The sequence below is a fragment of the Equus quagga genome, chromosome 12 (genome assembly GCF_021613505.1).
Source record: "Equus quagga isolate Etosha38 chromosome 12, UCLA_HA_Equagga_1.0, whole genome shotgun sequence".
Classification (NCBI taxonomy): domain Eukaryota; kingdom Metazoa; phylum Chordata; class Mammalia; order Perissodactyla; family Equidae; genus Equus; species Equus quagga.
The window spans coordinates 24664621-24734884 of record NC_060278.1 but is presented as its reverse complement, the minus strand read 5'-3'; the positions used below and the strand labels follow the sequence as shown (position 1 = coordinate 24734884).

Below are 70264 nucleotides of genomic sequence, written 5' to 3'. Positions count from 1 at the left end.
CCCCCTGTTCCAGGCCCTCCACATTTCTCATGATTTATGGGCTCTCCGTGCCCTTTCCCCAGCCCCGTGCCATTGAACCTACCTTTTGCCCCCTGCTCTGCCCCATAAGCTCCTAAGCCTCCCAGGGGGTGTGGAGACACAGCAGTCTCTCCTCGGGGCCACGTACCACTATGTCCTCCTTTTAATGGAGTACTCATTGCATCCGTGATGATCTATTTGCTCATCTTTCTCCCCACTCTACCTGTGGACAGAGAAAGATTCCTACTTTGCAGTCTCAGAGACCAGCAGGGTGCCCATTGTGGGACACGTGGCAAAGGAAGGAAGGAACGAGGAAAGAACAAATGTAAATACTAGTAACTCTATTGATATCCTCAGTGTGTCCTGGGATCTGGACGGAAAGAAGTCCATAGGAGCAGTGACGACAGCTGGGGTCACAGTCAGACCAGGTCACCTGTAAAAAGGGGGTAAACCTACCTTATAGGATGTTCTGAGTATTTAATGAGCATTATCTCATGCCCTACATATTTTATGATGGATGCAGTTCCTGCTACTACACAATAATATTGTTGTGGCCTTTGGTGAAAGTGCCTAAGCTTCCGGGGATCTGGCTGACCTTTTTCCTAGGACTCAACTTCCATCAATTTGGTTTCCCCTAAGATAACTGAGGCGGATGATGAGTTGTGTGGCATGCAGTGCCTTACACGGCTAACAGACTTGTCAGACCTAAACTGACCCTCGGGAGAGACTCCCGTGGCCACGAGAGTGCTACCATTACTGTCCTCACCTCCACTCACCTATCAGTTGGCCTCCAGCCTGCACCCCCCTGCCACCCCAAGTGGGTCTGCAGCCTTTCTCCTACCACCCCTCAAATGCGCCTCCAACACCCACCCAGACCAGGTCTCCACCACCCTCCTGTCCAACACTGGCACAGCGGAAGTGACCTTGCCGGGACCCTCTGAGCACAGGGAGGAGAGGCCCAGACAGGCACTCTCTGCGCTTCCTCCTGGCCCCACTTCAGCCTTCAGCCTACCCTCTCTGCAGTTGGAGGCGCCTTTTAAAGAGCCGGGTCAGCCACCCACACGCCTCACTTCTTGGGGTCTCTGCTCTGGGCCACTGCAGTCCATCTCCCGCGGGCCATGTCCCCTCTCGGCTCCTGCCCTGCCCCGGCCCCGGCCCTCGGATGCCAACATCCCGACGCCCCTGCAGCTTGAAGGCCTTCAGAAGGGAGCGCCTGAGGTTCGCGTCTCTGGATGGTTTTTCTCAGGGAGGTTGGCGATGTGGGAAGGAGAGCCGCCACGGACAGCCCCAACTTCCAGGGCAAGAGTTCCCACTCCCTTTCTCCCCAGGCCCTCCCTTGCACTGGGGGTCCCACTGCCCCTGGTGGGGCGCCGCCTGGGGGCCATAGGGACCACCGGCTCTTCTGGCCGCCTTCCTCCCCCACCCACCCCCGACTCCAGCCGGGCGCGTTCCCAACGGGGCAGGCGATGTCCCTCCCGTGGTTGAGCAGGGTGTCTCCGCGCTCTAGGAACAGGACGAGAGTGGGGGTCACCCGTGCAAAGGGCATCCCCTCCGGCCTCCAGTGTCGCCTGCCGGGTCGCCACAGGCCGTCGGGCAATCCCCGCCTTGAGAAGGGAGATTGATCTTTGGGGCCCCTTGGAGCACCTCCCACCTGTCGATCTAGGAGCCCGGTCCCCAACCTTTACCCCGCGCAGGTCTGTCCCCGCCCAGCTCCGGGTCCCCTCCGATGCCTGCGGAGCAGCGAGCCAGCTCTGCGGCCTGGTCCTGGCTGGCGAGTGCCCGCGACAGGGTGACCGGGTGGTCCAGGGAGCGCTCCGCTGGGGTGCGCCGCGGCTGTGGGGTGAGGCAGGCGCGGCACCGGATAGGGCGACAGCAGGTGCGCCGGGGCTGCAGGGGCCGCGGAGGCCGTCACTGGCCTGGGGTTCCCGGGTCCAGCTCACTGAGGCCGCGCTGGAGACGGAGACTAAGTCCCTGGGGCCCCAGTGGGTCCCCATGTCCCATAAAACACAAAGACTGGGAGGGGTGGAAGGGAAGGAAAAGAAAAGGAGGGAGAAAGCGAGGGAGGGAGGGAGGGAGGACTCGGGAGAAGATGCAGGGAAAGAGAGGCCGTGGCTATCGGTGGCCTCCCTAACTGTCCCTCCGTTTTGGTGGCCTTGCAGATCCGGAATAGAAACGTGTGCCGCGTTTGCATCAGTGTAGACCCGTCTCTGGCCAACGTCCTTGACTGACTGCCCCTAACGTTCGGTTCTTCTACTTACCCCACCCACCAGCCCCAGCCCCAGGCCACCACCGAGAGAAGACTGAGGACCAAATCTGCCCTTTCTCCGCGTCCCTAACGTGCCGGAGGCTGGGCCAGGAGCCCGAACCACCAGCAGGCCCTTTTCCTGGACAAACTGGGAAACGAAACCTAAGGCCCAGGCGCGCCCAGCAGGTGGCTTCTGCAGAACCAGCGTGGCCAGGCTGCGTCTCCGGCCACCCAAGGGAGGGGCCTGGGCCAGGGCGCAGATCCCAAGGCGGGGAGGAGAAAAGGGATGTGGCGGGGGGAGGGCTCCCAGAAAGGACCAGAAGTGGCTGCCTGCAGGAAGGCACTCAGAGAAGGCGCCTCCGTTAACCAAGTCCCCTGGCTGAGGTGGCACGGCCTGGGAAGCCGGTTCCCGTCTACACTTATTGGCTGCCACCGCCTGGTCTCATCCTCGAGGTGCTGGAGGCGGCGTCAGAGAAGACCCTGAGGGGCGGACGGGGAGGTGGCGAGGCCTCTGGCCCTAACGCGGGGGAGTGCGGTGTCGGTGTGTAAATGAGTGTCGGTGTGGGGCCCGCGCATGGCAGCGCGGTTACTGCCAGCACGGAGCGGGACAATGACACCCCCTGGTACAAGTGCAAACTAGTTTCTGTGTTGGGGGAAAAAAGAGAATAAAAGTTTAATAAACGAGCGCTGTGTTGTGAATGACTTTGTGACGACCTCTGCTGCAAATGGCCTATGCATGCGGAATAATGGTCTCCTTGCAGAGAGGGAAATAGCTTAGCGCTATCATCGTTGCCTCGGTAACCATCACAGTCCCCATCTAGCAAGAGAGAAATGAGTTATGAAAAGGCTTGAGTGAAGAAGGGATTAACACATGATCCCAGGGACAGTATGTCAATCAAAATCAACTGAGAAATTACACTGCTCTATTTGAGAATTTCTCCGGAACCCGAACGGTAGTGAAGTTGGGCGCGTTTTTTTTTTTTTCCTCTCTCTCTTTTTAATTTGAGAAAGAAGGGGAAAAGTAGCATCGTGATTAGTCTTCATAACTATCATTGAGAATTACACCGAGGGGAGGGAACGACTCACCAAAAGGAGGGCCCCCAGTCCACCCCGGCACGTCGGGGCGCCTCGCTCTTGTGTCCCCCCACTGCTGCCCCTCCTGGCTCCTGCACAGACCCCCACTCCGCAGGCTCGCGCGCAGCGGACTGAGAGGCCAGGGGCCTGGCGCGCAGCCTCGGACCACCCGGAGCTGCGCAGGAGGGTGGGGAGGTGGGGCCTTGGGGGTGGGGGGAAGGTCAGTACGGACCTGGGTCCCCGCCCCGGAGCCTGAGCCGCAGCCTTCGAAGCAACCTCTTGTAGGCTGCTTAGTGCCTCCGCTCGATTTTCCGCTCAGGGTTAGGGAAATAAATGTCTAAGTCGAGTGGCCCTCCCTCCCCTCCACACCGCCTGTGAGACACCACCTCCACCCGCAGTAGAAACAGGGCTGAAACGCCCATTCACGCAGACCCGGCGCACGTGCGAACGTACCAACCTCCCCCCACCTCAAAACAGAAACCCAATTCTCAAAGGTAAGGGGGAAAAAAAAGAGACACCCTAACATCCTAAGGAGCGGGCGCGGTTCAGGGATTTCTAACAGGGCGCGCGGTGCCGCTGACCCAGCGCTGTCCGCCCCAACCGGGTCTGCGGGGAGTTCCGCTCTGGCCCTGGAGTCTGGGATTTTGAAAGAAACCTCAAACCCCACCCGCAAAAAGATGTTCTCTTTTGGAAACGCTTAAGAGGCACAAGACGCCGAGGAGAGAGCGCCTAAGTCATCTGGGTGGGCTGGGCCAGGGGACGCTGGACTTCCCCAGACGGTGACCCCAGTGCGCTCGCTCTTGCTCCCGGCTGCAGAGCTCGAGCTCGGGGGAGCCCTAAGGGCGCGAGTTAGGAGTTTCCCGGCTCTTTCTCTGGCCGTCTGTCTGTTAGGCCAGTGCCTGCGGGCCAAACTGGGGGCGGTACCCGGGCCGGGGGGACACTGGGGCTGCAGAAGTGGTCACCTCCGGCACACTCTACTCCCTATTAACTGCCCCGGACCCACAGCCTGCTCTTTTTGCCAGCCAGAGGGACCCTTGGCCATCACCTTGCCCAACCCCCTCAATTAGCAGATGGGGAAACTGAGGCCTTGAACTAGCAAGATTACTAAAGGCACACAGTGACAGGGCCGGGACTGGAGCCCAATCTCCCAGCATCGCTTTAGAAAATTGGCCTCATTAAAAAAAAAAAAGTTTCAAGGAACTTTTCTCAAACTGAGAGCCTTACTTGCCCTGCGAGGGCGAGGAGGTGCGCACAGGCGCCTTCAGCCCACCTGCGTCTGGGGGCCCTCTCCACCCATTCATTCATTCAGTCCTTCATTCCTTCGCCCTCCCTCCACCCGCCTTCCTCCCCCCGCGAGTCCCACCCGAGTCCGCAGCCCCCAGCGCCCCGCACGGTTAACGACAGCGCCTTGACCCCGGCGCTATTTGATATTCGCCGCCTTGACACGCCTGCAGGAGCCCGCAGCAGTAACGCAGACACTGGACAAGTCCAGCCTGAAACCGAAGCCCGACGCAAGGGGGGCCATGGGGAGAACCTGATAGCTGGAAACTCGTTTTCTCCAAGGGCTTTCGGGACATTTTAGCCCGGCTCCAGGTCCTCGGAGCGCCAGGGCGCCGCCAGTGCGGGTGTAAACGTTAAATGTTAGCTATTTGTTCCAATGATTGGCATGAAAATCGACTCTTTCTCGTCTTCTTTTTTTCCTCCTTCTCCCTCCTTCCTTTCCTCTCTCTCTCTCCCCCCCTCCGGATTCCCACAAATACTCATTCAACCAGGGGCTCCTCTAATCCGCCTGCCTTCCCTCCCACCGTGCCGCCACCCAAGTCAGAAAACTCCCGAGTTGGAGAAAACTAACATTAACAACTAGGACGAGGCGGGGGGCGGGGGGCGGGGGGGGGGGGCACTTTTCTGGTTCTGCTCCGCTTCTGGAGGCGACGCTATTCATTGCCACGGACTCCGCGTCTCCACTTTTTCCTAGTCTCTTGTAGCTTTTTTCTTACTTTTCTTTCTTTTTTGGGGGTGGGGAGGGCTTTCATTTCTTTCAAACAGCAATGGGGAGAACGGGAAGTGGCAGCAGCGTAGTAGAAATTCAGGAGCGCTGTGCTATTAACGAGAGACAAACAGATGAGCAGATAAGGGAATCGCCCGGTTTCAGAAGTTCCAGTTTCGGCTTGAGGGGAGCACCCCGCAGAACATCCCTCTTGGAGCCCCTCAGTTACGTTTCCCCAGAAAGGAAGGAAGGGCCACACTTTTGAGGCTGGCTGTTAACCACACTCCACCCCCAACCGTCCAGGTTCCGGACCTCAGCCCTGTCTCCGCTATCTCACTCCTGAATTCTCTGAATAATAACCCGTTTATTCCAGACTCGCCCCGTTCCCAGAGGGAGTCCTACCTCCCCCACCCACCCACCATTTATCTTATTTGTTCTGTCCCTGCCATACCTTCTCCCCATGTAACCTTTTCAAACTCTGATTAGTGAGGCTTCATTCTCCTCACTCACGCTTTTCCCCAACCCCCTCTCTCCCTTTCTCCCTCCTTCTTAAAAGATTTTGGAGCCGAGGAGATAAGATAGGCAATCCTCTATCGGGAATCCTGTAATATTAAAGATCAAACGAGGCATCAATGGAAGACCAAATGCAGAGAGAAACAAAAGGGGGAGGCTGGGAGATGCTCATCAGCTAATTACAGCTGCAAATATTATGCAAATTTATCTTGGCACAGAAATGGAGAAAGCGAGTTTAAGTGCGGAGATAATGCCGGAAAATTGAATGCTCATCTGAGCATGGGAACCGGCCCAGGAGGCCCCGCTGGTCCGTTTCATCTGGGGGAGCACCGTTTTCATCCTCCTATCAGATCATCTGCACTTCACTGGTTGGGGCTGAGAAATTAATATTACTTATAATTGATACTTGAAATTCTTGGAGTGATGTATCCTAAAGAGAGGGAAGAGGGGGAAAGGAGGAGGAGGAAGGGGCGAAGAGAAGAAGGAGAGGAAGAGAGAGAGAGGAAGGAGAGGGAAGTCGTGCAATATTGAATGTAAGATTGGACCTAGACATCTGGAGTCCACTGTACTGGGGCCAAAGTGAACTGAAAGATAAAGGAGAAATATTGCAGGAAATCAAGTCTCTCCCACCACCTGAAATCGGAAATATCTTTATAATCCAGACTCAGCCTTTTTAAATCCATAATTACTTGGCTGCCTAGTTTGCCTGAGAGTGTGGGACGGGGTTAGGAACCCAGACTTGAACTCTAGACAGCCGGGAACCTAGGGTCATCTCAGGAGAGGAAAACTGAATGGTAGGGAGGGTGATCCAGGCGACTCTTGAAGATCTCAGCAGGCGGGCAGGTTTGACTCTCGATTTGATAGATAGAGGTTCTATAGATTTGACTCTATAGAACCTCACCCCTTTTCTGCCCCAACCTCACCTCCACTTCCTCCATCTTTCCCAACCCGTATTCCACACTCTGCCACCTACTCAAGAAGCGTCTGGGAAATTATATTCTGGGGAAACGAACCCCAAATCCTCACACTTTAGAAGTAAGTGTTCTTAAGTGTAGGGAGAGGAAGGGAGACAATAGGAACTACGGGGAACAGACAGTGATTCTTTAAGGAAAAAAAAAAATCAAGTCCTCCTCCCACCTTCCAGTACAAAATCTACTGCAACCTAGAGAAACGTGGAGAATTTCAGATGAGCATTATTCGGGTGCAAGCCATCCAATTACCAAGAAATTATGATCTGACGTCAGGAGGAACAATTGGAGAGCGAATATGTATGAATCTCCTCTCACTGGTTTGCATATTTGCAACGATTGTTTAATCCAAGCAACCAGAAAGTAATCAACAGGCATAAAAAGCTTAAAGAGCAAATTACCAGCGACTCCTGCCCCGTCTACTTCCTGAAGCCGGGAGGTTGCTAGTGTTGTCAGTCGTCGGGAGGGGACTCCGGGTATAGCCTTGGATTCTGAAATCCGTCCTCAAAGAGGCAGGGAGTAAAGCCTGTTGCGTTTAGATGGCTTGTGTTCTTTTGGCATTAGGGCAAAAGACAAAAGGAACAAAAATGCCAATTATTGTAACTAATTAACCATTAAATGAGATGTGTGTCCTCTTCTCTCCAACTCTAAAATGGAGGGAAGATGACGAGGGTAGGTGGTAGATGGAGGCGGGGATGCGGTCTGCGAGAACAGGTACCCCACCTACCACTCTGCTCTGGGGGAAGGAGGTCTTTGCACATTCTGCGTGTGTTAAGAGACAAAGCCAGAAGAGCTGAATATACACACTTTTAGAAAGAGAGCCGTGAATACCGGGAGGAATTGATTTTTTTTTCTTGTTTACTTGGAATGGGGCTGGAGAGGGCAGCGGTCCGGGTGGGAGCTGTGTGGGGGCAGGGGATGGTGAGGAGAGAGGAAATCTCAGAAAAATTAGAATTGTTGGTATCTGTCCCTATAAAGACACAAATGGCATTTTATCTTAACTTGGTTCTGTGGTTTACTCAGTGTTTATGATTAATTATCTCCTTTTTCATAAAAATAAATCATGTTAAAAATTAGGATCTCGGTGCTGGGGAGAAACGAAGCGCCGGTTTCAGGTCGATCTTGTTAATTTCAGCCTGAAATTGACACACTAATTAAAGAGCAGCGTGGTAAAGCACGACCAGGCAAGATTATACCCAGCTTTTTTTTTTTTTTTTTTATCAGATCTACCTTATATTTTCCCAATTAAAAACTGCAAAAAGCAGTTTCATTGCCCCGGGATAAAAAATAAGGGCCCCCTTTTCACAACGTTGGCCATCACTTTCTACCATCAGATTCATTGTGATGTATTAGATGCAATAAATTATCCCATGTAACAAAACATTGGGAGCTGAAAGGCAGATAATCTGGAAAGCAGAGATAAGGATTCATTATTCCAAATCATTATGAATCCAGCGTTGCCTCTGACTTCTTTCTTAATCAGCTCCTCTGATCCTGGATATGTGAGCAGTACAGATAAGGAAAGAGTCGTTTATAATTCTCCACCTCGTCTAATATTTTAAAATAAAGTCAGAGGCAAGAAAACGCCATAAAACACTGGTGAGCAGGCAAGCGCCCGAATGAAAAATCACTTCCATGTTATTATATCCACAGTAAGATTTAATTAAAATTCTCCACGTCCACGTGCTTTATTTTTAGATAGGATTTTTCCCCATCACGTAATAATTGATAGGAATTTGCAAACGGGGCTATTTATTTAGGGCGCCTGGTTGGAATAGGTCTGATTTTTTTTTTTTAATTTCCAGTCATTGCTTTGTGAAACTTTCATCTGAGACACCCATGGTTCCCCACCATCGGGCCCCCCACCACCCAGCCCTGCACCACCCACTCACCCCCAACCGGGCTGCGGTTGGTGATCAGGGAAACACTGGCAAACATTGACCTGAAAGTTGAGTTTAAAAAATGTTCTCTTAGAAAAAGAAGAAGAAAAATTAAAGAACTGGTTGTCCCCACCCCAGGCCCCGTTTACACCCTCCCAACCCCCAACTGTACACATTTACAATAAAATAAATCTCAATGAGTGAGATCGAAAGATTAGAACTTTTAAGCCAAGGCTAACATCCAGTGTGTGTTTTCCTCTGGTAGAAACTAAACCAATCTGAGGGGGTATACAGGCAGGTAGAAAAATTGGCAAGGAGGACGATGCTAAAGACCGATAGGCAGAAAGAAAAATATTACCTGTGCTTTAAGAAAAGAAAAGGGATGTTGGAAATCTGGAAGAATATATACATGGTTCCCCCAGCCCTGCAAAGAACTCTAAGTGGCCACACATTCTTAGAAAGAATGGAGACTCTGCCAGCGATTATTTCTTCCTGCAGGGTCTCCTTTTTCTTTACCCAACAGGTGAACTTCATATCTACGCGGCCATCACAGAGATCCAGGATGCAGTGTTTCTATTATCTATTAGTCATCTTCTACCTCCACATTCCCAGCCACTTCTCTGTATATTTAAAATGCAATCGAATGCCTTAGCTTGTAGGAATGTGGCCCAACACACCACAGGATTTAAAGCAGTGGATGCTGGTGCCAGTTAGGATGGCCCGGACCGCCTCCAGAAAGGATCCCAGACTGGGCTCTGTCCCAAGGCCTAGGAGCCTCAGACCACTTCTGTACCTGGTTCTGCCTCTGAATCCAAGCCAGAGGAAGGATGATTGCCTGCCTAGGGTTAAGGGGTTAAAAGGTTAGTGGTAGATGCCTCATGAAGGGGAAAGGAGTCAGGGAGGTCTGCAGCTATGTGGGGATGGATGCCCCGAAGAGGAGAGGAGCACCTGAATGTGTCCACCCAGGTGGCGGAGAGCTGGGGCCCTGCCTTCTTGCCTCGGTGCTCCAGGCCCCGCACCCAATACAGTGACTCCTCAGTGAAAGGTCCACTTAAAACTCCTGAAATCTTGGGAGTGAAGCCACCTTGTCCCCTAGACTTGTTAGGAAGGGCAGGCTCTGAGCCCCGCTGCCCCTGAATGTTGAACAGACAGTCGCCCCTGAATAACAGAGGGTCATTTTTGCTCTCTCTCACACACAAGTAAATACACACGCAGAGACCTGAACCACGAATCAGCGAGCCAGACTGGTAGCTTTTAAAATTCAGAAAGCGACTTGTAGCTTCATTAAGGCAACATCTTTACAGTGTGCGGCCGCCGATGCCCACGTATCCCGAATAAATCTTTAGCCCATCTGACTAAGCGACCAACTCCTTCCCTGACTTGGTTTACTTCTCAGAATAAATTCTCTCCTGTCTTCACCTCACTTCCTCCTCACCATGAGATCTCCCCCCAACCCTCTGGGAATAATTCACTCTCCTGTCCCTAATTAGCAGCAGTTTCCACCCCTAAGTCCATCAAGAGAGCTGGCATCTCTTCTCTGAATCTTGCGCCTGTCTGACCATTACATTGAACACCAGTTATATTTTAAGTCCTTCGAATTTTTTTTTTCCCAGCCCGAGTGTCTTTGGCAGCCGAATTTCCTTGAATTAAGCCTCACTTGGCTAAAGGTAGAATTGAGGTGATGGAGGAGCCGTGTGCATGCGATCAGATTACTCCGTCCCTTACCGAAGACTCACTTTAGACCCGGAGACAAGCAAGTGCCCGCGTCAGCAGAAAAGGAACGGGGAGAGAGGCCGTCAGACCGGCCGGAACCGGGCGCAGGGTCGCCGGCGCGTGCCGGGGACAGAGTGGCGACGGGGTGGGGGAGAGGGACCAAGAAGAGAGGAGCGGCAGTGGGCCTTGGGTCCCAGGGGGTGCAGTTTGGGATCCCGATTCTACAGGAAAAGGGCTTTCCAGTTGGAGGCGGATCTGGGGAGGTGGGGGAAGGGAGAATGGGAACCTCGAAAGGGACAAGAAGCGGGGAGGGAAGCTTGGAGAAAAACGCAAATGGCCCCAGGGCCTGGTGCACAGCGAGTTGGGGTACAGCTAACACCTGGGCCAAGGAGCCAATGTCGCTGCTTGGGTGACAGATGCTGGGGCCCGTGGTCCTAGCTCTTGCGGAGCGGCGCTCGAAGAGGGTGGGGTGGTTTGGGGACCCTAAAAGACTCGGGATTCCCAGTCACCTCGTCTGCCTGGGCCGCGGCCCAGCCCTTCGCGGCCTTCCTAGCACAGGCCAAGCTGCAGCCCCCAGATGCCTCGGAGCAACAGGTTGGGGGAAAGCTGTCAAGAGAGTGGCCTCGTCCCCTACGTCCTGGAAACGCGCAGCCCTTCGGACTCCGCTCCCCAGCACCAAAGAACTTGGTTCTGCCACTTGGTGGCAGACGGCGGGAGGGAGAGGGCAGGAGGGCGGAGGAGGGGCTGAGTTCGTGACGCGAGGTGGACTTCGGGCTCCCTCCAGGGCAGAGAGACCCCCTTCTGCTCTCCTGGCCAAGGTGGCAAATGAATAATGCTCTCCCTCCATTCTTGGCTTAAACAGGGAGTCCCGACGGTGCGGAGCGGAGGGCGCAGACCGCTTGGTGGTGTGTCTGAGTCGAGGGGGTTCTAGTGGCTGGAGGTCGCGGCCCCATCGCGGGACCTCCAGCGCATCCTCAACCGTGGCGCCCTCTGGCCTGGGCATCCTCCGTACCTCCTCTCTAGACACCACGCTCCAGGACAGCTTGACTCTCACGCGCCCCGCTTGCCTCTCACCGGCTTTCCCTTCTCGGATCGCGGCCCCACCTCTGCACCGCTCATTCTGACCTGCTGACCAATGGCCTCGTCCTCCCCGGACGGAGCAGCCACCCCTAAACCCTTCGCACCATTAAACCGGGCAGCTCCTTCCTACCGAACTGGTTTCAGCACAAGAAACTTCCTGACATCCTGGCCCAGCAATGGACAAATTTTGTTTTATTTCTCCCCAAAGATTTATTTATTTTTAAAGTCAGTCTCCATATTCTTATTGTATAAATATTGTGAAGGGAAAACTCTACCTGTCAAAACAAATGGATCTGACCTTTCTACCCCAATGTTTATGGAGTTTCATTTTACTCCTGCAGAAATTTATTCATGACAGATTCTCTCCGTGGATAATTTTGATCTCCCACCAGCAGAAGTAGGGATGCTCCAGGAGACGGGGAGGTTGCCAGGGGAGGGCTGGAGTTAACTGGGTCCGGTGTGAAGATTAATAGCAACATTTTCTTTCAGACATTTTATCTTCAGAGTGACCTCTGATTCTCACTTCCTTATCTCACTCTCCGAGAAGGTAAATTTGCTCTAGAAGTCTTCTTGGAAAGAGTTGGGACCCATAGGGAGCCCCCTCCTCAAATCTCTACTTTGTATGTGTACGAGTACCCCAGCCTCCAAATGCCTACCCTGAGGAGGGCCCCAAAGCGGCAGCAAGCCCAGAGCTGGGTCACTGGCCATCCGCTTTTCCTAACTTTTACTGGCCGGCTGTGGCTGAAGATAGATGAAGCTAGTGTGCAGGCATTTTTGAGGCGTCAGCATAAACAGAAACAGGAGAAACGGTCAGAAGGGAGAGGGAAAACCCTGTGGGGCAGAGACCCTGCTAATAATGGTGGCCAGCAGCTGTACTTCTAGATGGTCCCAGTGGGTCCCTACTTCCTCCAAAAATGTGAAGAAAACTCCGCAAAAGCTTTTATATCTACGTAGGTAATGACCCAGTCAACACTACTGATGACATTTACAGTGTTAATGCCAACCCTGCCGGAGACAGTGGGCTTTGTAGGCGCCAGGGGCTGGTCATATTTCAGGCAGTCTTTCCCCATCCCCCCCAACCCTGCCAGTTTCACATCCCCCTGATGTGCGGTTTGCCTGTTTGCAAAAAGGGGGTGAAATTCATTCCTCCCTCAGTCTTCTTCCCTCCCTCCCTTTCCCCCTTCGCAACCCGGAAGAGCTCCGCTCTCTACAGTGAGCAGGAGAAGGCGGAGGGAGGGGGTTCCTAGGAAAGATGCGCATCACTCAGGTTTTACTTCTCGCTGGAAGCCCGCGTGAGATGCCGTAGGCAGCCAGCCGGGGCGGCGAGGACCGCAGCGGCGGCAACAGCGGCCAAGTCTGCCTGTCATTTCTGCCTTCAGACCTCGGGCGAGTCAGGAAAAAATAAAAAACAGCTGGCCGGCGGGAGCGAGCTACCAGGTCAGTGAATGTCGCTGTCTTCCCTCTTTAACTCTGCACGCGCTGTCCCCGGCCCAGGTGGAGAGAATTAAGAGGAGGTCTTGACTCCAAAAGGACAGCTACCCCTGGAAGAAAGTGAGCTAGATCCCTGTCCTTATTGTTCTTTCTGGCCCCTGGAAATCTTCGGCTTTCTGCAATGACCTTGGGCCAGCATGGTGTGTGCAGGGGTGTACGTCCTTGTTTGGAGGAACAAGCTAGTAGGACTAGGCATGTGAAGAAAAACTAAGCAGAAAAATAAGAGACGGTGGGAATGCTTGGGAAGGGCTGGACATACGTTTCCTTCTTGCCAGTGAGGGCAAAGGCTTAGGGAAAAGAACCCCTTTGCCAAGGAGCAGCTCAGCTTTCTCGGAAGGTGGGTGCAGCCCCGGAGTGTCAATTTCGTGTGTATTTCCCTCTGCTTACAAGTGTGTGTTTAGGCTCATTGTCTCTGCCTATAATCAAAGAAACAGCTGTGCCCTGTGAGATAAAGTTGGAGCCCAGATGTGCAGGCATCTGGCATCCCCCTCCCCCAGGGGGAGCTGGTGGCTAGGAGGTGCCCTGGCTTCCAGGAGCACCCTGAGTTAGGCAAGAAAACCGCAGCTTCCAAGAGAGGGTGCCCAGGGTTGCGGGGAGCGGGAGGGGTAGAGAGGACAAGAATTTGACTTTCTCCAGGGGTGTCTGACCAACAGACCTCCAAGAAGTCGTTCAGTCAGAGGCAGGTCCCAATGAAGAGAGAGAATGTTCAAATGCAGAGGAAGTGGAGAGAATCTGGGCAGGAGAATTGCTTTTAGGCATCTTTTCTTCCTCTGGATCCTGCAGGGTGCCTGAGGAAACTGATGTGGGCGATTCTGTCCAGGGCAGGGGCTGGAAGTGAGTCTGACCCGCAGGATCTCCCCTCTGGTTCCCATGTTTCCTGGTCCTTCTCTCCTCCCCTGTCGCCCACATTCACCAGGATGCTGGGGTTGTGGACACGAGACCTTTAAAGGGACAAATAATGAAGTAGCCTTTACAGCCCTTCCATCCCTTAGTGGTTGTGGCAGAAAAAGTGTGTGTGGCAGAAGGTGTGTGTGGGGGCTGTTGGTCCTGTGACAGGCTGTGGGGTGGGGAGTCCCAGCCAGGCTGGCAGGGTCAATCCAGGTGTCTGGATGGGAGATGCTTGCTGAGCCCGGATGGCTGGGCGTGGGAGGGGGCTTACCTTCAAAGCCGGTAAACAGCTGTGTGGTTCTGAGGACAGGAATTGTGGTCTGTCCATTTGAACCTGGGCTGGGGTATGGGGTCCAGGTCAGACAGACCAAGACCCAGGTGGGTGTTGGGTCCCATGGGCTCCCATTATCGATTCCGGAGTGGGATCAGGCAGGGGGTCCAGCTTCCAGCTTCCAGCCAGTCGCCTTGAGAGGCCTAAGGTTCCTGGCTTGAGGAGCCAGCTGAGTTCGATGATGTGGGTGTGTGGCACTCAGCATGCAAGCCCCTGCATCCCACAGGCCCACCCTCCATTCTACACAAGTTATCTCTGTCAACCCTGGGGGACTCAGGGTTGGGGTTAGTCTGTCCTGCGAAAAGTCTGGAGACAGGGGACACTGCATTTTCCTTTATTTGATATTTCCACCCTGCCTTTTCGCAGGTGTTACACGAGGTGGGGGTAAGTCGGGGTGCAGTGAAGAGATGGGAGTGGCTGCCCCTGGACACTCAGTGGTGGAGCCTCTTTTGGGAGCCCCCCAGCCCAGAGTGACACAGAGAGCCTGGGGAGGGGGCAGGTACGTGGGAGCCGGGTGGCTGAGAATCCCTCTCCTGGAGGTTAAGGCAGCTTGTGTCGGGGAACGTGGGAAGCGGCAGGGAATTCGGGGTCCTGATAAGATGTATGGGGGCAGAGTTCGGAAGCCCAGTGTTCTCCAGCACCAGGTTATTCTAACCATTTCTGGGCTGGCTGCACTGAGGCGGTGTCTCATTCTCGCATCTGAGCCATTTCACGTAGAAATGTGCATGCCTTTCGTGGTACGTCTTTGTGAGCGCACCAAATATTTCTGATCCCCTCTTTTTCTCAACGGTCGGAGTCAGCGGAGAGAGGGTTGGCAACGCCGCGAGTGGGCCAGCAAGCCCGGGAGCGCGAGTCCGAACTGCCTTCGCTTCTGGTCGCCGGGCAGATGCGACCAGAGGTGGTGGCGGTGGATGCGGCCCTTAGACGGACAGAAAGAAACACGGGGCCCGAGGCGCTTGACCGGAGGTCTCCCTGGGTGTCCGTCGCTGCGGGTCTGCAGGCACATGTGTGCAGGCACATGTGTGTGGCTGCTGTTTTGTTTTATGTAACAAATTGCTTGGGCTCCACGAGGTGGCAGGCGGCGGCGAGCCGAGCGCGAGCCGGGGCCTGGCGGGGAGAGACGGCCGGCAGGGTGCAGTCCTGGAGGGATGGAGAGGCGGAGGGGGCCCGCGGGAAGGTGGCTTCTTGACACCTCTGAGGCGGGCAGACGCGCAGATTTCCCCATCGGGTCTCCAGCGTGTCCAAAGGAACAAATGACAATTCGTGCTTTTAGAACCTCGCCGCTACTGTCTCCTGATCTGAACGAAACGACCCTCTCTCATTGCCCCTCTCCCTGTTGTGAACTCCCTGTTCCCTTGAAGCCCGCGGTCCATTGTCCAGCAACCATCACACCCCAGTTTTCCGGCTTATCAAGAGAAGTAAAAACACAATAGCCCCTAGTTAAAGCCCTCCGGCTCCTGAAATGCCACACTGAAGTGACCCGAGGCGAGTCGCCTGAAGGGCTGAAGCGAGCGCTCGGGGCTCGGAGCTGGGGGCTCTGAGCTGGGAGGCGGCGAGGCGGCGGGCGACAAGCCAGGAGCCCCGCGAGGCTACGGGGAGTGGAGCAGGCGCCCCACGTGCACCCCTCTTCGCCCCAAAAAATGCTAGGGCCTGGAGTTCACACGGGTGACCTCGTACTTCTGACCACTTTCCTGGCTGCGGTGGCTGCTCCCTTCCCTGGGAGTCCCAGACGCTTCAGCGGTGCCGCCTGAGGACCCCCGGGGAGGAGAGCGCCTTCCTGAGAGTCGGCGGTGCCGCTGGGGGCCAGATAAGCGGCCTGGGGCCGGGAGGCACCGCGCGGACCCGCTGGAGCGCCGCCTCCATCGCTTGCTCTCCTCTTGTGCCTCTCACCTGTCCCCCAGACCACGAGGGAGAGAGAGCTGGGAGGTGCATCTTCCTCCAGGGCGCCTGGCATTCCTTTCGACTCACCCTCAAGGGGGAATCGTTCTTTCCTACCCAACCGCGGGGCTCCCCCCTTTGCCAAGGCCCCTTGACAGGGGCCCTATTAAACCCGAAAGCAGAAATCCCCTGTCTTCTCCCTCTCTCCTCCTTCCCGCTACACCCCTACCTACCCAATTTTTATCTCGATACCATCAGGGTTTTTCTCAACCGGGGAGAAGGGGGGTAGCGGCAGAGGGAGGGCCAGGATCGCTCGAAGCTGGAGGTCCCAGGCTGGCGGTGGGGGCGGGGCGGGAGGGGGTAATCTCGGAGCGCATCTCTTGTCTCTGACTCCCCATCTCTCGCTGCCCCTCCAGGCCCGAGAGGGTTTCCTTCCGAGTTTTAAACAGTGATAGATGAATAAGGGAGGGGGGAAGGTAAATCAAACCACATACCACCCCCAAAGCGATGGCTCATTTCCCAGGGCAGGGAGACCCCAGGCCAGGGGCTGGTAGGCGTGGGAGCCGGGAAGAGAGGCGCGCGTGCCGAGCTCTTTTCGCCTGAGTTCCCGCGGGCTTCCCCTTTGACGTTTCCACCTCCAGAATCTTCCCTTTGCCAGTGAGTTTCGGGGGGCCCTCTTTTCTCTGCGTTCCCCCACGTCCACTGTTTCATCTTAAGAGAGCAGCGAGCACTGCCGAACGCCGGCTTCTTTCTCATCACCTTTTGATTTCGCTCCCTTCTCTTCATTTCAGCTCATGCGGGAAAGAGACGGGGGCTCGGGTGGGGACTGCAGAGACATAATATAATCTGTTTACCCTGAGCATAACATAATTGTGCTCTCCCGCCGCTTCGCCCGCGCAGCCCTGGCCCGGCGGTGGCGCCGTGGGCCGTGTCCCCTGCGTAACCCTCCCGCCCGGCAGCCGGCGAGCTGTTTATACAGCTTTACCTGCGCTATTCTCGTATCCAGTAAAAATCCTCGCCCGGCCACGGTAACCTAATCCGAGGGCCCAGGCAGAGGTGGGGGTACTGCCTGGCTCGGTGGAGAGGGAGGTGTGCACGCGCCAGAAGAGCGTTCTCTCCTTTGCCCCACCTCCTCCGATGGGGAAAGAAATTGGGATGCGGTTCGGGTGATCGAGGTGCAGTCCCGGGGCTCGGGAGGAAGGAGATCGATTTCCACGTCCCTGTCCTCTCTGCTTTTTTCCCTCCAACAGGCGTTGGGGACGCGCGCAATGGCCGCAGTTTAGGCGCGTGCTGCCAGCAGGCGCGGCGGCCCCGGGGGCGCCTTGCGGGGCTAGCGAGGCCCAGGACGGGTTTCCTCTGTCCAGGAGCAGGACCTGGTAGCTCTCGCTCCGCTTTCAACTTGCCCCAGTATAACTCCCACACCTAAGACAAAACTGGCGAGCAAGAGAGCCGGCGCTTAACTCGATCTTCCCTCCCCAGCCAGCCTATGCTTCCAGAGCGCCCTTGTCCCGGCCGCAGCCGGGGCACCGAATCGAATTAAACGCCTCTTGGCGGTTATTGTCTCTCGCTAATTGCTCCAACAATGGCCACTATTAAAATGGAGACAACCAATTAAAGGCCCCCCGGGCCGCCCTCGGCTCCCGGCCGCCTAAGGCTTGCAGACCGCCCTGCCGCGAACCGGGCTGGTGCGGGGTGCCGGCGCCGGCCTCGGCACCTCTGGCCTCTACTTCCTCCCCAGACGCACAGCGACCGCGGCCGGTTCACACCATTTTTATTGAGCGATCACAGCCAAGGAAGATTGATCGAGCTGGAATGGGGAGGGATTTCTCCTCCTCCAGCCCCGGCTCGCAAGGGCCTCGGGGCCGCGCTCCAATTTCTGGCCTTTGCTGTCGTTCTGTGCCCTCCCCGCCCCCAGCCCCGCAGGTTCCGGCTTCATTTCTGTCTTTAACGGCGCGGCCCGGCTCCGCTTCTTTCTCCCGCCTGCAAATATTTGCTGCCTCGCTGGAAATCCGACTGTTTCGCGCGCGCTCCGCTTGCAAAGTCCTTAAGTAAACACGCTCAAATGACCGCCCCAGGCGGCCCGAGGCACGCTTGCTCCCCCTGCGCGGGATTAGTAACTTTATGACTTCGACCCCGAGGCGCGGCATTTCTGGTTCCCCTCGGCGGGCAGCGCGCGGGCGCCCGGGGCTCCTTCTCCCGGCACCTCGGCCCCGCGGAGCTCGCCTGGACGCGCCCGTCGCCAGGCTCGGGTGGGTGACGCTGGCCGCGTGGATCTCCGCTCGCCGGGTCCTGCGACCCCAGGGGTGAGCCTGGGGGCCACGCTCCTCCCCTCTGCGCCGCGAACTCCGGTTCCTTGGCTGGACTGGCTTCCCCACCTCCATCCGGACGGAGTCTCTGCGCTCCCAGGAGGGCGGGGGGGAGGGACCTGAACATGGGCATGTGTTTGGGGGGGGTGTGGGTCCCAGCTCTCCCCAACCAAGGAGAAAAAGGAAGGCTCCATTTCTTACCCTTTCCCCAAGAGGGCACACACACCCCGCTCAACCTGACGCCTGAAGTAGCCGCCTCGAGGCCTGGCGTTTCAGACAGGCCCAACTGGCTGCCGCCGTCCCGCTCACGGCCCCGGGACCCGCGGCGGGGAGGGGGAGGGCGGTGGCTGTGCCGTCGCCTGCTCGGCTCCAGGATGCTTGCTCTCAGGGTCCCACGCATCCAGGCCATTCGCCGGCCCCTTACCCTGATGTGGGAGGCCTCGTGCCCTACAGGAGCCCTGGGCCCTGCAGCGGCGGCGGCGGCGGCGGCGGCAGCGGCATCCTCCTCCTGGGTCTCCTCCTCGCTTCCTCCACCGGAGCTTCACCGGCTGCTCCCGGGGAGGAGGGGGGACTCGCTAGACCAGGCCAGGGCCGGGGTTCCTGGGGGTGGGGGGGGCGTGAGGTCTGCAGGAGGGCGCTGAGGCGTCTCCGCAGGAGGCCAGCGTCAGCTTGGTGTGCCACTGCATGGGGGAATCAGGACCACCTTTCCCCCCTTCCCCGGCCTCGAGCCCCCTCCCCCCCCCCGCCCGCCCGCCCTCGGAGGAGGAAGCCCGGCCTGCGTTTGCCGGCGAGGCGGGTCAGGCCGGCGCCTGGCCTGGCCCAGACCCCCGCAGCCCGGCTCTCCGCCTCAGGCCAAGCGCCGCAGCCTCTCTCCGGCCTCGCTCCCTTCCCCCTTCCTTCCCCGTGGGTCCCGGGGCCGACCTCGGCCCTCCCTCGCGGGTATCCCCCTCCCCTCCTCTTCCCTTCCCCCCTGCTCTGCGCTCCTGGCTCTGGGGCTGGGCCCGTGACGTCAAACCCAGTGTGGCGTCGGCGAGACTGGCCGGCGCGGGCCATCAAAAGAGCAACGTCCTCTTTCCCAATTACCCACTGTCAGTCCGGGAACAGGGGCGGACCGGCTGGGAATTAAATGTTAAATACCCCCTACAGGCTGGCTCCATTACACCGGGCATCCAGCCGCAGCCCCCCACGCCTCTCTGCCAGGTCCAAACCACCCAGAGGGGCCTTCCACATCTTTTATTTTTCCAAGGTGGTGGTGGGGGTCTCTCCATCCCACTGCAGCCAGGCTCGTGGCTTACGATTTAATTTAAACGAGTAATTCTCCTTCGCCCGCCCCCAAAATTGTGTGCGTTATCAGAGAGGCGCCGCTACACCGGAAGGCCTCCTTCTCAAATACTTTCTCTTTGTCTTTGAAAAATCGTTCCTAGCCTCAGAAGTTAACATTTTCAAGTCCTGGCTACAGCAGCTTTTCGAGGATGGCTCCCTTTTGTCCTTTCCGTGGCTTCCAGGTCTCCGAGCAGAGGACCAGGGAACTCCGTTTGGGATTTTCTGGGTGGCTTTGAACTGGGGTCGAGCTAGCGTCTCCTGGTCCTGGACTGACGCTCCAAGAAGCGCTTTTCACTTTTTCTCTCTGCTTCCATCCTTAGTCTTAATCTCGGGACTTTAGCAAAGACGTGTGTGCGTTCGTTCGTCCTTGTTTATGGAGCTGTTTCGGTGAATGCTGGACAGAAACTAAATAATTAAAAGGTTTGGAGAACGCCCGGAGCAGGAGAGGCTGGCAGCTTGAATGGCCCTAGAGAGAAGTGGTCAGAGTGGAAGGAAAAATCGATGCTCCTTTACTGGGCCGCCCTAATAAACCGGGAGTAAATGGGCTCAGGAGAAACATGGGGGCGTGTGTTTAATTTAGGGATCTTCTAAACACAACCCTGATTCCTAGCAAACGTCAGGTTTAAGAAGACCGAGACTCAAGAGAAGCTCCAAATCCAGGATCGAGAGGACCCACGTCTCCTCTACTTCTTCCAAATAAATTTTACTGATCTTTCTACAAGGATTGCGTATTAAAACAACACATCCCCTCCACGCCAAGTCAAGGCTGAATCTTGAGGGTTTTGCTTCACCTCGTGAAAGGACTCCTCCAGAACGTACTTTTAGGGACAGTCTTTTCTATCTCGAATTTTTGTATTTGTAGGGAATTTTATGGAGTAGAGAAGCGAAGAGGGAATAAAGTCTTCAAATAAAACCCCCTATCAAGCTCTTCGTACCATCGGTGGGAAAGCCTGCGAGAGAACCCACAATCTGTCCTCGCACGCGTCGTCCTGGGGTGAGCAGAGGTGGAAGTCTCCTTCCCCGCCTGACCCCTGCTCGCCCCGGCCGCCTTTTCGGGCGGCGGCTGCAGGAGCCTAAGCGCCGCTAGGGGATGCAGTGGCTCAAAGGACCAAGGGAGGCCGAGGAGCTTGGAGCCCGCGGGGCCGGCCAATCGCGGCCCGGCCGCAGCCTCGCCCGCTGATTGGCCCCTTCGCGGCCCCGCCCCCGCCCCGCCCCTCGCCGGGCCGCCTCGGAACCGCGCTCCCTCCGCCCGGGGCTGCGGGGCCAGGCAGAGCGAGCCGGGAAGCTGCGGGGCCCGCGGAGTGTCGCCGCGGTCCTGCCCGGCGGCCGGGGTGGGCGTCGGGGCAGGGCGCTGGTGTCCTCGGCTGGGGAAAAACGCCAGGAGCTGGAGTTAGCAGGGCTCCGGGCGGGGAGAAGGGAAAAGTTGGGGGACTGGATTGCAGACCGATTTCTTTACCTCTCCCTGTACTTGGGGAACTAGTCAGCGTCTCTCTCCTCCCACCACTCCTTTTCCTCCATCACGATTGTCACTTAAGTCAAAAGCACACATCGCTTACAAATATTAGGTCTGGAAAGGACAGCTGGACCAGCTGGAACATTCATTTGAGAGGCTCGTTAGCGCCATAAGACTGGAGAAAATGTTGACAACGACCCCAAAGTAACACGGACGTTCCAATCAAATTCTTTTGCCCGATTCCTCGATCTTTTAGGCCGTTCTCTCCAGAGGCAAATCTCAACGTACTTTGACATTAAAAATATTTTTTTTTCTGAGCAGTTTTACATGTACAGAGCCCCCAAATCAATAAACTCCCAAATACCCTGGATTGACTAAGAAAAAAAGTTTGCTCATTTAAAAAAGTCTGGAAAAGAAAGGCTGCCTGTAGAAATTCACTTTATGAATGGGGCAGGCCGGTGTCCCCGGCACGGAATCATCTGCGGAGCCGGATGAATTGGCAGGAGCGGGAGCCACAGTTAAAGGGCCAGAGCGCGAATTCCCTCCCATGCGCCTCGCCCACCCGCCCCGCGGCCCCTGCTCCCGGGCCGCCCTCCGCGGCGCCCCTTTCCGGTCACTGGAGGGGCGGGAGGAGGGGGAGCGGGAGGAGGGGGGGCGGGGGGGGGCGGCGAAGTTCTGGAGCGGGTTTAGGTTGCAGTTTCCTTGTGCTGGCGATCCTGTCCCCTCCTCGCCAGCGCCAGGCTCCTCCCCCTCGGCGCGGATGACACTAGAACCTCCTTAAGTTGCGTCGCGCCACAGCTGTCTGCGAACACTGAGCTGCCTGGCGCCGTCTTGATACTTTCAGAAAGAATGCATTCCCTGTAAAAAAAAAAAAATACTGAGAGAGGGAGAGAGAGAGAGGAAAGAGAGAGAGACGGAGAGAGCGCGAGACAGAGCGAGCCACGCAATCTGACCGAGCAGTTTCTGCTCTCTCAGGTCACACGCCTCCTCCTGCTCCTCCTCTCTGCTCCTCGCTACCCAGGTTGGTACTGGCGACTTTTTTTTTTTTAATTTGATTTTTTTTTCCTTTCTATTTGGGAGGACTTTAAAACATTTTAAACGCGCAACCCTCCTCTTTGGGAGAGTTTTTAAACGCTGGAAGTAAGGTCCCGAGACCGGTGTCCCCGGAGGGAGGGAATTGTCGTCCAAGTTGGAACCGCTCAGTCAGTCCGGGGCTCCGGGGAGAGCCAGGCTGCTGAGGGATGCGCTGGGGAGGCTGCGTCCGGGTTTTGCGAGCTCCAGAGGAGGCGTGCGCGCGCGTGTGTGCGTGGCCCGGGTGCGCGGGCGCGGGGGCCGGGCGGCTCCTGGGGAGGTGGTGCCACTTCATAAACTCAGGTGTAAAGTACTTAGGAGCTCATCCAGGTCTCCCCCTTCTCTCCTTTGCAGGTGACTCGAGGAGACACAGTCTCGGACGCACCGAAGAGGCCCCGGTGCAGAGCAGCCTCATTTGCAGAATTCCAGCTGTCCTCGTCCCCTCTTACAATTTGGTCCCCTTTTATCCCTCCGTGCCTATTTTTTGGAATTTCTTTTTTCTTCCTCTTCTTCTCTTTGCTAAACTACCCCCAAAGGTTTTTTTAAAAATCTCATTTGATCACCTTTCCTTCCCAGCTTTCCCATTTTCCCCACTGAAAACAAATCATTAAACGGCCCCCGCCCCTCCGACGGCAGGAGCACCTGCGGAGCCTCGGGGGCCCCCCAACCTCCCAGCCCGACCGCCCTCCCTCTCCGCGCGCGGGTTCCGGGCCCGGCGAGAGGGCGCGAGCGCAGCCGGGGCCATGGAGGTGACGGCGGACCAGCCGCGCTGGGTGAGCCACCACCACCCCGCGGTCCTCAACGGGCAGCACCCGGACACGCACCACCCGGGCCTCGGCCACTCCTACATGGACCCGGCGCAGTACCCGCTGCCCGAGGAGGTGGATGTACTTTTTAACATCGACAGTCAAGGCAGCCACGTCTCGTCCTACTACGGAAACTCGGTGAGGGCCACGGTGCAGAGATACCCTCCGACCCACCACGGTGAGTGCGCCCCGCGTGCGGGACCCCCCCGCCCGGCCGCCCCCGCTCTCCCGGGTCGGGGAGGCAAGGAGGGATCCGGGGGTGGGGAGCCCCAGCGAAGGCCCCCAAGTGTCGTTACTGCTTCATTTAAAACAATTGGGGCCCGGAAATGGGCGAGGAAGGCGTCTCGATCGTCATGAGAGTGTTTTTAAAAAACAGGCGCAGCGGGCGTCTCTCCGCGCCTGGTGTCCCCGGGCCTGGCGCTCACCTGGCGGGCGCCGAGCCGCAGCCCTCTCTCCCCGCCGCCGCAGGGTGGGGGCCTCGGGGGGTCCCAGGCGCTCCGAGCCGAGGCTTTGCCTCCGCCGGCCGCCCTCCCGGCCCGGCAGCCGGCGCCGGCCCTAGCGCCTCGGACTCGGCGCTTTCAAAGCGCTTCGCTCCGCCAGTTACTTGGTAGCTCTTTCCCGGGGGCTTCTGCCGGCGTGCCTCAGTTTGTTTCTCCGGCGCATTTCCAGAAAGGCCCAAGAGGCGAATTTATTCCCGCTGCTCCCTTTTGCCCTTTCCCTAAAGCTAGTGCATTTGGTTTCTAGGCAGATCCCTTACCTCTTGGCTCTGAGGAATGGCGTTCTGGTGATTGGAGGGGTTTTGGTGGAAAGACTACTGTCTTAAGCGGGGGACATCTGAGGTTTCCTAGATTCCCGGTTGCACAGAATTCTCCTGCGTCTTTGCTTTGGGATTGCCTCCTTGCCTGCTCCGGCCAGCTCTCGCCATACTCTCTCCTCTGGCCTACCACCGTGCCACTAGGCTCCCGAAGGAGATTCAGGATCCATTGGGGTTTCTTATTATGAAGAAGAGATCTCAGTTGCCTTTCTTTTTTTTCCTTTCTCTTTCCCCTTGAGAAGTTTAGGAAAGTTCTGAAATGTTAAAAAGAAAGCCAGTCCTATATAGTTAGGGGGAAAAAAATCTCTAACGTTTTCCAGCTGTAAGGGTGTTTCTAAAGAAGAAATAGGAGCAAAATTTCAGGCGGAGAAAACGTGAGGCTCTCTCAGTCCGCCCGACCAGGTCTGCCCTGGTCCCCCTGCTTAGCGCCCGGGTTGGCGCCGATGACAGAGCCCCTCCGGCAGCCGGCGTGCGCAGCCCTGCTGTCACCAGGTTTTAAACAATTGTTTCTGTGGATGGGGCGCTCTTTGCCCTCGTTCTGTGCAGATCAGCAGTAAAGTGGAAATGCGGTAGATGCAGACTTAATATTATTTACTATACGACTTCCTGCATAATATGAATCTTGACCCTTGGTGTTCAGAGAACTCGCCTCCCCCCTCCTCTCCCCTCCCCTTCCTTTCTCTCAAGATTTTAGTTTCAGTATTGTTCTTGATGGTTAAATAGAATGTCAAATGCTGAGGCAGGTACTGGATTAAAAGATCAATAAGTGCGTGGATTTTCACTTGCAGCTTCAGTGTCCCTCTCTCAGAGCGTATGGACTACTCTGAGCTGTGGTTGCCTTAAAACTGTGTATTGCATATAAAGGCTAAAGACCCTCTGTGTGTGAGTGAAATAAACACAAACACTGGAATTTTGTGTCTCAGGGGCTCAGGTGAAAATTCACATATTGCGCGGGTGGAATCATCTTTGAGAGCATATGGGGCTTATTTTATTTCCTTCTGTAGGTTTGGGGAGCTTGAGAAAGACAGAAAAAAAGGGTCCAGGCTTGGAAACTTTCTCCAACAGTCTGAGCAAATTAAAATTTCCTTGTCAGTCCCACTTCAGGCCTTGCCACTTACCAGCAAGCAGTGAAGCTGGGTTACTTGGAAGTCACCCTAAAATGCCCCTCTCCTCTCTTCCAAGCCCTCTCCTTCTTGCACTGGGCATTAGGAGCTGGCACTCCTGCTGGGCCCCTCTCCAGGGTCCGGTGTGTTGTGTCGTCCTGGTGCTGAGCAGTGTTGCGGCCAGGCTCCCTCAACCAGGCCTCATCATTCACAGCCTGCTGTCTTATCAGGCTGGCTGGGATTAGGTCTGGGATGGGGGACTCCAGGCCATTGAAGGAAACCGATAAATTAAGTCAGGTCCTAGAAGAGGGACCCCAGGGGGTGCGATTTAGAAAGTGGATCTGGAGGGGCTGAATAAGCCAAGGGGCCCTTCTCCACTCCGCTGTAGCCCCTCTTGGGTGTCAGACCCAGGCCCCTAACTCGGCTGGACTTGATGGGACATTAGTGTGGGAGAGAGGGGTGAAGAGTGTGTGCTGGCCAAGGTACTCGGGGGTCTGCCTGGATTAGAAACAGCAGGCCTGGTGCAAGTGGAGGCTGTGTTTGGGATCTTCCAGATGGGGAGGGGGGATGGAGGGGAGAGCCTCCTGGGGCTGCTCTCACGTGCATTTCTCTCTCCTGTCCCTTCTCTTCCCCCAGCAGGGAGCCAGGTGTGTCGCCCGCCTCTGCTGCACGGATCCCTGCCCTGGCTGGACGGCGGCAAGGCCCTGGGCAGCCACCACACCGCCTCGCCCTGGAACCTCAGCCCCTTCTCCAAGACGTCCATCCACCACGGCTCCCCGGGGCCCCTCTCCGTCTATCCCCCCGCCTCGTCCTCGTCGCTGTCGGCAGGCCACTCCAGCCCGCACCTCTTCACCTTCCCGCCCACCCCGCCGAAGGATGTCTCGCCGGACCCGTCGCTATCCACCCCAGGCTCGGCCGGCTCGGCCCGGCAGGACGAGAAGGAGTGCATCAAGTACCAGGTGCCGCTGCCCGACAGCATGAAGCTCGAGGCCTCGCACTCCCGCGCCAGCATGCCCACCCTGGGCGGGGCCGCCTCGACGGCCCACCACCCCATCACCACGTACCCGCCCTACGTCCCCGAATACAGCTCTGGACTCTTCCCGCCCAGCAGCCTACTGGGGGGCTCCCCCACCGGCTTCGGATGTAAGTCGAGGCCCAAGGCGAGATCCAGCACAGGTAGGAGCCCCTTCTCCCCCACCCGCCTCTCCCTCCCCTAAACCCAGGGCAAGGAAAAGGGGGCGTGCAGCCAGGCCCCCCAGGGGAGCTGGGCGGGGGTGTTTCAGCCCCTTCGGAGATTTGCTTTCTTCCCATTCTTCCAGTGGGGGAAGAATGAGGTGTATCCTATCTCCTTCTAGTCTTCAGAGCAGAGGGGAAGTGGGATCTCATTTAAAACCCTCCAATGAGCTGGGTAAGGAAATAAAACAAGAACAAAATACTCTGCCTGCTGGCCTGCCCCAAAACTTCTGGATTCTGCCAGGAACTCTAGTCAAGCTTCCAAGACCAAATGGAAGGCCCAGGGAATAAATCTTGAGTGTTTAAAGCTAAAACGAAACCTCTTGAAGCCTAAACAAACACAGGTCCCTCCTATGACCCCCCTGGCCTCTGGGACCGTCTGACTCTTCCTCTGGCTCGGCTCAGAGGGGGTCATGCAGTCGACAGAGGACAGCCCCCTGTACAGACCTGTATAAATAGAGTGTGTATATGTTTTTTGTGGGGGGCGGGACCCTGGCAAAGGCAGCACACATACTCTTTGCGTGAAAAAGGGGGCTCTCATCCCATCTTCTGGGAGAGAGAGATGGGCTCTTGCCTGAGGAAACAGTTGAAGGAAAATCAGAAGTCGCAGGGCCCAGTTCCCTGCAGTGACTTCTGGGGGACTCCAGCGGGACAGCCCAGGGCGGGACAGGAAGCCGTCTTAGGACATTCGCTTCAATTGTTCTGAAGCCAGAGGAGGTAGGAAGAACTGAGAAAGCTTCTCCAGGTGTGTGCCTCTGCTTCCTCTGCTCATCCTCTCTCAAAAAACGTGCACCCTGCCTCCACGCACGCTGCCTGTTCATTCTCTCGGGGTAGACACTTGCATTAAAAAAAGCAGAAAACGCACAGCGAGTATTTTTGCTTTAAAAATAAAATAATCCATCCCCGATGTTGTCTGTGAGCGAAACAGCCAAATCAGAGACTTTGGGATTCTCTGAGATGGGATTTAACTATATTTTTAGAGATGTTTTTGTGAGGATTGTGGTGTCTGCTTGGAGGTGTCCAGTTCAGGGTAGATGTCTCTGCCGGGACCATTTCACTGCCTTCCCTCTTTCTCTCCCTCTACAGAGATTCTATAGACAGAGAAGTGGTGGAAACCTTGAAACAGAGCTGGCAAAACCCGGGTTTAGAAAACTTCCGAGGGAGGGCTCTGGGAGCCCAGTGACCATGAGATCAGTTTTCAGGGTTTTTTCCAGGGTGACATTCACTCCGACGGCCTGGGCAGGACTGTCTCTATTTAGTTGATATGTTTTAGCTAATCCAATTATTTTCAGGCTGCTGCCCGCGACAGTTGCATTGTTTATCCCGCGCCAGGAACTTTAATAGAGTCCGGATGCGGTTAGGCTGACTGAAGAACTCAGACCTGCATGTTCAGTACATGAAAGTCGGCAGAGGGAAAGGGAGGCAGGCGAACTGGTGGAGGCAAAGAGAAAGCAAGAGGAAGAAAGAACGGGCAGAGGACAGTGGCTACGCTGCCTCGCCAGGGGCTGGGTTTGGACCTGGAGGGGAGGGTTCCAGAGAAAGGGGGTACAGCTTTGCATAAACACCAGGATTAGATTCAGGCTTGAGGGCTGATTGCAGAGAGGGCGATGGTGTGCATTTTGAGGTAGTTATGGGATTTTTGTTTAAGTTCTCTTTTCTGGTAGGGCTAAAAGTTTGGGGCAGATCGTGGTATCTGAGGCCGGTGTGGTGGTTTGTGTGGGGGGAGGGGACCCAGTGACTTTTCCAAAAGCCTCTGGTTTCTCTGCCCTCATTTCCGTGTTTGAGTTCTTCCCCTCTGTTGTGCACACCTTCTGCCTCTGGTTTAGTCTTGTCTTTTCTCTCATCTCTTTTCTTAAGACTCTGAACTTTTGGGGCGGGTTCGGGAAAGAGCTGCATTTCCCTAAGCCAGAACCAGGAGCACCTCCATACCTATTTTATTTTTTGGGCGAGGGAGAGAGGAGAGGTGACTATTTAAATTTGGCTTTTTACTTCCTCCTCCTTATTCCTTTCTCACAGTCAAAAAAACCAAGAACAGCACACCTGGGCACCAGGGAGCCGGGACTTTGGGAGTGTGGGAGGGTGGAGGGGAAGTTTCAAGCCACCTTCTGTGTAAAGAGGGTGGAAGTGGTGGGAATTCTTGAGGAGGGGATTCTCTTGGTTTTAGCGGTCGCATTTTTTTTTTTTTAACCTCTTCTTTGCAAACGCACTTGAAGGAGGAGACAGAGAAGACAGGGTTGTCGCATTTAGGAGAAACGGTTGAAGCTGTGGTTAAGGGCACCTACAGCTTTTTTAACGCCCCGGGGCTGTCGGTGCTGGGATAGAACTTTGCAAACAAAAGACAGAGGCTTTTTTGCAAAGGGCCATTTCTTAGCTCTGCCACCTCCTCTCACCCTGGGCATCCCCCTCCACTTCCCTCTGGACATGACCTCCCGCCCTGCTCCCTACCCCTGCCGTCCAGCCCATTTCAGGATTTCAGTTGGAGACGAAGGGGTGTTCGAAAAACGGCTGTTGAACGTCAAGAGGCCTAGCGGCTCTGTGGTTCTTGTCACCTAAGAGAGAGGTGTCTGTCTGAGCAGCTCACACCAGGCAGTAAGCGAGGAGAGGGAAAGAAAGTGGGAGACAGTCAGGGCCTCCCGTAGGAAATTGGTTGTTGGCTGAAGTCACAGACTGGAGGCAACAAGGAGGAAAGAGAAAACATAAGAAAAGCCACACCAGGCAATCACAGACTTGTGGAGTGAATCTAGACCAAACATTGCTCCAGTGTGCAGGGCCTGGCTGCAGAGGCAGCCGTTGCAGCTTTTAAGGGCCCTCTGAAAAGGAAGCCAGTCATCCTCCCCACCGCCTGACAAAGGGAAGGAAATCAGACTAATCGCGTCAGGCTGGGAGATCCCCCAGCCCAGGGTGCCCAGGAGCAGGGCGGCCAGCCAGCCCCGCGCCTGTCATAGCCACGGCCACAACTCCCACCTAAGCTGCTGCTGCTGCTGCTGCTGAGGGGAGCAAGAAGCCAGCGCACCCTCGCAGCCAGCCGTCTGCCAACGCCCAAGTGGGAAAGGGACAAAATGACTGGGAACCTGCGAGGCCCCTGTCTTGGCAGGATGGGGTGGGCCTGGAGCCCCAGCCAGCAGAGGCCAGTGTCGCTGCCCCCACAAGGGGGTGACCCAGTGCCCACTTGGAGCATGGAATCTGCGGGCTTGTCCGCCTCCAGGCTTGGCTGCTGCTGGCACCTCCTCGCCCACTCGCCCTTTCCTCCTTCCTTCTTGCCTCCCCCGCATCCAGCCAGCCACCTCCCACAGGCTTTTGACCCCAGCCAAAGGTGTCTGGATGCAGTTCAGTCCAAAGTCTTTTTTGAGGGCTGAGCAATGCTGTTGGGTCCCTAGAAAGTGCTCCTGGCACACAGGGCCAGCTTTTGTAGATAATCACAGGGGTTCTTGGAAAGCTCTCTAAACCCCGGGCTTAAGAACCTGTTTTGAATTTGGAGCAAAAAACCAAAATCTCTCTTAACTCCTTAAAATTTTTTGGCAAAAGTAAAGTGCACAAAAATTACTCAGCACCGTCGTGGACTCTAGTGTTGGAGGAGGCAAAACTCTCTTCCATTTCCAAAGGTTCTTTTCCTCCCCCAGAACCCAGCCCAGGAGAACAGCGTAGGTCCCAGGGGTCAACCCCCCAATTCCTTCATACTGGGGGTTTCCAAAGGCTGAGCAGTTTTGGGGTCCCCATGCTAGCCTCTCCCTCCTTGTAGGGGGTTAAGATTCCCAAGGGCCTGCCAGGTTCTCTTCCCCCACCCTAGCCTTCCTGGTAGTTTGGGGTTAGCTGATTAATCTCTCAAGACCAAACAACATTTAGGGGTTCTCTTTCTCCCCAGCATCCTCCAAAACCTCCCTCCTGCACCCCCAAAGAGAGCCAGACCCTTTCTGGCCCCTCCTCCTGGGAGGACCAGCTCCAGCGGAGCCACTGGCTCCTGCAGGGTTGGGTCGGGCGGGGCGGGGGCTCCTCCTGGGATCCAGGCTCGGTCAGCATCGAGCTGGTGCGGCGGCGCCTCCGGGAGAAGGAGGCCCCCCACGAACTGGGCAGATTCTGCCATAAACCGCCCCCCTCCTCCTCCCCGCACCGAAGTTGCAAAGAAACCACCAGCGAACTCCCCCGTGTCCTCAGATGGTATTTGGAGGTGTCGCCAGGAGCTCCCCTCCGGAGGTGGGTCAGGTCACCCGCCCGCCCCTGCAGTGAACGCTGCTCGAACCCGGCCTGGCCGGTTTCTGTTTATTTTGTTTGTTTGTTTGTTGGAAAAAGAGCAACGCAGGCAGGCCTGGTTGAGGAGCCGACCTAGAGGCCCCTGGTCTCCGATCTGCTCCTCGCTGGCTCTGCCCCTCCCAACGCTGCTCTTCCTCTCCCCTCCTCCCTCCCCAGGTTCCTTGCTAACGACTGTGCTGTGCATCCCTGTAACACCCCTGGCCTGGGCCGGCTGGGGTCATGAGTCCACTTCAGTCCCTGTCCCAGTGGCTGGGAAACTGTAGAAAACCTGAGCCTTTTCTAGGCAGAAAAAAGATGATGGGGGTGTGAGCGTACCCTGTGGGATCGTCGTCTATTACTTGCCAGCCAGGGACATTTACAGTATTATTGGAAGTAAAATCGAATGCCCTGGCTACTAAAATCAATCAGCCAAGTGATCAATCTATTCGTCTCTTTATTATCTGTTTATCTATCTGGCCATTGATGATGCTTTCCTTTTTCCCCATCCTCCTCTTCATTATTTAATCGATTTGTATAGACAGACCTAGCCACGATAATGGGTCACCTTTGTTTTTCCTTTGAGGGAAATGAATGGAATGTTTTGCTTTCGCCATGGTCCAGGGCTCAGAGTTTTCTCAGGGAACTATTTCGAGCTGAAATCTGCCTTCCTCCTTGGCTTGGTTTGGTCTTCCCCATCAAGTCGGGCAGGCCCGGAACCAGCAGAAGTTCTGCTGCTGTTTATTCACGCCCCGCTTCTTGGGATGGAGCTGGCTGTGGACGGGAATGAGACTGAGGCCATGAGACAGCCCTACAGTAACTCGTTTCAACTTGGGAGCCACCTTCGAGGGAGGTGGGAGTGGGAAAGCTCCCCAAAAGAAGGAAGAGAGAAAAAAAAGTTCTCCACGTTACTTTCACTCCCTAGTTCCCAGCACTGGCAGCTTCCCTGGGTGTTTTCCTCCCATAAGTGACTTATGTGCAATCTTGTTTCTAGAAGGCAGGGAGTGTGTGAACTGCGGGGCGACCTCGACCCCACTCTGGCGACGAGATGGCACCGGGCACTACCTCTGCAATGCCTGTGGGCTCTACCACAAAATGAACGGACAGAACCGACCCCTCATCAAACCCAAGAGAAGGCTGGTGAGTTGTCCTTGGGAAGCCCAGCTCCAACACGGACCATTTCGTCTTCAATTTCCTCTCTTCAGGAAGGAGCATTTTCTGCAGGAAATTGGCAGGACAGCTCAAAATCATGTCAGCTTGCTTGGGATAGTTTTTTTTTTCTTTTCTTTTTCCAAATTATATATACAGCAAAGCTCGCTCTCTCTTTTTTTCTCTTCATATTTCTTAAGTCACTTATTGCCTTTTTAAGGATGTTGACTTCTTGGTTATCAAATCTGAAGTGTGTTTGCTGGTGGAATGATTGCTTTAATGGGACAACTGATTTAAGATGCATTGATGATGACAGAGAAATTTAGTATGAGGATGGAATGTCCCAGGCACCATCCGGAACATGTTCCTGATGTATAGGTGGGAATGCTAGCATTCGGTGACAGGCTCAGTGCTGTCCTAGTGCCATGGATGAGTCTTGTGTGCCAATGCTTTAAGATTGATGGGGCCAATTAACTGGCTCTCACAAGCGGCAACCACTGAGCCTAGTAGAGTCCTGGGGGGCTTTGGGAAGAAGCAGAAGAAAAAGAAGAAGATTGGCAACAGATGTTAGTTCAGGTGCCAATCTTAAAAAGGAAAAAAAAAAAAAAACAGAATTGAGAACTTTCCACAGATAATTCCTCTGGGAAAAAATTGTGTGATTCCTGCCTTGCCTCTTGGTCCCACCTAGCTTTTAGTCTTGTTTTCTCTTTGAACCATTATTGGTAGGGTGATAGTTCCCCGCCCCGCCACCATTTTTCTTTCTTAAATTTCTTGACCCTTAGGAATACTTGAGAAAACTGGCACTGTCAAGCATTTATAAGGAAAACTAGCAAGAGAGGCTCATACGTAAGCTTGTCTTTGGACCTCAGACCAGACTGAATAGCAAGTGTCTGTAACAGACAACTAAAAGCGGCCTTGGCAAATGATGACTCTAACCACAGGCAAGAGATCAAAATGCTCTTTGTGGTGATGACATTCACCAAGTAGAGAAGGGAGGAGGGGAATTTCCCCATGCAGATTAATGGATGAAGCAGCATCCATCACATTTTAAAGGGGGGAAAATCCTCTGTGTTCTTTTTAAAGAATTGTCTTCCCCATCATATTTTAATTCAACTCAATACCTTTCACATCCTCTTTAGAAGAAGGAAAAACTTTCTGGGGTTGGATGTGTCCATGGACTAATTTTTGACAATCTTCAGTCTCTAGGCTTTATTCTTTACCCCCTTCTCCAACTTTCTCAACCTGCCCCCCACTTGTCCCCATGCACTGTGGTATTTTTTTTTTTTTCCTTTCTCTCATGTGCAAAGCTAACTTCCTAGGAAAAAGCTGCCGGATATCTGAGCACTGGAGATAACTCATAAACAACGACTCAGCTTCCCCAACCTAAACATCAAGATGTTTGAACGTATCAGAACAAGACGAGTTTTAAAAAAAAATGGCTGGAGGTGTTAGCACAGAATGAATATGATCACACCACAAAAGAATGTTCTGAATCACTCAAAACCTGGCCTTAGAAAAAAAAAAAAAAAAGAAAAGAAAAAGAAAAGGAAAAAAAAGAAAGAAAACTAATAACAAAAACTTTCTTGTTAAAACAAGGCAGGGTACCATTATAATTGGGCTTTCTTTTTACTGTACGAGGAAAGAAGGAGAAAGAGGGAGCACAGTGACCGTCTGCAGCCTGGTTCATGAGCAAGAAGACGTTTGACATTTTCTTGGAGTTTCTTCTGTCTGGGCACATTGCATAGGAGGGCTCCACTTGCATTTTATATAATTCTGTCTTCATTTACCTTTCCTAAGAAATCTCTAGAACTCTGAGTAATAATTGCTTTTAATTCTGGAGTTCATTGGCTGTCACTTTTTAAGCTATCTTTTCTTTCTTACTCATCCGTTCTGGGTGGTTTTATATTTTTAGTTCCATAGAATTCATATGCTCCAGAGAGACACGTAGGGCACATTCAGGATTTTTTTTTTTTTTTTTAAAGGCCTCAGATGTATTCGACTTATGAATACCTAGAACTTTCTTTTTCTTCTTTCCTATATTTCCTATGCCTTCGCTCCGGCGCCGGCTCTCTGGTTTGCTATTTTCGCTTTGCACATTTGCAGATTCGCTGAGGACCGCCCAGCCATCGTGTGGCTAGCTCTTCCGTAAGATGCATATCTAACACTGAATAAACTCATGCAGGAAATAGGAGAAAGGACCAAAGGGAAGATCCATGGAATTTTTTTTCCTGGTGTCATCAGGATTTTCACATCTGACAACTAACTGAGTAGCTTGCTTTATTAACCTACTTTGTGTCCTGCTAGTGAAGTCAAACAGTGTGGCTTTTAGAGGTTCTGTGTAAATTCGCATAAAGTCTGAGCTGGTTGTATTTCTGTTACTGTTAATATGTTGCAAAGGGCTGCCTGTGAGTCTCGGCACTGGAGCTCCCATTTTACTGGCTGGCGTTTTGTGCTTGTAGTACACATTCCAAGCTGTTGGGCTGGGAGATCCGGGCCCTGAATAGATATTAGTCTACTATATCCGAGTATTTCTTTTAAAGAAAAAAAAAGTACAGGAAGATAATAATAATCACATGATAACAGAATTGTCAAAATCATTAAGCAGTGATGTTATGTATCATTTTCTTCCCAAGAGCGTACAAGGGAAACAGTTATAAGTCTTACATCATCACGTTTCATAAAGCAGGTGGGCATAGGTTGGTGGGGTTAGAGGCTGCATTCTTGGACTGTGGTGAATTATTTTCAAAATGGACAGCCGAAAAGTGGAATCTTCCTTAGAACACAGAAAATAAAGAATTACTAAAAAAAAAAAAAAACAAACAAAAGGCCACAGCTCTGCTATTTAAGCCAGTAGGAAGGAGGGGCATATCTGTGGAACTGTTTCGTGGCTTGAAAGGAAAGGAATCAGTCTGGTTAATTCAGAATTGCCACTGGGTTTTCCATATCTGGCATATTTGGCCCAACTTCTTGCTTGACAAAATATTGATGGAGAAGTGCGCTGTGATCGCTGTAGTTTCTGTTCCACGCTTTTATAAGTGTGCCAGAATTTTCCTGATCACAGATAAAGACCAGCTGAATTCTTTCTCCCTCTCTAGCCTTTGACAATATTTTGGAGTCCAGGAGCAGGAATGATTCTGCAGTTCAAATTTTCTTTTTAGATTTGAGGGGTGAGGAGGTGAGAGAGGAGTATGTCAGAAGTGACTCAACCCCATTGTCTTTCAAAAGTTTTTGAGTTTAATTTTTTTAAAAGTATGAACAGAGAGAACAGTCCCCTCCCTTATCAATGTAAGTGCATCAAAAAGTGAAAGAAAAATCTCCCTTTTAAAGGAAATGAAGGCAGTGACACAATCAAATAATTAAAATTCAAGTGGAGGCTGACATCTATCTGACTTGCGACTATTCTGCTCTGCAAACAGCAAAAAGAAAATACCTAATTTCAAGAAGGTGAAATGAGATCGAGCAGGAGGAGGGGCCAGTGTTGCTGTTGAAAAACAAAATTCCTTGTTGTTTCCACTTTGTCTCATTAACTGGAAGCTACCTAAAGAGAATGAGGTGGCTGTCACCAGGAGTGACAAAATTTGGAAGTGACCAAAGTGCAAGCTGTGTAAATTTAGGACCACTACCAATTGGCTGGGGTCCTGTTCCCTTAGGATGTCCTGCTCTGTGCCTCCTAAGTCATACATCCCCTGAGTGGAAGCCGCACATGTGCACAGACGCTCTCTGTTCTCTTTGCAATCCGGTGTTTCTTTATTTGGATCTATCAGTGACGATGCTGGCTTTTGCTCTTCCTTTGCTGTTAGCATATTATGATGGCCAATAGCCTTGCTGAGACTTGATATTCTTGGCAATTCAAAATTGCGACCTATAACAATTTAACATCCAGTGAACTTTGTCGAAAGGGAACAGGAGGAACATTATTTCAGAGAGCTGGCATCAGCTTTCTGATCCTCCTGGCTTCTCCCTGAGGGAAGAGCAGGCTGCATCCTGACCACTTGACTACAGTCTGATGCCCTCCTGTGCCAGGCAATCGGCTATCTTTTTCTTCTTGAGGCAGCTTTTGGGATCTTTATTACTTTCATGTGGGCCACTTGCTAGTTTTGATTTCAATGATAATTTCTTTTCATTTTTTTAAAAAAGTCTGTCTCTGTCGTTCTGAAAACACGTTTAAAGTTTGTTTTGGTTTTGCGCTCTCTCTCTCCCTGCTCCCAGTCGGCAGCGAGAAGGGCAGGTACGTCCTGTGCAAACTGTCAAACCACCACTACCACTCTCTGGAGAAGAAATGCCAATGGGGATCCTGTCTGCAACGCCTGCGGGCTGTACTACAAGCTGCACAATGTAAGTGTCTCGGGGACCGGCTAGAACCATCTTGCTTTCTGATGATGCCCACAAAGAGCATCCCCCTTTCCAGGTCCCCTTCTCGATTGCAGTTGCCCTCTTTTGGGGCAAATAACAGGCCTCAGATAACCAAAGCCATAGGACCAGTGTGGGAAACTAGTTTGTACAGGGTGGCCTTGATGAGACTGTCAGGTTTAAAGACGGGACGATTCAACCCCCTTAGTATGTATGGGAACCACCATGTGCAATGCAGAGATCCAATATGCATGGTGGGCCTCGTTTGAGTTTTTAAGGGAGAAAAATCTTCCTCTTGGAAAACAAAAAAAGTCACCATTTCTATTTTGATGTTTCCTTGCGGCTTACACTTTTTGCAAAATAGAGAAAGAGAGTGATCGAGAGAAAGGTAAATAGAATTGTAATGCATGGCACACGAATTCCTGAAACGGAGGGGCCGATTCAGTTACTGAGGGGTAAAAAGTCTTGGCTTAACTTGTGCTGTGAATTTGAAATGGATTCTTTGTGTGAAAGACCTGAAATGAAATGTCTGAGAGATTTCATCCGATGGCCTCGTCCTAACCAGCAGAGAACTGGGGAAAGCGGCGGAGGTTATCCAGACTAGGGAAAAGAAACGTAGTGTTTTCTCCTTCTGCATCACATTAGCAGGATGACAACTGCCAGTCAGACCCCTGGGTTTAGCTGTGTCATTTCTAATCTTTTAATTTGGGGTCCTCCCATTTTGTAATACCTTAAAAAAAAATTTCAGGAATTTTTTTTTTCCTGCAACAGCTCTGGCCTGAAGTTTGTGTTAATCCCAAAGGAAGAATCGTCATTTCTCGCTCTCTCTGTCTCTCTCTCCTCTTTAGCTCTGTCTGATTCTCCTAAAGTCTTTGCCAATCTGACTTTGGCAAAGTCTGGGGCTGAACGGGGAAGAGGCACAGCTTTGGGCTCCTGCCATTCTGGCAGTCAACTCGTCTTACTCGGGAATACCTGGGAACTGGGGAGGAAGCATCTCTCGTTAGATTTTTTTGAGTCACAGGAGAACGTCTCATGGTGACCTCAGCACCCCAATTCTTTTTTTTCTTTTGGGAATAAGTTGCAGCGATTCTCAGGGACCCTGTGAAACTTGTCTCCCTCCCTTCGGTGTCATGCCCTCTTCACGTGGTCCCCATGCAGGGCCCAGCACTAATGGAACTAGGGTCTCCCTGCCTTCAGTCATTGTCCCTCACATCTTCGGACTGTGGGACAAATCCATTTATCAGTGACAAAACCCAAGTCCTATTTTCACTTTGGGGAATTTACTTGCTCACTGCCGGGGAGATGAACAGATTTGTGATTAAAGTTTGGAAGATTTGGGGCAGTCGAGTGTATGAGCTACCCTAGTCATCCGCGCAGCCTATAAAATTATTTTGAGGTTGTACTTTGTAGTTTTCAAAGAACTTGCGTGTTACTTGATTACATTTGAGGCTCAAATAGTCCCATGATGTAGCCAGGGCAGAAATTATTCTTATTTCCGTTTTACTTGATGAAACTGTGACTCAGAAGAAGCAAGTAAGTAGCGCAGGGGAACAGGAGGCTGCTGGAGAGGAGTCACGAGCGGTTTCAGACTAGCAGAAGGCCATCCTGGGAGGTCTGTAGCGTTAGGACTAACAGGGACCAGTGGGGAGGAAACACTTTCTCATTTTAGGATATGCCAAAGTTCAATTCCAAGTAATGGATTGTGTGTGTGTGTATTTCTTTCCTATTTCCACAGAAGTATAGGAATTATGGGACATTAACCAGCTATAAATTTCTCTATTTGATGAGATAAGCTCATCAAGTCGTGGTGAGATATGATCTCAATTGTGTCCAATCTAAAAATAATATTTCTGGAGACTAGGAGTTTCTCATCAAATCAAAGAAAACCCAAGGAACCTTTTCCATTCCTCGCTTCCACCTTATTCTTAATTAGCTGCCAACTTCACAACTGGGCTCCAGGGGCCGGGAGAGAGAACCTTGCTCACCACCAAGAGTGGTTTTTCTATCTTCTCTGGTTGAGTAAGAATTCACAAAAGGAGGCGATTTACATGTATTTAACAATAAGAGATAATAGTCTGTTAACATCGTCGTGGTGTTGTGTTTTGTGCGGCCTATCTAGGTACCTACGCGTGTATGCCATAGTTAGTTCCTTTCTTCTTATCTAGGTGTTTCGATAACTAGCTATCTCAGTATCAGTGTGTCCAGGTGGTGTTGGGACTAGTTATCGGGGTTTGGGTGGCTATCTGTGTAACTAGATATTATATTTAGATACCCGGCTGTGTATATCTAGGTATCAGCCTAAAGAACTGTGTGTCTAGACATTATCTTGGGGAAGATTTGATGTGACAGTAGATTCCTATCACCTCTGTAGGCTGCGTCTTTATCTTGATTATAACTTTGAAGAAGGAACCCTGAAATGTTCTTTTGGCAGCGACCTTTTAGATCCTCTGCTGTCGCTCACGTTGCTTTCCTGCACCAGGGGAAACCAGGTCTCAGCTCCACTGTGGGGCTCTGTCCCCCTCTCCAGGGTGACCTCTCCCAGCTCAGCTCCAGGCAGCTGTGTTTGCTGCTCCTAGAAGCATTGTCAACAGCCTCTCTCTCTCGGCCTTTTGGATTCTCTCTTCCTTAACGGTCATCTTCTAGCTTTTGGAGCAGGCGGGTAGATCCTGGAGCTGTGAGAGGCTCTTCTCTTTCTTCATCCTAGAGGACCCTAGAGAGAGAAGATGCTTCTTCCCCAAGGAGCCAGAAATGACCCAGACCCCGAGATGCCCTTCTTAGTCCCTTTGCCACATTCCCCTGGGAACGTGGCCGGATGTGTTGGTTCCTATCCACGGCGGATGTCTGCTGTTGAGGTTAATCTGATTCTGACTCCTTGTGGGGAGGGATGTCTGTTTGTTTTGTCAAGTCCCCTCTCTTGATTTTGCCCCTCCCAAAGCAAATGTATTTTAAAAACAAAACAAATGAGGCTTCTCAAGAGGAGGGAGATGCTGCACTGTCTCGGAGACTGAAGACTGGTGATGCTGAGAGTCGGCGCTGGCCTGTGTCTCTTTAGTTCATTCCCGGTCTTTGGATTTAGGAGGAGAATGCTTTCAGACTAGCACAGTCCTTTGTACCCCATAAATGGTTATTAAATGCTTGCTGCGCGGTGGTTTAGCTATTTGTCTAGTTAGAAGGGGATAGACAGAACTAGGTAGAAATTTGCAACTTTGAGTCATTGCCCTTCTGAGACATGGGCAAGAGATGATCTTTTGGAAAGACATGTGTGTTAGAAAATGACCCCAGAACATACAAATTCCAGGGGAAGATTTTACAGCACCTCTCGCTGCGAAAAGGCCAAGTAGGAGAGAGGCAACCATAAGTTATTTGAAGAGGGGTGCAGGCCTCGTTTCTGAAGGCAGGTAGACTTACACACTTAAGATCGATTACCTTGGTAGTGCTTTTAAAGTCCCAACACAGGTTTCAGACGAGAAGACATGGTGTTATTTCTCTCTTGAAGATTCCTCGATTGCCTCCATTCTCCTAAAATAGTTTAAGGAAATTCTAATGAAACAAGACAAGTTTTTATAATTTAGTTATCATGGAAGTACAATCCTATGGAGTGGCTCTCTAGAATATGGTCCTGGGGAATGCAAAGTTCTTCCCAAATGAGTGGTGAGGAGGAAGGTAATTAATAATCCCTGCTTGGAACACCTTACCTCTGGTCTCTTGGTTTCTGAAACTGATAGGGGCTGACAGTCGGAACCCCGCCACAGACCTAGCCTGAGGACTCTGGATCCTTGGGAAGGAGGCAGGAAGAGGTGGGAGGAAGGGGCCCCCTGCAAGCAGATCCCTGATCTGGGGCAGTCAGAGGAACCCATATTGGGGTATGAAAGCCTGCACCATTTCAGAGCCAGCAAAAAAGTAAAAAAAAAAAAACTTGATCTCTGTTTAGATTAACAGACCCCTGACTATGAAGAAGGAAGGCATCCAGACCAGAAACCGAAAAATGTCTAGCAAATCCAAAAAGTGCAAAAAGGTGCATGACACGCTGGAGGACTTCCCCAAGGGCAGCTCTTTCAACCCAGCCGCTCTCTCCAGACACATGTCTTCTCTCAGCCACATCTCGCCCTTCAGCCACTCCAGCCACATGCTGACCACTCCGACACCGATGCACCCGCCGTCCAGCCTCTCCTTCGGACCTCACCATCCTTCCAGTATGGTCACCGCCATGGGTTAGAGGCCCTGCTTGATGCTTCACGGTGTCCAGGCGAGAGTCCCTCCGGCCCCTTCTACGTGCATTTTTTTGCAGGAGCAGAATCATGAAGCCGACAACCGATGGATATATGTTTTTGAAGGCAGAAAACAAAATGATGTTTGCCACTTTCGCAGAGGAGCTCACTGTGGGTGTCTGTGTTCTCCATCACTGAATCTGGATCCCATTTGTGAATAAGCCATTCAGACTCATATTCCCTATTCAACAGGGTCTCTCTAGTGCTGTGAAAAAAAAATGCTGAACATTGCATATAACTTATATTGTAAGAAATACTGTACATTCGAAGAAGACTTTGTTGCATCTGGGTAGCTGTAAGAAAGGCATGAAGGACGCCAAGAATTTTAAGGAATATGGGGGAAATTAAGTGTGGAAATTCAGAAGAAACTAGTCTGATATTCCAAATGGACAAACTGCCAGTTTTATTTCCTTTCCCTGGCTGCAGTTGGTTGATGCATTAAAAGAAAAAACAAAAAAAAGGAAAAAAAATGTCATAGGCAAATCATTTGTTCAAAGCTGTGGGCCTCTGTGTAGGAAAGTCTGTCAGTTCCGGGCAATCCATGTTAACACTCGTAAGTTGCCGCGGAGGGTGTCAGAGAGCCTTCCTGGGCCTCCACCCTGTATAAACAAGTCCCTGTAATTGTTGTTTGTATGTATAATTCAAAGCACCAAAATAAGAAAAGATGTAGATTTATTTCATTCTATTATACAGACTGAATTGTTGTACAAATTTATTTACGGCTAGTGTTAAGAATTGCTTTTTGGTTTTAATATTTTCCTTCTCTCTCAATTTTTGGTTGAATAAACTAGATGATGTTCAGTTGACCTAAGGTGCCTGTGCTCCGGAGGGCTTCTTTTCCATTTCGTTTTTTGATGATATTTATTAAGTAGCTTCTAAGGGTACAGCCGCATCTATCCTTTCTCTCACTCCTCCTGCAGCCTGTGCTATGAGGGTAGCAGCGTATGAGCTACCAACTTGCATGTCAGCGACTTAGGCCGGACAGATCGGGGCCTGGGAGCCGCCTGGCTGTTAGCTCCTGTCGTGTTCTGTGTTAGTGACCACTGCCTTTAATACAGTCTGTTGGAATAATAATATAAAATTCATCACCAAGTGAGAATATTTTAAAACAACCAAATACCATCGTATCAAAGTGGTGGCCAAGCTCTTATAGAATCTGGTAGGTCTAGCTAATCTAAGAAAAAGAGCTTAAAAAAAAAAGCAAATCCCAAACGTGTTAATTCACTAGGAGATAATGCAGACCCCAGAGTGTCATCATTTATTCCTGTGGGAAACGGAGCATCTTGGAGCTCTGTTTGGAGCCCAGAGGAAGGCAGCCTGGGGCTGGAGTCCCTTCTGTGGTCCCTAGTGAGCTGCGGTTCCCTCCTCCTTGTGTACCTCGAGGAGACCGTCTTCCTGCAGGAGAAACAGGAAGAATTCCCTGGTGAGATTCACAGGCGGACCGCGCGCGGATGGGTTCCTCGTGGTTCTCTGCAAGACGTAAAGGAACTGGGCTGGCTCTCGAGTTCATTTCTGCTTTTCTTTTCTGCTGCTGACTAACACCACAGTGGAGGGATTTATTGGAATGTTTGCGAGACATGAAATAACTGTTTTGTAACTTATGCTGTATAGTTTCCTTTTACTCTGTTGACAGAATGTGTAACTATGGCACACATTTTAAAATCTCTGTTAATCGCCTCTCTGCTTTCTTAGCAAATATTTTAAACCTAAAGCTAAATGTTGAAATAAAGGAGTAGAGAATTATTGAGATGCAAATGGAGATCTTCCTGGCTCCTGATTCGTGGTCCACAATTTGAGTGTTGTTTTCGATCACTTTTAAAGCACCAAAGGAAATCATCATCTCTTGCCATCTTAAACTTGGGAGGTTTTGCTGTGTAGTTCCAGTGTCTCAGGATTCGCCACCTCTTTTCTTCATGAACATTTGAGTTAATGCCCTTTCACCTTAAGAACAGGGAGTTCAAATTCTTGACATTCTTGGGTTGGGAGGGTTGGGGTGGGCACACGTAGAAAAATCCCAAACTCGGTAATCTAGCTATGTTTTGTTTTAGGTGCCATCATGATAATGGCGTATGTGGTCCTATTTCTTCTTCAGAGAAATGTCATTTTATCCTTCTGTGCATTGATTTGACGTTCTAAAAAGATATTTCCAGAAGATGATGCAAAAGATTTAAAATATATATGATAACAATGATTCACTTTCTTCTCTAGAACGTTATCATATGTTTTCATGGTTTTGTTCTTTTCTTTTTTCTTCATTTAAAAATCTGTAAGACACTAGAAGAGCAATGTAGAGAAGGTTTCATCTAGAAAAACAGAACAAGATTGTAGATCTAAAATATGGCTCAAATATTTTTGAGTAAACTGCACCCCTAATTAATTTTCAGTCTCTTCTGCCTCACTTTTGAAATAGTTGCATTAGCTCATCCATAAGAGATTACTTGAGAAATACATGCACGAATTTGGCTTATTTCTTTGAAACATTTTAAAAGCCAACATAATAGAAAAAAATAAACTACGTAATTATTGAACAGTTTTGCTATTCATGAACTCCTCTTATCTAACAGTGGAAGCGCATGAAGCAAAAATTTTGAATCTGAGGGCTTCTTTCATTTATTCGACAAATACCTATTGAATGTCTAGGTTGAAGTCCATTTAAAACCACTTGAAAAAAAAGCAGATCAGGAAATAGAGAAACCAAAACGCCAGTGTCTCATTTTTACTTTGTGACATTTACATGTTATTCTTTAAAAAGAACTGCGTGAACTGTGGCGTGGTTCCCAGTTGGGTCTCTGGGTTATTTGCCAGGCAGACAGAAGGCGACAGAAGTGGGGACCCGCAGAGCCTGCCTTCTGAGATGATTGTCTATTTTCGAAACCTTTTTAAGGTCTTAAAATGATTTTTAAAGCTTGCTCCTCATCCCAGACCTTCATTTGGATAATTCCTAAGTCTAGGAGTGTGAAGGGAGGCAATTCTTCCCAGGTGCCTCCTGTCTGACCTGAATTTAGGAAAACACCTGTTGGCAGAATTCAGAAGCTCGAACTCAAACGCCATCCGTTCCCACATCTGATATTTTCCTCACAATGGTGAATTGTCCTGTTTACATTTCAAAGATTTAGAAGCGTTATTTCTCCATGTTCTCTTGTTCCCTCCTCCTGCCCTCAACCCCAAACCCGCCCCTGAATCTGGAATCATTTTTGGGATCAGTCATTATTGACTCCTCTGTAGGTAAATTCCCTTCAATTTCCAAGCTAAGGAGAGATTTTTTTTAAAAATTAAAAATTGTTTAAAAGATCAAAAGAAATCATTTCAACCATAGCATCCTATAGTTTTATCCGCAGAACAAAAATTTTAACCATCATCCCAAACAGCTGAGTAAAACACCAACCCTTTACTGTGCTTTCAGATGAAAAGAACTTCTGAAAAACATTTTCATTTTGTTTATTCCATCTTGCTCAAACGGTGTGATTACACCCCAGATTGGACTTGTCCACATCCTTTGCAAAAACCCAGTAAAGGGAAAAACCCAGAATTCAGAGAAATTCATTGATCATTTGAATGTGTGGTGACAACTGTCCTGGTAAGAGTCTGAGAACCTGGGTTTCATCCCTGGCCCTGCCACTCATGGGCAGACGATCTGAGGCCATCGTTTAATTTCTCTGCCAGTGGGTTCTTGATCTGTGTAATTAGATGCGATGATCTCTAAGACCCATTTGAGAAGATGAATGCTGTGATCCCATCGGATTTTTTTTTTTTTGAGAACATCCTTTTTCAGGAAGACGCCCTCACACCCCCGTCAGCATTTTGACCAGGGTGTTTTAAAGGGCCGGGGTGATAGTTCATCAGACCCCAGACGGGTCACGGGCACTTCCCCTCCCGTCTGTCTTTAGCACTATCTTTCGAAACACAAATTAACTTGTATTTGTGACTGTCAACCCAGGACAAGAGTTAGTGTCCCAGCCTGCAGAGTCCTTGCTCTTTCGGAAATGTGTCCAGGCCCCTCTTGAGTGGAAGACGCAGGACTTGCCTGTCCTGCTGATGTTGGCAGCATGGTTCGCATTTCACTCATCCATTGTGTGAAGAAATCCTGCCCGAATTGCTCACAGGCTGTGTTCGAAGGAGAGAGCCAGAGTCTGGTCTTTCTTTTGCCTTGTGCCCACCCTCTCTCTTTCTCTTTGGAGAAGGGGATCAACAGACGAAGTGGATCAGTGTTGCCCCAAAGCCGTTCCTTTTAGGGTGCTCTATTTGGACTCTGACATTTCCAGTCCCTTCCTCCGTCGCCCTTGAGCTCCTCTGCAGGGGATCCCGGTACATTAGCCACATTGTTTGTGGTGCGTTTTTACAATCCTCTGTCATGTCTGTGTGCAGCTTGGCAGTCTGTGCATTGGCGTGGGGATTTGGAGAGCGGGCCCATTCCCCCGCCCCCTCCCCCTGCACTCCCCACCCTACCCCCACCGGTCTCAGGCTAGACAAAAGGGGTGCCTTATAGAGGGCTCATCTGTGCTGCGTGGGCCCCAGCAACAGCCCCAAAGATGTGCAAACACCTGGCGGGGAATTTGTGTTCCTAAGGAAGCAGCTCTGGGCCCAGGATTGTGCAACTTAAGGATGTAGTGTGGAGACCCGCGAGGTAACTGGCTCCCAGCACCGAACCAGACTCCGCTGCAGAAAGATTTGGGTGGTCCCTGCAGGATGCCTGAACTACCAGGTGGTCGACTAAGAAATCAGCCAATCGGGTTTCTTTTTTGGCCAGTGGGTGTAAGAAACTTCCAGAAAATGAAAGTTTTGTTTTCTTTCTTTGTTTTTTTCTGATCATAAAATTAGTTAATACTTACTGACCAAACTTGTAAAGTACGCCCCCCCCCCCAAATTTTTTTAAAAGAAGCAGAAGAACTGGGAATTTTCCGTTGGTGTTGAATTGGCCATGTGCAGACCTGTCGTTTGAATAGTCTATCTGGGATCCCTTAATGAACCCAATGGCCCTGGGGTGGGGCCGGGGGGTGGTTGAGTACAGCGTTTCCTTTTGGAGGGTCATTAAAACTGCATTTCATGAACTGGAAGGGGTCGTTAAGTAAAACCCACCTGGTGGCTGCCCTCTCTCTTCTTATTATTAGGGAAGGTTCCATTCCCTTTTTTTGGGACTGCCTTTCACAGCCTTGCAAGGACAGCTGTGTCCTCCTTGAGCACTGACAACACAAGCAGCTCTGAACACATCAGCCCCTTCAGCCACAGCCCCACCCACGGTCACTGCCAACCCTGAGCCAAAGCAACCTGGATTCCCCTCCATTGACAACCCATTACACTGATCAGAAATTCTCCTTGGAGTCCTCCACTGCAGGCAAACCATACCCGGGCTAGGCATGCAAGCAGACCTCTCTATTGTAAACTTGAGACCCCAGTGCATGAAGGCATCCTGTTCTTCACTCTGAGCATTTTCAGGGCTCCCTTGTTGTAAAAGCTGGGCCTCCTTCAGAGAATTCCAAATTTCCCGGAGGTCAACTGGTTGGGTTCACTGAAGACCCCAGGACTCCTGACAAGTGCCTGGAACCCTTGGGGGCCTCCCAGAAGGGTGGGGGACAGTCATTGGTTCAGTCTGACCCTCTGGGCTCACATGGACAGGACAGTGACAGGACTCGGTCTGAGGAAATGGGCCAGGAGGCTATTGTACGATACACAGAGGCTACCAAACAAAGCCACGACCCATCACACCATAAAGAAATGGTAGCCAACATTTCCACTGAACACATCCTGTGTGGCAGTGAAGCTGCTAGGCTTTTCAAAGGGATTTTCTCACTAGATTCCCAGAGAAGCCCTGTCAAGTGGGAAGATTATGATCCTTAATTGTGGGTAAGAAATCGTAGGGGAGAGAGGGCAAGTAACTTGCCCAAAGCCACAAATACGTGAGTGGATCTGCTGAGACTTCACCCCAGCTGGATACAGAGCCGGGCCCTTGATGGATGGTTGGCCTCGTCATGAGCAGCCTGCTCTGTTGCACTCATCACGGCAGCCCTGTGAGCAGCATGGTGCCCGGCACAGAAGACACACTCAATACATTTTGTTGGATACACAAATGACCATGCTCTGCTGCTTTGAACCTATATGGGTCCCTTTCTCAGAGGAGAAATTGAAATCCCTCCGTAGACACAGTGGCTTCCAATCTGACCAAGTTCTGGTTGGGTAGTAGAAGTTGGGGGTGTGTGAGGAGGACAGGATGTGTTCACATTTCCTCCGAGACCTGCTAACAGATCCACAGGAACCCTGAAATCTTTGGCTTCCAGGCAAACTCTTCATGAGTGTCAAGTCCAACGCCCCTGTGAAGCCAAAATCTGTCTTAGTTTCCGACTGCTGCTGTAGCAGATTAGCACCACTTCAGCGGCTTCCAACAGCAGAGATTTATTCTCCTACAATTCTGCAGGTCAGAGGTCTGAGACCAGTTTCACCGGCTAAAGTCAAGGTGTCTCAGGGTTGGTTCCTACTGGAGGCTCCCGAGTGGGATCTGTTTTCTTGACTTTTCTAGCTTTGGGAGGCCTCCTGCTTTCCTTGGCTCATGGTCATTTCCTGTATCACTCCAGTCTTTGGTTTCCATCATCACATGTCCTACTCCTCTTGTCAAAAACTAGGAGCTATCCCTCACCCTGGAGAAAAATATGGTTTAGAGGTTACAATAGGAGAAAGAATCTTATTCCCTCCCTCTCTGGAGCTAAGTGTGCAACAGGACGCTGGGGAGTTTTTTTTTTTTTTTGGAAGATTAGCCCTGAGCTAACACCTGGCACCAATCCTCCTCTTTTTGCTGAGGAAGGCTGGCCCTGAGCTAACATCATGCCCATCTTCCTCTACTTTATACGTGGGGTGCATACCACAGCATCGCTTACCAAGCGGCGCCATGTCTGCACCCAGGATCCGAACCGGCGAACCCTGGGCTGCCGAAGCAGAACATGCGCACTTAACTGCTGCGCCACCAGGCTGGCCCCGAAGCTGGGGAGTTTTTCTACTCTGCCAAGTTAGCAAGCCACAAGTGGAGATGGGGCCACCATCCTGTCTTCAGTTGCATCAGGCATTAATCAACTGAAGTTGGCCTCACTGACTGCTTTCGGTCTACTCTGATATGGAGGAATTGGTTAAAGAAATAAGGAGAAATGCAAATCAAAACTACACTAAGATATCACCTTACTCCCATTAGAATGGCAAGAATAACTAAAACATAAAGTAAAAAATATTGGAGAGGTTGTGGAGAAAAAGGAACCCTCATACACTGTTGGTGGGAATGCAAACTGGTGCAGCCATTATGGGAAACAGTTTGGAGATTTCTCAAAAAATTAAAAATAGAAATACCGTACGATCTAGCCATCCCACTACCGGGTATCTATCCAAAGAGCTTAAAGTCAGCAATTCCAAAAGCCCCATGCACCCCTATGTTCATTGCGGCATTATTTACAATAGCCAAGACGTGGAAGCAACCTAAGTGCCCATCAACTGATGATTGGATAAAGAAGATGTGGTATATATACACAATGGAATACTACTCAGCCATAAAAAAGGATAAAATCATCCCATTCACAACAACATGGATGGACCTTGAGGGTATTATGTTAGTGAAATAAGCCAGACAGAGAAAGACAATCTCCGTATGACTCCACTCATTTGTGGAAGTTAAACACGTAGACAAAGAGAACAGATTAGTGGTTACCAGGGGAAAGGGGGGCTGGGTGTGGGCACAAAGGGTGAAGTGGTGCACCTACAACATGACTGACAAACAGTAAGGTACAACTGAAATTTCACAAGATTGTAAACTATCATAATCTCAAAAAAAAAAAAAAAAAAGACATAAAGAAATGAAGAAATTCCTCTCCCAAGGTTTCTAATCTCATAGCGGGTCTCAGGTTCTTTGGACCCCATGGTGAGGTAGAAGTGTGATCTTTTTCATCTTATGTGGAATGCACCAGGACCTGTTGATGAGATGGCTGTGTGCAAGTAGGGCAGGGAGCAAGCCCTGTTTCGATGTCTTCTTGCTACTTGGGACCCTTCTGTAATGGTAGAGTGTAATAAAACGCTAGAGACCCCTGTTCCTCTGCCCTTCTTAATTGTATACGTGAGGGCATTTCTATGACAGCACTTCACCCACGTGGAGGTTTTTTTAAAATGGCATTTAGTGGGTGAGTAGCAGGATATATCTGGATGGGAAACAGCCTTCTTTCAGCCCCTGATAAATCACACCAAGTAAGTGAGCATCTAGTCCAACTCTGTGAAGTCAGCCCTTCCCTTAAGAGGTTTGCAATCTCTTGGGGGTGACAAGATGTGCCTGAGAACAACTGCATTGTGAATGCGGGTCTGGCTCACGGGTTGAGCAGGTTCTGATGCTCAATCCTGTGCTTATACTAGAGAAGACAGGAGGGCCAGGCCTCTTTAATTGGATCAGGGGGCCTGGAGCTGCCCTTTGGGCTCCCTCAATGGGATTGGTGCTGCGTGAAGGGATGGAGCTGGGAGCCTCATTCACTGCACTGCTGTGCTGGCTGTTGTACCACACCCTCATTCCACAGAGGCTGACTATCCAGTTTGTGGATTAGAAGGCCCTTTCTGCAACTTTTCCTAAGAGAGTCCAGATGCAGCCCACTCCTCTTCTCCTCAGCACATCCATTCGAAGACGGAAGGACAGACAACAGCATCACTGCCCGCCTGCTTTACTAATCACCAGCAGCTCTGATGGAGGGAGAGTTTTTCAGCTACAGCAGTGTCTAAGGTGAAGTTTGGGGATTCGGTGTCTGATTTCCATTACCACAGATAGAAGAGCTGGCGGAACATCCACCCTCCTAGCCAGCTGGCTGGGCAAAGGTGAAAGGAGAGGAGGAAAGAAGGCATGTATCAATCCACTTTTTCCATTACCCGGTCCTCTAAGGTACACTGCTGGACTGTGTTTCCTCTCTATCATGACCTGGGAAACTGAAGCTCTAGGCGCATATCTGAGTTACCCAAAGACACAGAAAGACCTGTCCCCAAGGGCCTGTCCTGGGCTGTGGGAGTGCTGGTGTGTCTGTTCTCAGCGTTAACAGTAAGAAATAGAAAAGCCTATAATATGAGTTTTAAACTTAAGGGAAATGCTGGTTTGGCTTACCATTGAGAAAAAGATGTTTGATACCTAGATAAAGATATCCCTAATGGAAGATGTCACCTTCATTTCACATCTTAAAATAAAAGTCCCATTCCTGTCAATGGATGTCCCATTTGATGTCTTAGAACAGTGATTTACACCCATCCATCACTGAACTCAATATCTGTGATGATGTGACAAGAGAGAGTCCCACCTTGATCCTAGAGTTTCAGTGGATTTTCCCTGAAGACAGACAGCTGTAATTTAGTGAGAAAAGACGCTCACATTGGGCTGAAGTTTGCAAATCAATACAAGGTGTTGGCTCCCTCGGAACTTCCCCATTTTGTTAAGGATTACATTTCTACATGGTTTGCAGACTAGATGTTAATCAGTGGCTGTTGGCCAGCGAGGGCCAACCCTACCAGCAAATAAATGCATTTAAGATGTTAGAGAGTGACTGAAGAGGAATATGTACGCAGAGACCTGAAGAATATGAAACCAGTTAAGAACTCAAAGGTCATTTTGTTCAGGGCAAAATTCTTGTGCATGGTGCTGACAGTTTGCCCTCTGGGTGTTTTCAGAGCTTAAAGGATCAAACTCGTCCGCATGAAATATGGAATGTCTAATACAGAAGCCCGTACACCCCTTCAACCCAACCTTTTGGCCCTATAATGGCTTCAGCTTCCTGCTGGATACCACCCTGCCAATCGCTCTAGCACAGGCACGATCTCATTGAACTCATGGGCTGGCATCTCTAGAGGATGTTTAAAGAGGGCTTAGGGAATAAAACAAAGTGGAATACTCAACAGCCCATGGTTTATTTTAGGCCATGTGAAGGAGGGGGAGAGTTATCTTTCTCCACATCTGAGATCAGTTCCCAGTGATAACGAGCTTCTTTGCCACTGTGCAGAAATCCCAGCATGGCTGACGTGAGAACATCACTGTCAGAGTGGACTGCCATGCTAAGAGAGGGATGAACTGTGGTCTTCCACTTAAAAAAGATGGTTTATTTTCCTGGAGGTCGATAGGGAAGAGTAGGCGTTTATTTTGTGGGATGTTGACTTTAAGAACCACGAGTTATGCTGAGATGGATTATAAATAGATGACTAACTCAAGAAGGCAAAGTTTGCTTTGGATTCCAAACCCCCTTGCTGACCCCCACCTACTCGCTTTTGGTATCGTCACTGTGGTGCCGAGTCCCTGGTACTGTCCCTCATTCAGCTGCAGAACCCTGATGCACATAGGGCCCTGCACTCTGGGCCACTTCATCAAATCTTCCCTCCCGGTTCCAGGCCAGTAGCTTGTCAGAGTTGATACACTCTTTTGAGCTAAGGTGACGATGACTCTTAATGGCTTAAAGTTATCCTTCTTTGTTGAGCTTGGCGTGTAAAAGAAGACTTTCACACCTTGAAACTTAAACCAAGCATAAGAGTCCACGGGAATTCTAGGCACCAACGACAGAATAATATTTTTGGGCAAAGAGGCCTTTTGATGTCTTTGAACACCTAGCACAGTGCTGTTTGTTGAGCAATAGTATCAGCTAATGCAAAGGGTGGCCAGCAAAACTGGAAACGTAGCAATTATTTTATTGTATAAGGACGTTAATATCAATGAACCATTGATGTGTGGTTTACATCTAGATGTCTAGAAACATCCCCCTATGTTTCTAATTTTGGTGGCCACTCTGAATACTGAGCACTTACTGTGTGCTTTATATATGGTTTCTCACTTAATCATCCCAAGGGCCCGAGGATGTAGGTGTTATTATTTATCATTCTTGTTTTACATAGGAGGAGAAAAAAGCTTGAAGAAGCTAAACCGAGCAATGGCCTCACAGCTTGTCAGAACTCAGTGTTGCTTCCTTCTGCTCTCTACTCTAAGACACCACCCTTCCTTAGCCAAAATCGGGGGCTGAAGAAGGATGCTCTGCTCCTATGTCTTCAGGCTTTTGGATTTTTTTTTCTCAGAGCGCTTTCCATTGGTTCTTCAGGTTGAGCGACTAGACGTGCAGTTTCTTTGTTGTAAGGCGGCCTGACCACTGAACCCACTCTCCCAAGAGGTTGTTACTTGCCCAACATCTCCCAGCAGGCAAAGGTCAAAACTGGGGTGAAAGCTCACAGGCAGAGTGCTCGGGGCCAGTGCCCTTGGGGAGTGTCCTTGGCACCCAAGGTTATGTTTAGATTCGATTACTTGGGGGTCATCGGCAGTCTTCCAGAGCCCCGCATAATAGCCACTGTGGAAGCTCTAACTTTTTAATTTTTAAAAAAGTTTTACTGGTAAATTATTTTATTGGGGTCATATTGGGTTACAACATTGTGTAAATTTCAGGTGTGCGTCACCATATTTCAGTTTCTGTAAAGACTGCATCATGTTCACCACTGGGAGCTCTGGTTTTAAAATCCTCTTCCAAGACTGAAGGAGGAGGCGGTTTCCCATTGGACGATCTGTAAATGGTGGTCATTTTCTTGCTTGTTTGCCCACGCAGTGGAGCAGATAACGGGTTTTCAGGCACCACTTGGAGATTTGCCTTCCTTAATTATGCCTCGGCTGGTAAAACTCAACCAAACTAATCACAAAACACTCAGTCCAATAAAAGAACCCACTTTTTATGATGGAGAAATTAACTAGTGTCGAGCAGTAGAGGTTAGGGAAACTGTCATAAAATATAATTATAATTATAATAATATTAATAGTGGTACACCGTACGTGGCTTCCTGCCTTTCATGCCAGATCTGAGAGCGACTGGCTAATGCTAAGTAATGTGACTTGCGCTGTTAGAACTATGTGTGCATCTAGAAAAGGAATCAGGGGTTTTTGTTTGTTTGTTTTTGTAAATGGTGCCCCTTGGCCTGGTCAAAATGCAGGTGGAGATGCAACGCTGGAGCCTTCGTCCAGGGACCTGAAGGCCATTCCAAAGTTGTGTACTGAAGGGAAGTGGTAACCATCTAGCACTGGTATTCCAGACTCCCCCAGATTGTCAGGTCTCCCTGTCACTGACTTCCTGTGACATTTGGGTCTAGTCTTGCGTTCTCTTGTGGGGTATGAGGGAAGGAGGTGGTGGGCCTAACGTGATTCTTTCCCCCTTTGGGGTTTGAACAGAATTACTATGAGCACAGAATTTTGGAAGTCTGTTTTGAACTTCCGGTGCTGTGTACTTCACTTCTGGGTGTGTTTGATTTCTATCCCCAGGCTCGCTGGGCTCGGCCAAGAAGCAGATTTGGTTAGCGATTGAAATGGGTTCCTGAGGACCCAGGTCACTGATACTATAGCTTTGGAAGAAGGCATGAAGGTGAGGGGGAGGACCCAGCATGCGCCCCAAACTTTCCAAAGGTGCTATGTCGCACGTGTTACTTAACCTCCACGGTGTCAGTTGCTTCATCCGTAATAAGGGGATAGTCTGTGCATTTAGTCAGTGTGGGGATTAAGTGCAATGATATATATAATGTCCTTAGAACTATGTTGGGCACTAATTCAGCCCATAATGTTGAAGAGTTACTATTATTTCTTTAACTACTAAAGTCTTTCCAGAATTAGTTATAAACAGGTTACCTGGCAAGGATTAGTTAATGGCAAGTCACAAGAGAGGTATCCTAGATGGTCAAGGATGGGGTAGGGAGAGCAGGGGGTGGGGCTACAAAGATAAATTACCTTGTTCTAGCTCTGCCATTCGGAATCCTGTTTGAGGCCCTCCAATGGTCCTTGAGCAGTAGACTTGAAACAGTTGCTCTAGCACATTCGTGGACAAAGGTGGCTGTGGGGTGAGTGAGATGACAAGTGACCCCAAACCTGATGCTTTGGAAAATGATTCCAAGTAATTTATTCAGGATAAATGTCCTAGATTAGGAGAATCTTCTGGAGTCAACACGGAAGATGGAATCATGGAGGATGGGTGCGTATGATGCTGGAAGGAAAACTTGAGGAGGCAGCAGAATTGGATGGAGCTACAGGAGAAGAGTGGTTTAGTGCGTTTCTGTTTCTAGGCATGTTGAAGACCACAAGATAAAGGAAGCCTTAACTGAAGACTGGTCTTGTATCTCAGGGAGGCCAACCACAATACTTTTTAGGGGTTGTGAAGGCAGCTAGTTGCCATCTGTGGCGTCCAAGATAAAGCTGGGTCTTACAATTCATTCTCGTGCATCACTCTTGAACCCAGAGCATCCCCTGAAACCAAACAAGTCCATGTTGTGTTGAATAGGTGGCTCCATGTTGGCATACCATAAACGACATCCATCAAGGGATGGCAGAACAAATTGAAGCATTCATAACAGACCAAAACTAGAGGAAAATCAGAATAACTTGCCTTTCAAGAGGTGGCTCCTGGACTTTAAAAAGTAGTTATTGGACAAGGAAAGAATCTGTTTTACAGAGGCAATAAACAGGAATATGGAGGCTGCTACTCACCAGAAATTGGCCAACGAAGTCACAGTTCTAAACGTCTGTCTGAAAATCTCTTTTTCATCTTTTGCTGAGGAAGATTGTCCCTGAGCTAACATCTGTGCCAGTCTTCCTCTGTGTTGTATGTGGGTCACTGCCACAGCATGGCTGATGAGTGGTGTAGGTCCATGCCCAGGATCTGAACCTGTGAACCCCAGGCCGCTGAAGCAGAGCACACTGAACTTAACTGCTGTGCCACAGGGCTGGCCTTTGAAAATCCTTTTCTTTCTTTTTTTTTTTTGGTGAAGAAGATTGTCCCTGAGCTAACATCCATGCCAATCGTCCTCTATTTTTTATGTGGGATGCCGCCACAGCACAGCCTGATGAGTGGTGTGTAGGTCCGTGCCAGGATCCGAACCTGCAAACCCCAGGCCACTGAAGTGGAGTGCACGAACTTAACCACTACCCCACTGGGCCAGCCTTTCCTTTCTCTTTTTGATCCCTAGAATTCTAAGGATTGGTATACAATGGTAAGTACAATTCAGGTTTTCATTTGCATTTTTCTGTCAGTGTTATAAAAATGCAAGATCCAAAATCATCAGTATGAGGAGAAATGGATATCTGCCAAGGGCTGGATTTGATCCTTTGGCCTGTCTTTTGTACTTCTTGGAATCACTAGGCTTAGGACAGAAAGAGATGAAAAATATCCAGAGTGCTAATTCTCTCTGACTTTGTCCTAACTCACTTGTTACGCGATACTGGACAATAGGCCTTCTTTCCCTGTGCCACTGTTTTCTCATCCAGAGCCTGGAATATCATGGTAATTACAGCTTACAGGTGCTCTGGTGAAGGGTGTGTCAATAAGAAAGGGTTGTCACCTCCCCCAGGGCCTATTTTGTTATCCCCCAAGAGTGGTCAGTAAGTCAAAGCTTAGGTCAAGTAGTTGTGAAAAATGTTATAATGCAATGTGCTCTTTAACTCAATGTGTAAAATACTGTTGGCATCCAGAGTAAAATACTGGCAATGTGGATATCAGCCCCACATATATTCAGGAGGATCCTCAGAAAAAAGAAAAAGTTAAGGGGCTGGTCCTGTGGCCTAGTGGTTAATTTTGGTGTGCTCTGGTTCAGCGGCCCAGATTCAGTTCCCCAGCATGGACCTACACTACTCATCAGTGGCCCTGCTGTGGTGGTGACCCACAGACAAAATTGAGGAAGATTGGCACAGATGTTGGCTCAGGGCAAATCTCCCTCAGCAAAAAAAAAAAAAAAAAAAAAAAAAAAAGAAAAAAAAAAAAAAGAGGAAGATAAGCATGGATGTTAGCTCAGGGTGAACCTTCCTCAAGCAAAAAGAGCAAGATTGGCAACAGATGTTAGCTCAGAGCAAATCTTCCTCAATGATGATAACAACAACAACAACAACAACAAAAATGTTAACAAAACAATGCCACCAAGACATTGTTGGCCTCCAATAATAGGCTCAGATTCAAGTCCTATTGAGGATGGTCACAAAAATGGGTGTTTATGTCTGAGAGTATATGTATCTACATGTTTCTCCACGGATGTGCAAGTGTTTACATGCTTGTGTGTTTGTTTTGATATTCCCAAGCCAAATATAAATTAGTTTAGGTTTATTCATTACCTTGAAATGCCCGTGCTTTTTTTCCTCTTCCAGCAGAGCAGATATCAGAAGCTGAATATTTGGGTAAGGAAGAGAATGCTTTTCAGAGTTACCTTCTTTTATGGAGGGCTAAATTTACTGGAGGAAAAAGGTCAGTGAAGTCCACTCTGATTCTCTGATGTTTGGATTGGGGACCAACTTCGAGAAGCAGTCAAAGGATGCTCTTCCTCAGAGAGGCAGGCACGAGGGGTTCACTGTCCCCTCTGTAGACAGGCTTCTGCTGTGTGTTGTTGCTGGCCTCGTGCTTCCCTGGAGCGCAGAGAAGCTGGGAAATGTCCTCGGGACTTTGTTTGAGGGTTAATCAAGGGTCTGAACTCCATCTAAACCAGTTTCCTAGAGCATTCAGGCAAGGACTGCAGTCAACCATCATATAGGACTCAGGTCTCGGACTCTCCCAAATGTGGAAGACTCTTAGACCCCTACAGGGCACGAGGAGGCACGTTCTTTCTCTTCTGCCCCTTTGGAAGACGTGTTTCCCTGTGAGCAAGGCAAACTTGTCTGGTTATGTATTACAGCTGTGCATGCACAATAATTCAATTCCATCCTAAAGAGGAAAAAAATATGTCAATGCAGGTATTAAGTGCCCGCTGTGTCCCAGATGTAGGGCTGTGCCTTCAGTGGCAATCCAGTGGAATGAATGATGCATAAAACTTCAAAACTGAAAAAGAAATGATTCAGACACATTAAGACAAACAGGTTTTACTGCTTCTCCTGCCTCTGGTGTCGTATTGACTGGTGGCTAGAGCTGATTAATAGAAGTGGCGAATTCCATACGAGTGGCTCTTCATAAAGAGAATTAGTGGCTGTGTCAACTCAGATATCCTTAAATGAGGCAACAAGGCTGTGTCCCAGTTAATTCCCAAGATTCCCAGAGCTTAAGTAGAGCTCACGGGGGCAGAATCACAGAATCACGTTGTTTTAGATTGCAGAAAATATATTTCCTCATCTGTAAAATGGGGGATCCTCTGAAGTTAGATGAGAATATAGGTAGGAGATATAGCCCTACTGCATGGGATAGAGTAGCTATTCAACAGGTGGTCACTATTATTAGGATTGTCAGAAGGGTCCAGCCATCAATATGTTTAATACTTTTGAAAATGATGCTAAAGATAGTTGCTGGTGAGGATGTGGAGAAATTGGAACTTTGAACATCAAAAAATTAAAAATGGAACTATCATCCAATCCAGCAGTCCCACTTCTGGGTATTTACCCAAAAGAACCGAAATCAGGATCTTGAAGCAATGCTAGCTCTCCTATGTTCATAGCAGCATTACTCACAATAGCCAAGATGTGCAAATAACCTAAATGTCCATCGACAGTTGAATGGATAAACGAAATGTGACCTATACACACAGTGGAATATTATTCAGCCTTAAAAAAGAAGGAAATTATGCAATACATGGCAACATGGAAGAACGTGGAGGACATCACGGGAGGTGAAACAAGCCAGTCACAGAAGAACAAATACTGCATGATTCCACTTATACGAGGTATCTAGAGTAGTCAGAGTCACAGAATCAAAGGGTAGAACAGTGCTTCCAAGGGGCTGGGATAGGGAAAAACGGAGAGTTACTGATCAATGGGCATAAAGTTTCAGTTAAGTGCCATGAATGAGCTCTAGAGAACTGCTGTACAGCATGGCGCCTACAGCCAACAGTACTGTATCATACACTTAAAATTCTGGTAAGAGGGAAGATCTCAGGTTAAGTGTTCTTATCATAATAAAATAAACCTTTAAAAATCAGTGACAACAGAGAAGATAGTTTAAAAAAAAAAAAGAAAAGAAGATGCTACTGATGCTGCTTTGTAGATGTCTTTCAGAGCAAAGATCAAAGATGTCTGTGACCAAGATGTTTGAGTGAAGGACTCTGTAGATTCAGTTAATGATCAAAACGCTTTCCAGCTGTAGAATCAACAAATGCTTGAGACTGAGAGTTGGCACAGTCAAGACACAATGCTGGGCTCCAGGAGGGGTGTCAAGAGGTGGAGGGCATGGCCCTTACCCTTGAGGAGCTTAGAATCTATGAAGGCAGATGCATCCTGTAATAGCAGTACTATATGCACGATAAGGGAGGTGCAGACTAAAAGGCAGAGGAGAAGGAGTGAGACCGAGGAAGATTTGGGAGAGTGAGTATCATTTGAACTGGGTTTGAAGGATAGTAGGAATTTCCTAGGCAGAGTGGAGTGAAGAGCAGAGACATTGCATCCCGAGGAAAGGGCATGGACTAAGCATGGAGGCAGGGAAGGAGAAGACCCTTACTTGACCTGGAGTTGCCCAGGTCTTTAGAGTACAGAGGACATGTAAAAGCTGGAGAGAGAAGTTGAGGCCAGATTATGAGTGGCAGGCTAAAGAGCTGGGGCTTTCTTCAGTACTCAATATGGAGGTATTGAAGGTATTTTAGCAGAAGAGTGATCCAATTGTAGCTGTATGCTTGACAATGAGTAGGATGAGTTGGGGCGGAAAGATAGGAAGAAGAGAAACCAGCTGGGAGGCCATGGTGGGAGCCCATATAGAAGGTAATAGATGGCATCTAATTCAAGATAACACTTTGGAGAGGTGGGGATGGATGAGGGAGATCTTCTGAAGGAAGAATAGTAGAACCAGGAAAAGGATTAGATGAGATCGGCTGAGGTAGAATGAGAGTCTACACTGGGTGACAGTGAAAATGACTCTACCATTCTCTTTTGCTCTGCTTTCTCAAATACTCCCCATGCCTCTTAGAAGTGCATGACAAGTCTGGAGGAGGCAGTGAATCCAGAAAAGATGATACACCTAACCTCAACATGTCACGTTGTTGGTGGGGTATCTTGATCAAATTGTCCAACAGGGAGTTAGATACGTGAAACTGGAATTAGGAAGAGATGAACCTTTGGGGGCGATCCGTGGTAAGGCTATGAGATCACAGAGACAGCTTGAGGGTAGAGAATATGGATCCATGAATGGGGACATCACTTTGAAGACCATCCCCTTTAAGAGGTGGAAGGCAGAAAGAACAGGGCCTGAGTGGGCAGACAGAGAAGGCTGTCTGAGAGGCAAGACTAGAATCAGGGCAGAACCGCCTCTTGGAAGCTAAGAGAGGAGACATTTCAAGAAGAAAAGTCAAATATTGTAAAAATCAAGGGTTAAAGATTGAGGAGACCAGGGCCGGCTCCGTGGCGGAGTGGTTAAGTTCGTGCGCTCTGCTGTGGCGGCCCAGGGTTCGGATCCTGGGCGCGGACATGGCTCAGCTCATCAGGTCACGTTGAGGCGGCGTCTCACATGCCACAACTAGAAGGACCTGCAACTAAGATATACAACTGTGTATGGGGCAGGGGGTGGGGGTGGGGGTGGGGGTGGGGGGTGTTGGGGGAGATAAAGCAGAAAAAAAAAAAAAAAGAGAAAGATTGAGGAGACCACTAGTTGTTGGAGCGAGGCAGCTTTTTTGACCCGGAAAAAGAGTTCTGGTTAGATGGCCATGGTGGCTGTAGGATGGTTAGGAGGAGAAGGCATGAGCTGGAGGGGAGGAAGAAGAGGTCCAGGACATGCAGACTCTTTCCAGATTTCTGCCAGAAAAAAGATGGGGGTCTTCAGTTCAGGGGGTGAGAGGGGCATAATCAAATCAGGTTGTTAAGCAGGAGGGAAGAAGAAAGTGGGGAGAAGACAAGATTCAAAATGCAAGACAGATGGGGCCGAATGGAGAGAAATCCTACAGGAGGTAGGAGAGAGTGGGATGAGGAGCAAAGACCTTGGAAAAAGGAGGTAGAATCAGTCTTCTTCTGAGAAAGGAGAAGAAGAGATGGAAAAAGATTCAGAAGTTGCGGGGGGGGGGGGGGGGGAGATGCAGAGAAAAGGGTGTCACCCACACAGATGTCACGCCTCCAGTGGTTTGAGGTTGATGGTGGGAACTAGAAAGATGTCATGAGAAGGACCGTGTTCTCAGGAAGGTAGGGGCCAGGCTGTCTGCAGGGAGAACAGGAAGGCCAGGCATGTTGTGGATTCCAGGGAATCCCCTTTGGGAATCCCTTTTGGGAATTCCACAGAGAATATAGTTGGGAGTCAGCAAGAGATGACTAAAGGACTGCCAAGCAGTAGGGCAGGCCCAGGTGAAGTTAGGGACTTTCTCCAGCAATTCTCAGAAGTCTTGGGACCAGAGTGGTAAAACTCGACTGAGCCCGTGGACTGGCCTGGCCAGCCATCTTGAGACTGAGTAATTCCCACCATCGAGGCAGTAAATAATGCAAATGAGTGAGACAGACAGTAGAATTCAGGAGAAATAAAATAGCTTTCTACTTCTTAGCTTGAGGTAGGAACAAGGGTAACTCTAGTATTGGGTGGACGTCTGTGTCCAGACCCCCTCTCCTGACCTCTGCCCTCCCCTGTGCCTCCTTGACGTTACTCTGCCAGATTCTGACTGCGCGATTTTTTTTTTTCTCTGAAAGATGAGAGAGTGACTCCCTTGAGAGACAGGAAAATCTGGCCCATTGTTTGTGCTCCACTCTACTCATTGGTCAGGATGTCTGGCTTCTTTATGGCTCCTTTAATAGGCAATGTTTAATCATCACTGTCAGGCACTGAAGGGCAGCCTTCAGCAGCAATGGCCTGGTGACAGTTTATAGTCCCGGGGCCATATGTCCCTGAGTGACAATCAGGGTTGCAATTCTATAATGACAAAGAACAGCGGCAGCAATAACATGAACCACCACCAATGGAAATTGGCAGGTAATTTTGCATCGACCTGGCAAAGTTGATCCTGTAAGGGTGAATGCTTTCGAGCTCAGATTTAGAGCTGTGTTCAGCATCAGGTGGTCTTCTGAGTTACCCTCAGGAGTTCCCCCTGAAGATTTGAGGGACCCGTAAGAGAGAGAAAAAAAGACTGGTGAATCTGGACCAAGAGAACTCGGCCTGGACTGGGTTCTAGGCCACAAGTATCCACTAACAAGCCGGTGGCCTCTGGGGCTCTGGCCCATCGTGTGTAAATGCACAGTAATACCTACCTTGTGGCGTTATTGGGAAGATAGATGAGATTGTCTGCAAAAGGATGATTATAACACACACCTCACAGAAGTGACGGTGTGATGTCATGGTTGTTTGTTTTTAAATTTGTCTCTCCCGGTGGATGATGACTTCTTTGAGGGCAGAAACCACATGTCCTCAGAGGCACGTGGGTTATCAATAAATAATTGTTGAACGAATGACTTGCTGGACATCAACAACCAGCGTTCGCTAAGTGTTTATGTACCGGGTTCTGTACATGATTCATCTTATTGAATCTTCACAACGACTTTATCAGGGAAACACTATTATTATTTCACAGATGAGGATGCAGAGGCTTAGAGACCTTCAAAGACATGCCTAAGTTCACATAGTTAGTTAATAGTGCATTGACCTCTCAGCTACTATTCTGAGCTGTCTCACGAGAGAACCACAAGGGCAGGGAAATGCTTACGTCAAGGAGTTGAATCTCAGGGGGGTACCAGCCACTGTGAAACCAAGATGGGAGGCTATCTGGTCAGAAGCTTCCCTCTAACAACCTTCATGTTGTGTCTCCTACTGGAACTGGGCATGGAAATAAGGCCACCGGCCCGCCGCCCACCTCATGGATGAGGTAAAAAGCATTTACAAAGTATTCCCACAAGCCAACCTCCGTGAGCGTGGACACAATGGAAGGCCACTCCGCTAGGGAATGGTCAGTAGCGGTGGGGCCGGGTGGACCCGCAGACCAGGAATGCCTGCCACAGTATTTCCTGCTCCCAGACTACTGCTCTCATGATTAATGGGGCAGTGGAAAATTCCTCGCTTGGTTTATTTTTTTCCCTGAACTGAAAACTCGATTTAGGAGCAGAAAGTGCCTCAGGGTGATGCTTTCCCATTTGTCAGGATGTGGAGGACTCCACCCTCACCTGGACGGGTGTCTCAAGTTGCAGACAGGCCAGGTGGGGATCGGGCCAGGCTACAGCTCCCCGGGTTTAGGCTCATTTGCTCTGGGGAGGAAGGGGCCCTGGGAATGTGGAGTTGTTATTTTCCAGGTTCCTAAGCTTTCGTCATCGTGCTCCACGGAACACAAATTCTTATATGGCAGGAGCTCTAGCTCAACTTGGCTTGCTAGATGCGGAAGGAAAATGTCCTGTCCTTGAGTAGCTCTCATTTCACTGTTTCAGAAAGCAAAGATGATTTTGTGTCTTTAAAGAGCTCCAGAAATATGCCCCCAAATTGATCATGATTACTTGCGTGGTGGGCTTTTGGGTGCTTCCACTTCTTTATAGTTTACTTTCCAGATTTTCCACAATGAGCATGAATTGCTTTAATAATCAGAGAATGCAAGGAAAGCTCTAGCCTAATGTGAGCCTGATTCGAGCTCAACCTGATTCCTCGCTATGCTTCTTGGGGGAGACAGAGAAACTGGCTATCACCTTCCTCTGAATGGACCCTACCTCAGTTTACCCTGGAAGTAATTCTTGGTCCTTTAATTTTTCTTTATAGTTTCCATTAAAAAAATGAATAATAGATCTAAAAATATTTATTGGACTCCCATGATGTGTTTAATCTCTTAATCAATTTCTGACTTTTTTTCATCTTTTCTGCATCTCTCCAGGACCCTCCCTCTCATATCCTCCCACTAGAAAAATGTTGCTGAGCGTGAATAAATATTTGCCTTTTGATAACATTTATTCTTCACCATAAGACATGCCTCCTTGGCTACCCTGTTAATAATTATTCTCCTTTCATAAAATTCCTTGAAAATCTTTACTTGGGGGCATTAAGGTCGGGGCTTTGCTCTGTTGAAGAAGGTGGGAGAAATGAGGGAAGAAGTGGATCTATCTGATTTATCTCCTGGATCCGCTCCTACTCAGACGCTTTCTTCCCGAGCTGCTCCCAAAGTCACATCCTTTATGGAATCTGAGCTGTGCTTGGAGTAATATGGGGATTAGCTTTCAGTCCCAATACACATCTCAGTTTAAGCAAAACTGATTTATGAACATCAGGAGGAATTATTTGCTCTGCAAAAAGATGCTTTGCTAATAAAAAGGATTCACCATAGGATTACTTTATATTGCCAACTCCCCAGTGCTTTCAAAGGCTATCACTATGAAAATTCAATATAAATATAATAGCGTAGAATTTGCAGGAAGTAAGGCACACCTGTAATTTTCTGTATTGTTAGGAAGCCCATAATGTTTCTTCTTTTTTTTTTTTTTGAGCCTCTGGGACCGCAGTCTTTTTACCCCAAAGGTGATATTGCTGACAGTATTATATAACTCAGATTGTGGTTATGAATGAGGTTAAACTAATAAGCAATGTGCTTACAGCAGTGTTTTGTATACAGGCACTAATTTCTTCTTCTGCTAATTTCTTCTTATTGCTATTAACTGGGAGTCATGAGACTGGAATTCTAATGCCAGTTTAGTCAATTCCTAGTGTACGTTCTTGGGCAAGTCGCATACAATTTTGTGACACTTTGACATCCCTCTGTTCATCTGTCTTATCAGAGTATATCCTGGAACGTCTCTGTAGACCCTTCTAGATTTAATTTACTTGTGTTTTCATCACACTCAGCTGTGTGGATGGGCAGCTAGGAATCTCTTGCGAGTTGCACAAGCGATTTTGGAATTCCATTTTATCTGGTTGCAGTTCTCTTGCTCTTAAAGAATTTCGCAGAAAGGATAGAGTCCAGAAACGGCATTTCTCAAAGGTGGTGGTGTTCACTTGGTACATACTTTTAAGAAGGACGTTAAAAGCTCAGTCTGGATTGACTCGACTTTACAGGCATTCCTGCTCCCCTGCAAGAACAGAAATTGGGGTTCTTGTCCCCCAGACCTTGGCTCTAAAGACGCCAGGTCACACTCAGGCTACTGGAGACGGGGTCTTCTTTGCTGTGGTGCCATCATCCCTAAAGAGCAACCCTTCCCTTTTCAGGGCCTCAGATTTCCTGTCTGTAAAACGGTGCATTTGTCAGTTCTCAGCTGGACTCGTGGAGCATTTGCGAGAAGACGGATTACCAAGCGTACTGCGCTGAGAAAGATGCATCAGATAAAAGGAAAGACCGAGGACACCTTCATGATGTAAAAATTCTCACTGCTTCACAGACAGACCTTGGGAGAAGGGATGCAGCCAGGGCCTTAATCATGAGTGATTGTCGTCAGGAAGAACCCCGAAATCCTGGTCGACTGCTTCTGGGAAAATGTCCCCTATACGCAAGTAGTCTAGTGACTGAATTTTCAGCAGAAAGGAGTTGGGGGCCTTCTGGAATTTCAGCTCAAGTTCAGACTAGCTGATCCGGGTCTGCACTTGTCCACTTCCAGAATGGAACAGACAATAGAACAGATATGCGAAGGGCCTGAGGACAATGGGCATCATTTTCGCCACCTCTCCTGCATGTTGTCTGCTTTTCCATCTTTCTTCTCCGTCGTACTTTCTGCCCAGCCTTGTCCTGTCCCATTTGTGGCTCTCCTTTTCAGCTTCTCTGTCTTTCCATTTCCTCCTCCCCGGTTTCTGCGTCTGGCCAGCCAGGATGCAGGCTTGGCTTAGCTTTGCTCCTAGCTTTTAAGGAGAAAAAAGTCACCAGTCCCTGGATTAGAACAATGAACTCTCTTGGTCAAAAATTATGATTTTTGAGCATCAGGACCTTTTTTGGGTGAGTTTTCTAGGTGAAGCCACTTTTGTCATCACTACCAATCCCTTCTCATATTCCCCACTTCCTTCTTTTTACTGCTTGTCACTGACAGCTGCCTGGTGGGCTTCCCTCGAGCACTTTCTGCCTCCTGTTGCCTATTCTTTCTAGGATTCTTTCTAGGGTTCTCTCTGTTTCCTTAGAATATTGCTTCCCTGAATCGCTCCCTGCCAGGGAGTTGTAACCCTTCCCAGGAGAGGAAGCTTATTGTGCCACCAAGCAATGGCCCTTCTCTGGAGGGGCTGGCATGGATTGAAGGTGGTAGACCGTGCTGTGATGGGTTCACCTCAGTCTATCTGGGATTCCTCTTGGAGGTCCTGATTGCACACAGAGATGAGGCAGGCGGCTGTGTCATGCATGGTGGCATTTTCTGGAAGTACCCTCCATGTTTATTGACTCTCCTGCCATTACCCTTCCCAACACAGCCATCCATGCTGGTCCTGGACCTGAAGTTCTCGGTGGAGAGCATCTAGAAAAGATCTGATGGCTGTCCTCCACCTTTGACCTTCGTATCCTTGAAGAATTCTCTTTCCTCCTTCCTCCCCAGTTTGGGAACCAGATATGGGAGAGGAGAGGAATGCTTTCCCCAAAGTCCTGTTCTGTCAGGGATCAGATAAGATCCAGAAGCAGGGACTCAGAGATTTCATCAGCTAGAGCTTTGGGGTGGGTTGTAAATCTAACTAAACAAATTGTGAGCTCCTGGGGAAGACTGTAAACTCCTTGAGGCCAGGGCTGCCTCTTGCATTTCTTTGGTGTTGTCCTGGCCAGGCTGCTGGCCGGGGCTGGGACCGCAGCAATCAATGACAGCAGATTTGAGTAAGAGGCTAAGATCCTGTAGAAAGCAGAATTCAGGACACATCCATAAAGCTACTTGGAGGTGGTAGGGTTGGTGGGAAAAAAGTGAGGGAGGGTGAGGTTTGACTTCTGGACTCCAGCCTTCTGCTCTGAGAAAGGAGTTGGTAGCAAGGGTACCTCCCTAAGCCACCAGCCCTGGGGGGCCAGAGGGAGTGGCTGGGACACCACCCTAGCCGCCCACTCCTCCTAGGAGGAAAGAGGGAGTGGTACCAGGCACCTGCATTTGCTTCTTGCCCCAGGAGAAAAGGCGAGGCAGAGACACCTGCTGGGGCAGCAGCTCCCTGCCTCCCTCCCTCCCCAGGAAGAAGGAGGGGAGCGGTTTGCTATCTCAAGCTGCTGCTTGCCCGAGGGGCAGAGAGCTGGGAGATGTTTCGGGTTTTAAAGAAGTGGGGAGCCCGTCTCAGGGTGGTGGGTGTCTCCTTGGAGAGCCTTGTCCAGAATTTTCTAGGCCATTGGAGTTGCCCCTAATTTAGAAGGCTCAGAATCAGGAAGAATGCCCCGTTCTGGAAGGAGGAACTGTGGGCAGAGGGATCCTGTCATCCTTGGAATTGGATCAGGCCTGTCGGAATTTGCCCCCAGGTCTTGCTTGTTCTCTCTCCCCACCTCCACCTCTTTCTCAGTGGGAGAGGGAGCAGCTTGCCCTGTCTAACCTTCCTGACCTTTCCAAAGGCAGCGACCTACCTACTTGGGGAAACAGGTCGCTAACTGACGAGAGTCCCCAAGTCCTATTGTGGGGAGGACAGCCCAGAGCTGCAGGGGGACTTCTGTGCTAGCGTTTGTTGCTCCATCTCTGCAATTTACCCCACCTGGGCTTATCAGACCCTGTCATCTGATCTCATCTTCATACGCAAGCTATCGATCGTTCTTGTGTGTGTGTGAGAGTGTGTATGTGTGAGTTTGACGAATACGGGAATATTTTCTGGTCTAGAAGTTGGGAACTTGGAATAAATCCCTTCCCACCCCACAACTATGGTGCAGCCATCTAGTCTGAAATGCCAGCTAAAGAAGAGGGAATAATTTAGTTCCCTGAAGTCTATCTTCTTCTTATAGCCCCAGCGCACCCTACTTCGGGGATTTTCAGTGACTCAACAAGCCAGACGACAGGCCAATAGGCAGAGCTGCCTGCGCTGGGGCTCAGCCCCACCAGCAGTCGTCTTCCTTCTCAGGAGGGTTAGCCACTCCCACCTACCTGCCAAGAGGGAAATGGAGGCCTCCAGGCTGGTGGTCTCGTAAACATTTGTGATTGAAAATTAAATACGGTATTGAGTTAACCCCCTAGGCCACACAATGCCCAGCTAGTCAGTGAGGCCCACACAGAAGTTCTGTTCAAGGGCAGAGAACAATGAGGACCCACAGAACTCTTACAAGCCAGCATCTTAGCAATAATCTGCCCTTTTGGCTTCTTAAAACAATGGACTCCGATTGGGTGGCTAAAGACTCTTGTCCTTAGCAGAGAAAAAGAGGAAGCCTTTTCCTGATGTTTGTTTTTAGAAATGGTGTTATTAACTTCCAAACAGACCCTGGGAAACAGACTGTGTGATGGGGAGGCCTCCAGGACAGGAGTCATTCCCAGGAGCCACAAGAAAGTCGCAACTGAGTCAGGCCAGGAGCAGGGAGTCACCTCCCTTATCCTCAAGAGAATCTCAAGACATCAAAGAGAGCTGCGATTACGCGGGACTCAGATCCCTAACTGGGATCAAATACTGGAAGAGGCTCCAGCCAGGTAGCTGAACTTACCATCTTAGCTGTTATCTGATGCTGGCGGAGGGGAGCCGGGCTAACTTCCCTGAGAATGACCAGGGGGCATTCCCCACCACCTTCTGGGCACTTACAACCCTGCTGAATGTGCACTGGGCCTTTCTGCAAATAATAATCATAATGAGGAACAACGGAGCCGCTCTCTCCTCGTCATAATGCTGTTTCTCTCTCCCACCCTGGATCTGTCCCAATGCAGAGGAAGGAAGCAGAACTTGGACAATTCCCCCAAACTCAGATCTGGTGAGATAGCGGCATCAGTTCTTCATGTTCAGGTGTGTCTCCGAAAGGAATCAAAGCTGAGACGAAAGGTGTTAATTTGAGGGGCAGCTTTTAGATGTCCGCGTTGTCTTCGGCTCCTCCGGGCTTGTTTGTCTAGAAGCATAAACTTGAAAACACCCAGGCGCAGAACAACAAGCTCCAGCCTTCTCTCCTGGCTTTGCACTGCACCCCGGGCTCAGAGGCAGTGGAGTGGCGTGGGAGGGCAAAGCCTTCCTCGCTCCCTGGAGATGGTCATGACTTCTCTCCCAGCCCCTCTACTCTCTGCGGTCGGGAACAAACAGGCACACGGCGGGTTGTACATTCTCAGGGATGTTTTCCAAAATCCCAGGCCTTAAAGATGCCCATGATAAGGCAACTGAGGGACACTTAGATGCCTTTATCCATTGCAGGAGGCATTCAGCGTGGAAGCCCAGTCTGGGAGGAGAGCCTTGAGGAAAAGCTATGGGGTGTGTGTTTCTTCCTGGGTGGGCTCATCTTGCAAAGAGCAAGACACAGCACCAGGATCCCAGGCCGTCAGAACCCTGACCAGCTCTTCTCCCACCACGACGGTGGGAGATGGAGAAGGCCTTAGATGCTACAAGGAGAGTCATGTCATTCTCCTAATTTCATCTCATTTAGGCGGTCATGAGAAGCTTTGACATCCTGAGTTCCAGGCGGGGCTGTTGCCAGAATCTCGCGCCCAGCATCACACCTGGGCAATGATGTACCATTTTGGTTGAGTGCAGGGGGTTGGGGTCAGACAAGCTTGGGGTCCAATCTCAACTCCAGCACTTGCGAGCTGGGTGATCTCTGGCAGGTACTTGACCTCAGTCAGCCTCAATTCCTCATCTGAAGGTGATGATAACAACATCTCACAGGGTTGATGGGAAGATTAAAGGTGATCACGTAGTCCGGTTCTTAACGCAGTGCATCGCATTTTAATAAGCACTCAATAATTAGTAGCCAAATTCTTAATCCCCACTCCCACCGCTGCAAAAACCACCTGTCTTCTTCTTGGTCTGCAAGCTTCGAGCTCCACCATGATGGGGTTGTCTAGACTGGAGGTTTGCATTCCTGCACATGGGAGACAAAAAGCCAGTGGTATTGACTGGGGACAGGGGCGTGGGAGACATGGCTCTCTCTGTCTCTCTTTTTATTTCGATTTTTAAATTATTTATTTATTTTTTAATTTTTTTGAGGAAGATCAGCCCTGAGCTAACATCTGCTGCCAACCCTCCTCTTTTTGCTGAGGAAGACTGGCCCTGAGCTAACATCTGTGCCCAATATCCTCCACTTTATATGTGGGACGCCTACCACAGCATGGCTTGACAAGTGGTGCCATGTCTGCACCCGAGATCCAAACCGGTGAATCCCGGGCCACAGAAGCGGAATGTGCGCACTTAACCGCTGCGCCATGGGGCCGGCCTCTTATTTTGATTTTTTGCCCCTTTCCTTATATGCCCTTGAAACTTGGCATCTTGGCATACCAATTTTTTGGGGGGGGGGGGATGGGGAAAAGTGGATTAAAATGAAATCATGGATGATCATTTCCTTTTTTAAAAGAAACGATAATTTGTCAAAGTTATATGGGGACACAGATGAAAAATTCAAACGCTATTGCTAAGACTTAAGAAAAAGGGCAATCTCACCGCCCAAACTTTCCTGTTTCCTGAAGGAAACAGCTTAAACATGTTTAGCTGTCTCTTGGGATTGTTAGTTTCCTATCTCTCAACAAAATGCTTATATTCCTCTCTCCTAATTTTTCACATTTTTACATTTTATTTTTGCTGCGACCAGGGTTGCCAAATTTAACAAATAAAAATACAGAATGCCCATTTAAATTTGAATTTCAGATAAATGACGAGTACTATGTTAGTATAAGGATGTCCCATGCAATATTTGGGGCATACTTATCCTAAATGATTATTCATTGCTTATCTGAAATTCAAGTTTAACTGGGTGTTTATCTGGCAACCCCAGCTATGATGGATATTCTTATAACTCTTCCACAGCCAGCTGACCTCCCATGCTGGGTGCCTCACAGCCACTTTCTACAGGGGAGAATCCTGAGGACACGTGCTTCTTGTAGATTTCTCTTTTGTGACATCCTCTCAAACCTCTACTTTCATCCCCTTTTACCCCATTCAGCGGCTTTGGGGTGAGAAAAGCCAAAAGTAGACGATGCAAGTCCGTGCTTGTGTCCGGTGCTCTTTCGGCTGAAGAAGGGCTAGATCCTTCTTTTCAAGTCGCTCAGATTGATTCCTTAGCTCCTTTACCTCTGCAGGAAATGAGCAGAGTTCCAGGTCAAATAGATGTGGTATCTGAAACCCAGCTTGAGTCTACCTGGTTCAAGCCTGGGCTATTATCATAATCAAGAACTGTTAAGCTAATAGCATTTAATTACTTTAATTCCAATAGTTAATCCCATAAAAACAAAACAAACACAAAAACCCCTTCAACTCCTCATTCTGCACAAACGCCTCGCATTTATGCCTAAGGAGGGATTTTTGATTTAAGTATTCAGCATTTGATTTTTTTCCAGCATTTGCTTTGGGAACCAAGTTGTACGGTCCCCTGTTAGGAAGATCTCAGTTTTGTCCTAGAATGTGTTCTCAGTTCTGATTTTCCAGCCACAGTGTTCGTGAGCATGCGGTGAATTCGGCTTAACTTCTCAGGGAGTTACAAACAGAAGTATTTATAAGCTGCAAATGTTAAGCGCTCAGTGTTCGCTTTTAAGAGTTTCTTGCTGCACAAAATGAATTTTCTCTTTTTTGGAACACAAGAAATATGTGCTTCATGGGGTTTAGATTGGGGTTATCTGCTGTTACCTTAGATGCACCTTCCTCCAAGAACTGAGCATGAAGGTTACTGTGATCCAGAACAACGGAAAATCGTCTTATTTAAAAGTCAACAAAGGTCCTTTACTTTAACTTGTGTCCCTTCTTTTGGTCGGGTCTCTTTCCTCCTTCTTATCTCTGTGTCTTCATGCGTGCTACGTGTGGAATGTCCTCACCACACCCTCCCAGTGACCCGGATCCTGTGGGCCCTACAGACCCTGAGCAAGTGGCGCCTTCCAGAAGGTGTCTTTCAGGAATGCCCCCATCACCCTTTCATTGCTCCACAAGCCCTCGGCTTTGGTATTTAGACTATTTGCATAGACCACAGGGCCTGGAGATGGGTAACTTGTTTCTGTAAGAATCTCCAATATTTGCTTCTAGTGCTGGTATTAAAAAAACCCAAACACACTATGTTGGCTGAGGTGTGTAGTTTTATTCTGTGCTAATAGCGGGAATCTGTGTTCGGTTGTGAAGAATCTGAGGTTTTCTTTGGGATAGTTTGAGTCATTTAGCTTTTCTACCAAAGTAATCACTCAAAATTTCCAATTTTGCACCTTACCAGCTAAGACGGGAAATATTAATGCCCCTAATCATATGTTACATTCTGTC

At 50.0% G+C, this 70264-nt stretch overlaps 1 protein-coding gene across 5 annotated transcripts; it reads left to right on the top strand.

Annotated features, from left to right (window-relative positions):
- Positions 1 to 12789: 12789 nt before the first annotated feature.
- On the top strand, positions 12790 to 41921 carry GATA3 (GATA binding protein 3). 5 transcript variants are annotated; one of them, XM_046678553.1, is made up of 6 exons: positions 12790 to 12915; positions 22574 to 23203; positions 25579 to 26118; positions 31394 to 31539; positions 35758 to 35883; positions 39830 to 41921. In XM_046678553.1, exons 2-6 carry the CDS (start codon positions 22963 to 22965, stop codon positions 40112 to 40114), a joined length of 1338 nt encoding a protein of 445 aa, XP_046534509.1. In that variant the 5' UTR covers positions 12790 to 12915; positions 22574 to 22962; the 3' UTR covers positions 40115 to 41921. The 5 variants fall into 5 exon arrangements, with proteins under 5 accessions (XP_046534509.1, XP_046534513.1, XP_046534510.1 ...); XM_046678557.1 differs by lacking the exon at positions 12790 to 12915 and adding an exon at positions 21940 to 22169 and having other exon boundaries at positions 25582 to 26118; positions 31397 to 31539; XM_046678554.1 differs by lacking the exon at positions 12790 to 12915 and adding an exon at positions 21940 to 22169 and having other exon boundaries at positions 25582 to 26118.
- Positions 41922 to 70264: the final 28343 nt, after the last annotated feature.

What these genes read in the sequence shown, in the direction of transcription:
- GATA3 (XM_046678553.1), top strand. Translation starts at nt 22,963, where the DNA reads ATGGAGGTGACGGCGGACCAGCCGCGCTGGGTGAGCCACCACCACCCC. An exon ending in TCAAACCCAAGAGAAGGCTG is followed by an intron (nt 31,540 to 35,757) that starts GTGAGTTGTCCT and finishes CCCTGCTCCCAG; the next exon opens with TCGGCAGCGAGAAGGGCAGG. An exon ending in TGTACTACAAGCTGCACAAT is followed by an intron (nt 35,884 to 39,829) that starts GTAAGTGTCTCG and finishes ATCTCTGTTTAG; the next exon opens with ATTAACAGACCCCTGACTAT.